At 54.3% G+C, this 68473-nt stretch overlaps 8 protein-coding genes and 3 non-coding genes across 11 annotated transcripts; 7 read left to right on the top strand and 4 right to left on the bottom strand.

The window, feature by feature from the left end:
• Positions 1–17606: 17606 nt before the first annotated feature.
• Positions 17607–17936, bottom strand: LOC141932833 (beta-keratin-related protein-like). Its single transcript, XM_074846975.1, has one exon. It carries the CDS (start codon positions 17934–17936, stop codon positions 17607–17609), a length of 330 nt encoding a protein of 109 aa, XP_074703076.1.
• A 4752-nt stretch (positions 17937–22688) lies between these two features.
• LOC141933175 (beta-keratin-related protein) lies at positions 22689–23018 on the top strand. Its single transcript, XM_074847585.1, has one exon. The coding sequence runs from the start codon at positions 22689–22691 to the stop codon at positions 23016–23018; it is 330 nt and encodes a 109-aa protein (XP_074703686.1).
• Positions 23019–24897: 1879 nt separating this feature from the next.
• On the top strand, positions 24898–24979 carry TRNAS-GCU (transfer RNA serine (anticodon GCU)). Its single transcript has one exon. It is a non-coding gene; the product is annotated as a tRNA-Ser (tRNA).
• Positions 24980–32329: 7350 nt separating this feature from the next.
• On the bottom strand, positions 32330–32659 carry LOC141933177 (beta-keratin-related protein). The gene has a single exon (XM_074847586.1). It carries the CDS (start codon positions 32657–32659, stop codon positions 32330–32332), a length of 330 nt encoding a protein of 109 aa, XP_074703687.1.
• Positions 32660–37411: 4752 nt separating this feature from the next.
• Positions 37412–37741, top strand: LOC141933159 (beta-keratin-related protein). The gene has a single exon (XM_074847562.1). The coding sequence runs from the start codon at positions 37412–37414 to the stop codon at positions 37739–37741; it is 330 nt and encodes a 109-aa protein (XP_074703663.1).
• Positions 37742–39620: 1879 nt separating this feature from the next.
• Positions 39621–39702, top strand: TRNAS-GCU (transfer RNA serine (anticodon GCU)). The gene has a single exon. It is a non-coding gene; the product is annotated as a tRNA-Ser (tRNA).
• A 7350-nt stretch (positions 39703–47052) lies between these two features.
• Positions 47053–47382, bottom strand: LOC141933116 (beta-keratin-related protein). The gene has a single exon (XM_074847490.1). It carries the CDS (start codon positions 47380–47382, stop codon positions 47053–47055), a length of 330 nt encoding a protein of 109 aa, XP_074703591.1.
• A 4752-nt stretch (positions 47383–52134) lies between these two features.
• LOC141933037 (beta-keratin-related protein) lies at positions 52135–52464 on the top strand. The gene has a single exon (XM_074847312.1). It carries the CDS (start codon positions 52135–52137, stop codon positions 52462–52464), a length of 330 nt encoding a protein of 109 aa, XP_074703413.1.
• Positions 52465–54343: 1879 nt separating this feature from the next.
• Positions 54344–54425, top strand: TRNAS-GCU (transfer RNA serine (anticodon GCU)). Its single transcript has one exon. It is a non-coding gene; the product is annotated as a tRNA-Ser (tRNA).
• A 7350-nt stretch (positions 54426–61775) lies between these two features.
• LOC141932924 (beta-keratin-related protein) lies at positions 61776–62105 on the bottom strand. Its single transcript, XM_074847164.1, has one exon. It carries the CDS (start codon positions 62103–62105, stop codon positions 61776–61778), a length of 330 nt encoding a protein of 109 aa, XP_074703265.1.
• A 4752-nt stretch (positions 62106–66857) lies between these two features.
• Positions 66858–67187, top strand: LOC141932888 (beta-keratin-related protein). Its single transcript, XM_074847103.1, has one exon. It carries the CDS (start codon positions 66858–66860, stop codon positions 67185–67187), a length of 330 nt encoding a protein of 109 aa, XP_074703204.1.
• Positions 67188–68473: the final 1286 nt, after the last annotated feature.

Raw genomic sequence — 68473 nt, 5'->3', positions numbered from 1 at the left:
AGCTTCTCTTGTGTTACCTGACTGACAAGAGATGCACTAGTGGTGGACAGAGTAGAAGGCCTCATCTTGTTGAGGGGGTACAGGACTTATGGAGGTCTCTGCTCCAAGCCCATGTCAAAACAGGTGTCATCTGGACCAGATTGTCCAGGTCCTTGTGCAATCAATGGTTGGATATCTGTCTCCAAAGATGGGTATGGCACCATTTTGCTCCAGCATGTCAATGTGTCTTGTGTACTCGAGAGCCTCAAACTGGTCCCAGTATCCAGATGTGGCCTGTTCACACAGTGCTGTTCAGACACCAGTCCCCCAGATCAGATACTGGGTGGGCCTGCAGTGCTAGGAGTGGGGGCTGTGGAACCCCTTTATTGGCCAGATCATTTCTGCCTGGTGACTGGCAGCCAGACAGGGCCTTGCTTTGGTGGCAGGGATGGCAGGTCCAAGGGAGCCCTGAATCCTGATTGTTCCTTGAGCACCTGCTGGGTGAGAAGACCTAAGAGGCCTCTGCAAGGTGGAAGAGGTGGGTACAGGGGGAATGTTGGTGCTCCCAGGAGCCTGGGCTCCTGGTCATCTGTGAGGCTGAGGCTTGGGGTCCTGGTCCCATCAGCCCATGTGACCCCTGATGCCAGCACCAGGTCCCACAAGGAGCACAACTTCCCTGCAGTACATGCTGTCATGTATGCCACCCCCACATGGCACCCATGTCCCTCACACCATGTCCCACTCCAGTGAATGTGCATCCCCTGCAGCACAACCCCCCTGCATACTTCCCTTCCACTGCACATGTGTACACTGTTCCTCCTGCAGTCCAAGAGGTGGGGTGAAGAGGCAGAAGCCAGGCAGTGGCTGCAGGATCCCAGTACAGGGGCACCAGCAGACCCAAAGCTTGGGACAGGGACACCCCTGTTCTGCTCAGGGATTTGCCAGGGCAACCTGCAAGAGTAGCTCCCCAAACTTCAGGTGCAGACCTGGCCATGGGGTGGTGGGTGCTGTGCTGTCTGTGAACAGTGTCCTCTGTCAGGGGCACAATTGCCTGCACAGTGCCAAGGGGAGCTACTTCCAGGCCCCTCATTGTCCATGGAAACTGGCTCTGAAGGACTCTGTGGAATACAAGAGTTTGGTGGATTGGGGTATGGATAAAGACAAAATCCCAAAATGTACAAGCTGGTGCCAGTGAAGGATGCAAAGCAGCCCTTTGAACATTTATGGTGTGTCTTCCATAGGCAGCCTGAACAGAATGAACAGGCAGATGAGGCCCTTTACACACAGGTAATAGTAGCACCCCATTTTCAGCCCCTTGGTCATCATGGGGGACTTCAACAACCCAGGTATCTGCTGGAGGCAGAACACAGCAGAGCATTAGCAGTCCAGGAGATTCCTGGAGTGCATCAGTGAGAATTTCCCTACCCAAATGATAGAAGAGATGATGAGAAGAGATAATCCACTGGACCTTATACTCACCAACAGGGAGATGCTAGTTGGGAATATGAAAGACAAAGGCAGCCTTGGCTGTATTGACCAAGAGATGGTGGAGTTCAGGATCCTGAAGGAAGGAGGAAGGAGGGTAAAAAGCAAGATCATAACACTGGACTTCAGGAGAGCAGTGCTTGACCTCTGCTTGGAAGAGTCCCATGTGATAAGGCCCTGGAGGGAAGAGGAGCCCAAGAAAGCTGGTTGATATTCAAGGATCACCACCTCCAAGCTCAAGAGCAGTCCATGCCAACAAGCAGATAGTCAGGCAAAAATGCCAGGATGTCTGCATAGATGAACAAGGAGCTCCTGGCAAAACTCAAACAAAAAAAGGCAGCATACAGAAGGTGGAAGCAGAGACAGGTAACCTGGGGGGAATATAAAGATGCTGGCCAAGCATGCAGGGATAAAATTAGGAAAACCAAAGTCCAATTGGGATTGAATCTTGCAAGAGATATCAAAGACAACAGAAAGAGCTTCTGTAAGAACACAGGTGACAAAAGGAAGACTAGGGAAAATGTGGGCCCATTGCTGAAGGTGGCCAGGGCCCTGGTGACACATGACATGGAAAAGGCCAAGGTTTTGAGTGCCACTTTCACCTCAATCTTTAGTAGGAAGACCAGTCTTCAGGAATCCCAGGCCCTGGAAACCAGGAGAAAGTCTGGAACAAGGCAGATATAGCATTCATGGAAGAGGATTGGGTCAGGGAGTATTTGAACAAACTGAACATCCACAGCTCCATGAGCCCTGATAGGATGAAGTCACAAATGCTGAGGGATCTGGCTGATGTCATTACAAGGCCACTTTCAATAATCTTTGAATGATCAGGGCTACTGGGAGACCTGCCTGAACACTGGAGTAAAGCAAGTGTCATTCCTGTCTTCAAAAAGATTATGAAGGAGGACTCAGTGAATTATGGGCTGGGCAGCTTCACCTTGATCCCTGGGAAGGCAATGGATCAACTAATCCTAGAAACCATTTCCAGGCACATGAGGAACAAGAAAGTCATCAGGGGTAGTCAGCATAGCTTCACCAAGGTGTTTGATGAACTTGATGAATTTCTACAATACATGACTGGCCTGGTAGACAAAAGGAGAGCAGAGGATATTGTCTACCTTTACTTCAGGAAGGTTTTCAGTGGTGTCTTCCATAGGATCCTTATAGATGAGCTAATGAAGTCTGGACTGGATAAGCAGTGAGGTGGGTTGAAAACTGGCTGAATGGCTGAGCCCAGGGGGTGGTGATCAGTGAGACAAAGTCACTGCTGGAGGACTGGAGGACTGTCCTCCAACTGGAGGACAACAATTAGCAGAGTACCCCAGGGGTCAGTACTGTGTCTGATCTTTTTTAACATCTTTATTAAAGATCTGAATGATAGGGCAGAGTGTGCCCTCAACAAGTTTGCAGATGACACAAAAACAGGATTAGTGGCTGATATGCCAGAGAGTCATGCTGCCATCCAGACTGACCTTGGAGTCACTTTTTTTTCTGGACAAACGAGCTGACAGGAACCTCATGCAGTTCAACACGGGGAACTGCAAAGTCCTGCACCTGGGGAGGAGGAACAACCCTCTGCACCAGTATATGCTGGGGGTCACCTAGTGGGAAAGCAGCTTTGCAGAAAAGGACTTGGTGTTCCTGCTGGATACCAAGTTAACCATGAGCCAGCAATGCGCCCTTGCTGCAAAGAAGGTTAACAGTCTCCTGGGCTGTATTAGGAGGAGTATTGCCAACAGGTCGAGAGAGATTATCATTCCCTTCTGCTCAGCGGTGGTGAGGTCATACCCAGAGTACTTGTTCAGTTCTGGGCTCCCCAGTACAAGAGAGACATGGACATACTGGAGAGAGTTCAGCAAAGGACCACCAAGGTGACTAAGGGACTGGAGCATCTCTGCTATGAGGAAAGGTTGAGGGAGCTGTGACTGTTCAGCCTGCAGAAGAGGAGGCTCATATCAGTGTATATAAATACCTGAAGGGAGGGTACAAAGAGGATGGAGCCTGCCTCTTTTCAGTAGTACCCAGTGACAGAACCAAAAGCAACAGGCACAAACTGAAACACAGAACGCTCCCTCTGAACATCAGGAAACACTTTTTCACTGTGAGGGTGACTGAGAACTGGCACAGGTTGCCCAGAGAGGCTGTGGAGTCTCCTTCCCTGGAGATATTCAAAAGCTGATAGATGTGACCCTGGGTAGCCTCTAGGTGGCTCTGCTTGAGCTGGGGTGTTGGACCAGATGGCCTCCAGACAGCCCTTCCAACTTCATCAGTTTTATAATTTTGTAAATCTGGTTTAGGAGAAATACAAAATCCAGGGCCCATATGCAGACTTGAAGTAAAGAGGTGGAAGTATTGTAAGGTCACCTCTGTTACTCCATCCTTCAATGGTCTAGTCTCTCTAGGAGGTCTAAACAGAGAAGAAGTCATCTTAGGTACAGGGAGCGATCACAGACGCACCTGACAATCTTGAAACAGCTGAACACCATCCCATCCATTTTTTGCTGTAATGCAGTGCCATTCCTAAAATAATTTTCTGTCCCTCAGCCCCAGCTCACTCTGTTATCTTTACACTTCTCCTGAGCTGACTCATCCCTTACAATAGCTCTATTTTTTAATTTCCCACACATATCCACCTGGGAAAGCATCCAGGAATCCACCCTCAAGGAGTGAGGTGACTCTTCCTCTATCCTACCCATAGTGCTCTGCTGTAGGGATTCATCAGGAGAATGGCTCAGTGAGTTGGGAAACAGTCATATTTCCTGAAGCTGAGCAAGAAATCTTGGGCTTAGATGTCAGCCTGAATACTTCACTTTGACTTTAGGGGACTGTCCTGGGAAGGCCAAGGAAGCAGGAGGTGAGATTGCTGTGGAGGGCTGCAGTAAGACTGAGTTCTTGATCACTCCAGCCTTGTCTGTGGTCTCTGTAACCTCTTGGGACAGGGCAGGTGACTGGGAAAGTTATTAGCTGGCTCACCTTAGAGACTGTTTCTTGCCTGTGTCTGATTCAATCAATGTGATTTAGAGTGCCAGTCATCTGACTCAGTGGAGATGTTTCCTTTATAGAGAGAAAAATGTCTCTGTGACTGCATTGACTAGACTTGCTATGAGTATACAGGGAACATCGATGCCCAGTATCCCCATTGACAATCCCCTTGCTCAAAGCAGGCTCAGATAAAGTTGCTTGGAGTCATGTCCAAGTGTATATTGAACATCTCCAAGGATGGCAACTCCACAACATGTCTGTGCAGCCTTTTTCAGGGTTTTGCAACTCTCCCAATAAAAACATTTTTTCCTTTTTATGTTTAAGGGAATCTCCTGTATCTCAGTTTTTGCTGATTATCTCTTGCCCTTTGATTAGTCACCACTGCAAAGAGTCTGCCTCATCCTCTTTGCTCTCCTAAATGAGGTATTTAAATACATTGATAACATGCTCCCTGACTCTTCTCTTTTCAAGGCTAAACAATCTCAGCTCTCTCAGCCTTTCCTTGTATGAAAATTGTTCCAACTGCTTAGTCATGTCTGTGACCCTGCTCTGGACTTGCTCCAGGATGACCATGTCTGTCTCGTACTGGGGAGCAAAGAACTGTACGCAGCACTCCAGATGTGGTCTCACCAGTGCTGCACAGAGAGGAAGGTTCACCTTCCATGAACTCCTGGCAATGTTTTTCTTAATGCAGCCCAGGATATTTTTGGTCTTTGTTGCTGCAAGGACAGATTGTTAGCTAATGTCCACCAGGACCTCCAGCTCCTTTTCTACAAAGCTGCTTTCCAGGCAGCCTGCCCTTTGCATGTACTGATGCATGGGATTATTCCTGCCTAGGTGCAGGACTTCATCCTTACAGCTAATGAAGTTTCTGTTAGTCTGTTTCTCCAGCCTGTCATCTGGCCCTGTCCCAGACTTTCCTACTGATCTCATGAGCCTGGGATTCCTGAGGAAAAATCTTACCAATAAAGACCAAGACAAAGGAAGCATTCAGCATCTTAGGCTTCTCCATGTTCTTTTTCACCAGGTCATCTGCCCCGTTCAGCAGGAGGCCCACATTTTATTTAGTCTTCTTTTTGCTGCTGACAAACCTTTAGAAGCTCTTCTTGCTGGCCTTCAGTTCTCTCATCAAATTCATGTCCAGGTAGGCTTTAGCTTTCCTACCCCATAGCTGCACACTCAGACGATTGTCTATATATTCCTCATGGATGACCTGACACTGCTTTCTATTGTATGTTTCTGTTTCATATTTGAATTTTGGCAGGTCCGCCTTGTTCATCCATGCAGGCCTCCTACCACTTGTGCTTGTTTTCCTGCTTGTTGGGATGAACCTTTATTGAGTTTAGAGGAGGTGAACATTGAAAATCAACTGTCTCTTCTGGCTAAACTCTCTTTTCTCCAGGATGGTTTCTCATAGGATTCTTTTAAACAGAGCCCCTGAAGCCACCAAATTCTGCTCTCTTGAATCACAGGATTAAGATCCCGATATTTGCCTTCTTTCCCAGTCTTGGGATCCTGAATTCCACTAGTTCATTGTCACTGCAGTTACGCTTACTTAAGGAAGAATATCTATCACTAATAGAAGCTGTCTGGTATAGCCATGTTTAAATTTCAACGTAACTTATTCTCATTTTTCACATGAAGTTGAAAAAAGGTGGGCTTAAAGTGAGTGTAAGTAAATCTCTTCCCTCTCTCTCATTGTCTCTTCTCTTGGGTTGGTATTGATTTCAATGAAGGTAGGTCTAAATAATCCCTTCAACCTGCTCTGACTGCCTAAAAGAGGAACAGGGTGTGCTGCAGGTGTGCAAACTTACACATTACTGAACTTGTTCAAAGCAAAGCAGCTCTGAACTACTAACATCCTGTGTGGATTTCAGCATCAGTGTTGTCCAGTTCACATCCTCTCATCATTCATGAAGAACAGTACATTGCAGCCTGGATCATGAATGCAGTGCCATCTTTCCAGGTGCTTTAATACGTCGTGCAGAAGGCTGCAGTTCGAAAACTGTCAAAACTATTAGAAATAGGTTTTAGTGTATTTTTTCCTCCTTATCAGCAATGGCAATATTGTATTCCTGGGCTGCACTGCATGGCTCAACTCTGTGCTGAGGGCTCATACCCTGCCAAGATACCTGTGGAGAAGGCAGGGTGGAGGGCTGGTGGTGTAGCAGCACAGGGGGCTGTGGAGAACATGAGGATCACAACCATCTTGACCTTACCAGAGGTGTGGGTTAGGGTGTCAAAGGGGTTAAAACACGTGAAGAAATTTCAGCACAGGCCAGAAGCTTGCTGTGGAGTCACCAGCCAAGAATTGTGCCACTCAGGTGTGCCCACCAAGCCCTCAGACTAAACTAAATACCCACATGTTCTCTATGGATAAAAAGAAAAGCATGAGAGCAAACCATGGCCATGATTGCCTAAAGGTGTTGACAGCTTAGGAGCTCCAGAAGAAGTTTTAGCTGAAATCCAAATTAAATGAAGCAACGTCATGTTAAAGCAGTCAAAGTCCCTCCTCCTCCAGGGTGAAGTGTGGTGAAGGTTTCGAAGAGCCAGTCCTTTCTTAAGTGAAGGGCAGGGAGTGAAGATATCTCCCAGACAAGCTATCTTCACTCACAGAAAGTGGTGTCCCAGCAGCTTTCCCAGTTTGCTTTTTGTCCTTTCTAGTGTGAAATATTGGAATGTTGTCCATGAGCTGGGGCCAGAGAAGGGGCCCTGTGTATAAAATCATGGGAGGAGGGGAGGGAAGGGGAGGGAAGGGGAGGGAAGGAGAGAAGAGGCCAATGGTTATGGAAACAATCATAAAAAAACCCAAGGCCTTTTTAGGCCACAGAGCATTGTTAGGGCTGTGGCCACTGCTTCCTGCCCTAAAGTTTTCCCAGGCACTAACCCCAAACTGTCAGGAAAAACCTGTTCAGTCAGGGGTACATGCCAGCCCTCTCCATTCCCTTCACCCTTGCTTACGTGCTGCAAAATTCAAGCTCCCCCTGTGGCACCTTCTCCTGGGGAGCCAAGTCCTTGGCTGGGAGCCTGGAGGTGACTGGGGGACACACTGCTGGGCCTTACAGGGTGACCAGCTGAGCTGGGAGACAGCATGCCTGCTGTTCTTCAGCTGGAAAGACCTGTGTTGTGCTCTTGCCTGATGGAGAAGAAGACGAAAAGAGAAAAGCTGTGTCTGCCATCTCTGACAGGATGCTAGATCAGTTGCTGGAAGGGACAGCAGAGGGAGAGGAGAAGAAAGGCTGCAGCCTGTGTGCTGCTCCACATCTTCAGTCTGCACAGACCGCTTGTTAGAGCACTTGTCCTTTAACCACCGGCCAAGAATTCAAGTTCCATTAAAACCTTCATCCTATTACATCCTATTACATGCTCTAACCAACGATGTTTGCCAAGCACCCAGTGCCAAAAATGCTGTGGGTAAGGGTGGAAGTTACATAAAGCCCTTCTGCTCTTCTCTCCCTCTGCCCTCCCTGCAAAGTGCAATTCAGGAACCTCACAGAGAGGTAAAAGCCAGGACAGAGAGATAAACGCCAGGACAGAGAAACCTTTTCTTGGCCCCTTGCCTTTCCCATTGGATGAGAGCATAACACAGCTCTTTCTACCTCAAGGCCAGCAGGCAGGCAGTGCTGTATCCATGCTGACCCAAGCTTAGATTGGCTGTCCAAGGTCAAACTGCACAAGAAATGCCTCAGAGAGCTTTGGTTTTGCTGAGGCTAAGCAAAGCTGAGGGGAAAGGAGAGAGCATGCCTCTCTACCTAGCTCAGCAGGCTTGGAGCACCCTGGGCACATGCCCAGAAACCCTTGAGGGCAGCATGCAGCCAACAAGGGCCTGACTAAGTTCCCAGACATCTTCCCCTTGGCATTGAGACTTAGCAGGAGGAGGCTCTGAGAGAGACAGGTCTGAAGAACAAAAGAGGATCACAAGTCTATGCATGTTTCTCCTCAGCCACTTCCTTGTCAAATCAATTGAGGCAATTTCATACCTTTAAAACTAGAACAAAAAGGCCCAAATCAGGAAGACTGCACTCTGCAGCACTTTGGATTTGTTGTCTGGTTTTCTACTTCAGCTGCTTTAGGGCACTTGGCATAACCAGCAGCACAGAGCACTGGCAGATGTTCCCCTGGCTTCTTCACAGGTATTGTCAACGTGATAACTTCTGCTGAATCTACACAGACCCGTTCCCACAACATGCAGAAAATTATTCCTGCTTCAAGAGTGTGTGTGTGTGGCAAGCAGACTCAAGGTCCATGTATCCTTAGCTGAACAACCATCATTCCAATACTAAAAATCATGCCTGTAGTTCAAGAAGACCCTTGGCCAGGTGAAGACCCTTCCCCGAGCATGCATAGTAACAGAAGTATTGTGTCAGCAGTATTATAATTGTATGCAAATTACTAACAATCATCGTAGAGAGGATGATCTTGGAAAATTACTAACTCTGCAAGTTTTGTGTATAAATATAGCAGGAAAAGTCCTGTTGGTGTTCTTGATCTGTGGGAAACCACCGAGCACTTAGGTTTGTGCAACCCTAATAAGCAACAAGCAGTAAAGCAATAATAAGCAATAACAAGCAATGTCTCTCCTGAGTGTGTGATTATAGACCTATTGCACACTGGGCGATGAATCTGCTTTTTAGACAACAGTCTGGATATCGGTCCTGCTCAAAGGAGGGCCAAAGGCTAAGCTCAATCAGGTTACTGAAGGCTTTGTGCAGTGGAGCTGTGAACGATTCGCAGGATGGAAACACTGCAGTCCCTCTGGGAACCTTCGGCTCCTATTGATCGACCTCTCTGGTAAGAGCACTTATTTTCTCATGCCCTTCCTGCAACTTGCAATCATTGCCTCTTGTCCCTTTGCTGTGCACATCTGAGAAGAGTCCGGTTCCACGCTCTCTCTGCTCTCTGTGGACACCTGAGGGAAACCACATTGTCCTGTCCTCAGCTTTCTCTTTTCAAGGCTCAACAAATACCCTGGTGGGTTTTTGTTTGTAACTTAAGGGTGATCCCAGAGGGTCTGTCCAAACAGCCTCTTGTCGCATGCCATGTGCTCCAGGCTCCTTAGTCATCTTGATGACCTCCTCTAGTGGCTGACCACTTTGTCAGTGTCCTTCTTACACTGGTGGTAACAGAGCAGACACAAGACATGGAACATCAGGCTGAGAAAACCCAGAGTGGCAGAGGGGGCCAATGATCACTTCCTTTGACCTGCTGGTTGTGCTCTCCCTTTTGCAGCCACTCTGTGAGTGGCCTTCATTGCTGTGAGGGTGCACTGCTGACTCCAGCTCATCTCTGTGTTCACCAGGATGACTCAGATCCATTCCTGCAGGGCTGCAGCCTGGCCAGTCTGACTGTCCTGTACCATTCCATGGGTTTCCTCTAAGTAGACTGCAGGATGTCACACCTGTGTTGCTGAACTTCGCAGGTGCCCTGTCAGCCCTCTCTTTTGGATTCGCAAAGCCTCCCTGAAGGGCAGCCCTCCCCTTGAGCATATCTTCTACCCCTTTGGATCTGCCCCAGATGACTGTTTGTTGTCCATGAACTTGCTGAGAGTGTTTTCTGCCCCATTGTCCAGGCTGCTGCTGAAGACACAAAAGGGATCAGCATCAGGCTCAGCACCTGAGGAATGACACCTGTAACTTGGCCTGGAAAGCTGGAATGGTGTGCAGAAGTGCGGCAGCTGTAGCCAGCCCCAATTTCTCAGGACAGTTGGTGAGATCATCAGGCAGAGGCACGCCATGCACAAGGCACCTGTGGAACTGCTCCCTGCAGGTTGCTGTGGGGGCCAGAGGCCTCTGTGGGGAGAACAAGGGGAGAGGGCACATCTGGGTGTTTTGGAAGAGTGATCTGACTCTCAAGAAGGAGAGTCCAACCCTCCCCTGGGCCACTTGCATGATCCTTGGAAGCAGGAAGGGTGATGGGAGTGTGGTTACAGGAGGGGCTGACACAGCCCTGACTGTGGCAGAGCCACGGCTTAATTGCAGGGGCAGGACAGCCAGGCCTTCCCTGTATGTCCTGGTTTAGCTAGGATAAGGTTAAGTTTCCCCAGCAGTGGGGGGGAAGCTCTAGCCGGGTTATTCAATACCATGCTGACGTCATCTCCTGGCGCCCAAGCGCGGGAGCGCGGGAGAATCGGGGAGCGCGTGCATTTATGCTATCTCTCTGCTCTCACTGCTGTATCAGTACATATCTTGCTCTGTTCCTTGTTATTACTGTTACTGTTATTGTTATTGTTGTTGTTTGTTTTGTTGCTGTTGCACTGTTGTATTAAACCTCTCCTTATCTCAGCCCCGGGGCTTTGTATTTCACTCCCTTTGTGGGGGAGGGGCAGCGGCTGCATGGTCTCAGACCCAGGCAGGGACTAAACCACCACACTGTACTATCCTCAGTCCTCATTCCCTACATCCTTTGGGCACTCAGGGAGTGAGTGTCCAAGCCCAGGGAAGGGCTCAGCACCATTTTCTGTGAATGTCTACACACCTCTGGTGCCCATCTCCTTCCCCCTCAAGCAGAATCCTGAGCTCCCAGGCAGGAGCCCTCTCTCCCTCTGGTGCTCTCAGGCCGTGTCCTGAGTCCCTGTTGAGTGCTCTAGAAAAGCACTGGCACTCGTCCCTTTTCAGCTTCTCCTGGCATGTGGTTGTGCTGGGGTCTGCCCCCCTGTGGCTGGGGGCTCTCCATCCCTGGGGGTGTGAAGGTCTGGTCTCCCCCCAACTTGGTGCGCCAGTACTCAGGATTTGCACTTCCTCTGCACCAGCCTGAGCTTCATTCCTAGACAGTGACAAGGGTCCTTTTGTCATGCAGGATTTCACCCTTCTCTGTGAGAGGTGTTGCCCAAATTTGGCTCAGGTGTCACAGCCTTGCTCCTGGTGTCAGCAGGCTTTTAACACTGTTAGCTGCAGATCACTCTCCTGCTCTGATGCACAAGAAAAACAGCTTCCCAGCTTTTTGGTCTCTGGGCTGGGAGAGACTGGGGGAGGCCTCTGGACCTTCCCCACAAGGGGCTTAGTGCAGTGGGGGAACATGTGTGTCAGGATTCAGCCTGGGAAAGGTTCTGCCCTGCTCACATGGCCCTCACAAGCAGGACCCTGTTACAGGCACCTTGAAGAGCAGCACCTAACTTGGGCGTCCCTCTCTGGCCCCTACCATGATCCTTCTGCCTTCACTTCATTCCTCCCTTGGAGGCCTGGCTGGCTGCTGCCTCCTCTTGGCTGCATCTTGGCCCTCACTGCACGTTTCCTGCTCTGCACTGCAGATCCCTTGCCTGCCTCACTAAATGGGTCCTGGTTCCACCCCTCTGTGCTACAGGCCCTCAGTCACTGGGAAGGACCCCGCCTTCTGTGCTCCTCCTCCAGCCTGCTTGTCTGTCATGGTTTGAGCCCAGAGGAAAACTGAGCACCACACAACCATTCACTCACCCCTTCCCCCCCAGCGCTGGGAAGGAGAAAATGAATCAAAAAGGCTCAGGAATCAAGATAAGGACAGAGAGGGATGGCTCACCCATTAAGGTCACAGGCAAAAGACAGACTCGTTAGGGAAAGAAAAAGAACACCACTTTAATTCAAGACACTAACAACAGTAACACTTAACAGACAGAAAGGGACAGTGAGAAGTGTTACCATATCTTAAAAAAGCACCACCCCTGCCCCTCCGTCTTCCTGGGTTCACTTTTTTCCCCCGATATCTCTACCTCCTCCCCTCAGTGGCACAGGGCAGGGGATGGGGGGTGCAGTCAGTCTGCCACTTCTCCCTGCAAAGGAGGGAAGGAAGCACTCTTCTGCATTCTTCCCCCTGCTCCACATGGCATCCCTCTCACAGGAGACAGTCATCCATAAACTTCCTCCATCATGAGTCCTCCCCACAAGATGCATTCTTCTCAAGATGCTCCGGCGTGGGTCACGGACTCGTGCTGCAGTCCTCCCAGTGTCAAACCACAACAGCGGGGGCGTCTTCTTCCCATAGGTACCTGGGGGTCCTCCACAGGCTGCAGGTAAATCTCTGCCTCCCCTGTGACTTCCAGGGGGGGGAGGGGCGGGGTGTGGCCCTGCTGTCTCACCATGGGATATGGGGGGCGGAATCTCTGCTCCGGCACACCTCCTCTCCTTCCTCCTCCTTCCTTCCACTGACCTTGGAGTTTGCATAGCTGTCCTTGTCGTTACTCCTTCTCACCAGTCCCCCAACCCCCTCTCAGGTTCCTCTTCTTAAATACGTTATCGCAGAGGTGCAGCCACTGTCACTAATTGGCTCGGCCTTGGCCAGAGACAAGTCTGACTTGGAGTCGGGGGAGCTTTTGAGAAGCTTCTCACAGGGGACCACCACTGTAACCCCCTCCCCCACTAGCAAAAAACCCCTCCACACAAACCCAGCACACCACCTCTCCATCATGTGCTTCTCTAAAGGAGCACAGAAGGGCACTGGGCTTTTGTGTCCTGCCCTCTAACCTCTCATGTGTTTTCCTCTGTGTCCCCAGGGACCAGAAATGCCTTGTGAGCAGAAATGTTCACAGCAAAAAAGAAGGTCCCAAGGGTCATCTACATTCAGTCCTTGTCAGGGGTAGGATTCAAACCAACCCCACCAAGAGACTTTGACCTTAGGCCAACACCTCTGACCTGCCCTTGGCTGGACTGCATGAGTGAACAACAGACCCTCTGAGGCCTCTCCTCGGGAGCACAGCAGTGTGTGTCCCGCTGGTGAGGTGTGAGATATGTGCTAGGTTTCCCAATGGCAAAGAGGTGTGGAAGGGCTGTTCCTTTCCCTTTCACAAAAGCAAAAACCGTTGAGACCAACCATCCATCCTAGCCCAAAGTGCCCTGGGCTGCCACTCCCTCCAGTAAGGACTTGACTCTTTCAGTGCAGGAGCAAAGGGGAACAAAGAGGCAGGCCTTTTACTATCTGCTTTGAAGGGGCACCTCGGCCTTCTGGGCTGGAATTTTGCCCCTCAGTTTTCCACACCAGCATGGGTTTCTGTAGGCATTGCAGCTTGGTTGTGCCAGCAGTTTTCTTGTCCCAACAGTTTTGTTGTGCCTACAGATGTAGATTGTGATGGATGCACTTGACTCCTTAACCCAACTAGCCGTAGTTTGCTACAGGCTCCAAAGGAGATAAAGACCTAAGCCATAATTGTGCCAAGAACTTTTCTAGTTCCAATCTGTTCTCTGGAAACCCACGAAGGAACAGAGTGGCACGGTGAGCATCGATGCACGTGAGCTTGGAACACTGATCACGCAATTAGCGCAGGAAGAGCGGGTGGCTTTTCCAAGCCTCATTTATCAAAGAACAAAGAAAGTTGTGCGTACGAGGAATCTCATGCATACCTTTTCCATGACATCTAATTTGGCTACAAGCCAACTACTTTATTCCATAAATAGGACAGCCTAAGTGAGCCTTCTTTGATCTCTCCCTGCTAAGCAAATTGCTGCCTGGCGGTGATCTCCCCTTGAGCTGGGACACCTCTGAAGCTTGCTCCCAAGGCAGAGAGACCTCTTACCAGCTGCTGAGCTTTGGTATTATACCATAACCTTGTATTATAGAACACTAAGATTCCGCATTGATAAATTTGATTCTGTATTGGTAACTTTGAATCATTGTTATGTCCTTTGTGCAGTAAGTAATAGAGTGAACGTTGCCATTGAACTTTGTTAAGTTGCACATTTGCAACATCATATTTCAATAAAACCACTTTTGCTGGTATCTTTGGTGGTGGTTCTTTAAGTGGTCTAAATCGACCATTTGCAACACAGAGTCACACATCATGGAGACAAAGAGGAGAAGTGTGAAGTTCCTGCACAGTTGCTCTTCTACAGTCTTAGAGGGTTGTCCTGGTTTTGTCTGGGACAGAGTTAATTTTCTTCCTAGTGGCTGGTACAGGGCTGTGTTTTGGATTTAGTGTGAGAATTATGTTGATAAGACACTGATGTTTTTGTTGTTGCTAAGTAGCACTTAGGATAAGTCAAAGATTTTTCAGTGCCCCATGCTCTGCCAGCAAGCAGGTGTACAAGAAGCTGGGAGGGAGCAGAGCCAGGACAGCTGACCCCAACTAGCCAAAGGGCTATTCCATACCACAGAACATCATGCGCAGTATAGAAATTGTGCGGGGAGTGGGCCGGGAGGGGAGGATTGCAGATTGCGTGTTAGTCAGCGGGTGGTGAGCAATTGCATTGTGCATCACTTACCTTTTCTTGGGTTTTCTTTCTCTCCCTTTCTGTTACATTCCTTTTCATCATTATCATTATAATTATCAATATTATTATTAAATTTTATTATTACTACTGTTGTTACTATTTTTTTTTTTAAATGTATTAAAGTGTTCTTATGTCAACCCACGAGTTGTAGTTTTTTTCAATTGTCTTCCCCGTCCCACTGAGAAGGGGGATGAGTGAGCAAGCAGCTGTGTTGTGCTTAGTTGCTGGCTAGGGTTAAACTATAACAAGGGTTCACAGAGCTGGGGTGGGATACTGGGCAAGAGTGGAGTGATGTCGTGGATGTAAAGAAGCTCTTTAGAAACAAGGAGAAGGGAAGACAGAGGAGGGTGACTATGCTTCCTGCAAGGAACTTGCGACAGTGCACAGAGCTTTCCGATGGAGTGCCTGAGGAATCCTTCAAGAGCCCGTTTTCAGGATTGGAGGGGAGGCCACCTGGTAAAGAGGAGGCTAAGGAGCAGAATAATGAAGCTGGGAGCTCATGAGGGCCTTGAAGTTTAAAGATTCAAACTTCAAGAGGAGTTTGACTGGTTCAGGGTACTGTTAGGCAGGATCCTTTGTCAACTAGACTCACACGCAGACGCAAAATGGCCCTATGTTGTCTCTGGTGGTTGGCCAGGTGTCATGTCCCGCTCAGACGAGGGAGACAAGTGACCCAGATTCGCAAATCCCCAATGGAGCGGACAACAAGTCTCCAAGTCCAAACATTTATTAACTACCCACAATGTACTAATTGAACACACGATAATTGGCTAAGTATATAGCAAGTTGTGGCAAGCAATAGAATATGCCTTGCATTTCTTAATGGAAAAGGGAAAAGAGGGAGAGACAGAGAATGGGGAAATACAGATCAGCGCTCTGGGTTTCTGTGCTGATCCCACCAGTGAGGGTTCCAGGAGGCAGCAGTTTTTTCGATGCCACCCGTCTTCTCCACTTCACTGCACTCTCAGGGTCCCCCTCTTTCTTTCCCCCCCTTGATTTATACAGACTTTCCTTGGGTCCGTCCCCTAGGTTGACCCACGTACCTACATATCCCATGTACAGGGAGGGGTAAGGTGTTTCATGGGATGCTGTAATTAGCATGATCATGTTAGCCTTCATTAGCATATTGAGGGGTGTTAACTTTAATATGCACTTCGTGGACAATGAATCAAAGGTCATTCAACGGACAGATGGCCCTTGAAATTTGTCCAGATGCACCAGAGCAGAGCCCTCCTGTCTCCACAGGGCTCCCTCCTCCAGCTACATATTGTGTTATGCGGGCAGCCTTATCAGCTTGGACCTCCACAGAATGCACCCTGTGACTCATAGTTTTGTCTTGCGACTATTTGAGGCATTTCTTTGATCAGCTTCAACTTTTGCTTTCTCAGGCTGTTTTTCTTAGTTTATCACAGGCCTGGTTTCTTGTCTCTCACACCAGGACCCTCTGGTGCCTCCTGTAGCCAACGCCCACTGTGACCTCATCCTGAGGGGCACACACCCACACGTGGCTCCCAAGCCGCTTTACCCACTCACTGCCTCAGCTGGCTTGATACTTGAGAGCAGTCACACACTGACTTGCATACCCTCACACGCTTCACTTGCTGGCACATTATTTCCACTCACCCTTGTCTGTCCAGGTGCCGGCACCCCAGACAAGCAGTGCCGACGACCTCCGGTCCCACTCCAGTGACTGGCACCACTGAGACCGGAACCACGGCCACCTGTGGTTTGGCTCCAGTTGCTGGCCCCTAGACTTCCATACGCACACATGCACACAGATCAGAGAGCCCCTCACCAGGGAAAGTCGCTAGGAATAGAGCTTAAGAAGAAGACAGGACAGGCTGCACCGATCAGAAGCAGGGCACGTCCAGGCAAACATCCTGAACAGCAAGTAGTTCTTGAGGGACAGCCATGTTATCCCATCTTCCCTCTAGTTTCCTCACGTTTCTTCCTCCCAAGACCACCCTGAACCCTCCCTTCTCCCACCTCTGCTTCCTCCCACAAACACGCCATACCGAGTCTCGTGCTGTGCTGTGCTGCTCTTCCCCTGCGCTCATCACAGTTTTCCAGTATCTAAAGGCAGCTACAAAGACGACGCACACTCCCTCTTAACAAAGAGCCACACGGAGAGAAGAGGGAGCAAGTGGGAGAGGTTTCGCCTTCATACAAGGAAGACATATTTTACAGTGAGAACAATCATTCACTACAACAACCTCCCCAGGGACGTGGTAGAATTCTGGTGACAGGAGGTTTTCAAGATGCAATTGGACAGGGCGCTAGATAATCTCATCTGGGCTCCCTTTCCTGCAAAAGGTTGGGCTATATGATCTTTGGGGTTCCCTATCAGTTGGGGCAATTCTATGATTCTGTGGCAATTCCGGCTCCCTTCATGCTTTATGTCGTGGCTTTCGAGGTGTGCCGATGAGTAATGGGGCTCCTTCCAGAAGAGCTGAAGAGCTCTCCCCCCTGCCAAGCTGGCCTTGTCTCCATTGTTATAGGCTGTCAGGGGCGAAACCCGGCAGCTATGGAAAAATCCGTAGCTGTAGCAAGGGAGGAACTCTCTTGGACAGTCCGCTGGTTGGGATTGGAGAAGAAGGGAGAATGAAACACGGCTCTCTAGCAAAGCTGTGATGCCCAATGTCTTTAATGAGAAAATCAAAGGAAAATGGAAAAGGCGAGAGCTGAAGCAATGCATGTTGGAGGCCGAGAAAAGCTCAGAGAAGTGCTGCCATCGGAAGGAAAACCTCCATGCCAGGCATGCTTCCTGTGCAACTCCCCCTCAAGGCTCTGGCAGTCACGTATGCCCTAGACCCATTGCTATGGAAGGAAGGTGGAGGTGTTTGATGGGGAGCGTAAGGTAAAGCAGAGCAAGAGGGGGAAAGAGAGAGGCTTCCTTGGGAAGAGACGGAAGGCCGCTCCCTCGGGGCTGGCTCCTGGGCTTTTCTCGAGGCCCCGGGTACTTCATCACGGGCAAGCGATCCACGGGCTTCAGCATAAGAGATTGCCCCGTCCCAGAGGCCCGCAGAGCCCGCGGCCCAGACCGGACCACCCAAAGCCGCCCAGCCCCAGGGAGCCCCCAGAAGCGATGGGCACACTGGCAGCGCTGAGGGAGCTCCCCACGGCAGCCGACGCGGTGGATCCCACGGCTGTGCTCTGAGGGAAGGAGCTGAGGATTGGGCCCGGCAGCGTCACCATCACTGGCGAGGGCTGGATCGCAACGCTGGAGTCGGCGCACCGGGTGACGCAGGGCTCGTTGCAGCTGTTGGCAAGCGGGGTTGGGCCGCAGGTGGCTGGCAGGCACGGGCTGTAGCACGACATGTCTTGCAGAGGGAGGCGACCCTGCAAGACCGGGAGGGAGCAGAGGGCATTAGCTGTCGGGCCCTTTCAGACCCCCAGCTTGGCTCCTCCGAGAACAAACCAGTGGCTGGCCGCTCAGCGGATAGAGATTTGGGATGGGGTCTGCATTGGGTATTTGCTAGTAATTGAAGGGTGATCCGAGAGGGTCCGTCAAAACATAATGAAGCTTCCCCTGTCCAAGTCAAGCTCCCTCGCAGCCTATACCTCAGCTGGCCTTGCCACGCCCAGGCATGCCTGCCCCATGGAGGCCCTCTGCTACCTCCGGTGACTCCATTACCAAGGGGATGTCTGCAGGCTGTGAGGATATTTCACAACACTCCTTCTGCTCAGCCCTGGAAATTTGGTAGGGAAGGTGCCCCAGAGAGAGTCCTCAGTAAGCCCCCTCCCGCCGTGAGGAAATGGATGCCAGGTTTTCCAGATGGGTGGAGCGTAGCCTTGGTGCTGTGGCCTTGGTCAGGGAACGATTTTCTACTGCACACCAAGAGGCTCCCTCTTCCTGGCATCGGGCTCTGTACTTCCTGATCATCCATCAGCCCTTGTACAAGCATCAATTTGTTCACTCAGACAAACGGGTCTCCTTCTCCCTGCCCCCACCCTCAAGACCCCTCGTCTTGTCAGGTCAGGCTCCTCTCACCCACATCTTTCAGGAGGGGACATGTCTGAGTAAAACGCAACAGGGCTCCTGAAGACAGCAGCCACTACGGAAGAAGACGTCTATGGTGGGACTAGCTCTCCTGTGGAAGCTTCTCGTCATGCCAACAGTGCAAAAGGAGCATTGCTGAACTGCGGATACAGCCCTCTCCACAAAATCTGTCCTGCCAACCGAGGAGACAAGAGGCAAAATGAACTGACACTTACCAACTTCAGAGAGCAGGGGAAGGCACGAGGAGACGACAGAGGAGCTGGCAGTTGGGCATGCTTTTATACTGCGGCCCAGAGCCCCGGGGGAGCTGAAAAATGCCACAAACATGAAGCATGTTGAGAAACAGCAATTTGGACTTCTCACACCTATGCTGGTAGATGAAAGACATGCCTCCGTTGCCTGAAATGCGTGCCTCCCTTTTCATCCTGGGTAGCACTGACGTGATTTTGTTGATAGCAATTATGTTTCTTCCCCAGACCAACGCTCCTTTGAGGTCTCGTTCCAGTAGCTGGTGAAGCCTTGCAGCAGATTCAGGCCATGAGTAGGTGATGTACACGTCCTGCCCTTCCTGGGGAACGTGGCCCCACTTAGATAGGAATTTTCCTGTGGGGCACGCCTGAAGGCCACTCAGAAGGGTCTCTCTTTGACGGGTTGACACTGACCCTGAACAACACCAGTGCCTGCCGCCTATGGAGTTGCTCGGAGCCCAGCCAAGCCTCTGCAGGATGGCTGTTCTACTGGGGGACAGAGAATGGAGGAGACTCAGATCCCCAGAGTGTTTGGAAGGTCATGGTCAAACAAGGCCGTCCTGCACTCTGGACCAAAACCCCATTGTGTGCAGGGATGGGGACACGGAGGCCATTGCTGGAGTGGCTCAGGGTACTCGGTGGCAGATGTCTGCTCCCCTCGGGCCTCGGTGATGCACACCATGCAAAGGGGGCCCAGCAGTTCAGCTGTTGTCCTCAGTCAGGAAAGGCCAGTTCTCTGGGAACTGCAGAGCCCTTGCCTTGCCTGCCAGGACTTTACTCATTACTCTCCTGAGGAGAAACAACGGCCCTGGAGAGCGATGAAGGAGCCTGCTGACTCAGGCCTGAAAGCGAGCCATCACCAAGTGGACCTGTTTGCTTCGGCACAGTCTTCCCAAACAACACTCACCTTTGCATCATTGCCTGCTGGCTTGTTCAGGTCACTGACCCAGAGGGTCTGGCTTGTTTTCCCTGGCTCAGGGATGGATTGGCACATTCGGGGCCCTTTAATTGCAAGGTGGCACCAGCAGACCACCTTGGAGTCACCTGTGAGTCACCAAATAGTGCTGAGGCACTGCGAGAGACCTCAGCTCCACCTCGGTGCACATCATCCATGCACTGGCATCAGGAAATCCGGGGGAAATGGATTCAGACCTGCCCAGGACCTTAGGTGCAACCTCGTGTCCACGTTCCTGCAGAAATGCAGCTTTGTGTACAGTGTTGTCATGGCTGTTAGCATCTTGCCCAACCACTTGGTGACTCCTTGAAATCCTGGGTGAAATCCTCCTTGGTGAAATGGCAGCCAAGGGAAGGACAGCACGGACGTGCCCTGACGTTCCCACTCCCAGACGTTTCTGGAGCACGGTCCAAACCGAGGAAAGTTTCCGCCCGTAAGTGTCCAGGGCCTGGGGAGCCTGCTTCTTTGATGGACCGGTGTGACAGACCACCAGACTGAGGCTGCAGCCTCTGAGTGGCAGCAGATGGTGCTCCCTGCTACCCTACGAGACACAGAGGAGACCTTGCCTGTCCGGAGAGGTGTGGCGGGAGCTCAAAGGCCAGGCGTGTGTTGCCAGCCCTGAGAGCTGCCTGGAAAAAGCCTCTGCCTGCCCGTGCTGCTTGGGCAGATGGGCCACGCTCTCACCCGGGCGGCCGTACCGTTTGGGGAAAGGGTCTTAGAAGGGGGATGTTGTCTTCTCCTGCAAAACGTTGATGGCTCTGACTCACTTCTGCCGTCGCTTGCAGCAGGGCCATGCTCTGGGGCTGTTGTGCCATCCTGATGGGACGGGAGACCCAGTGCCACAGCTCACAGTGGAAACGTGCTCACTCCGGACAGGCAGAAACAGGTCCCAGCAGTCAGCATGGCACCAGGGTGGGCGGCAGCCACCCGTGCCTCTTCCAGGTGGAACTGGAAGTGCACTGACAAAGCAGCCAGTGATGCTCCCTCCTGAAAGGCTCTGAGGCTCTCTGAGGAAGTTGCGAGGCACTCGGTCCCCAGCGTGTCCTCAGCTGAAGAGCAGGGAAGTGGTTGCCTATATCTTCCAGCCCCCCAAAGCCCTGAGATTGGCCCTCAGAGACGTGGCCCATCCCCACAGAAGGGGCACGGGTTGCCCACAGCAAACTCTGCAGGGGAAGATGCCAGCAGGGACCAGCCCTGAGGGAAACTCCCTGCATGGGACGCCCTGCCCTGTGGCTGCTCTGTTCCCGGCCGGTGCACTAATGGATGAGCGCTCAAACTACTGATGAGCACCAGCAAATGCCAAAGGCCGCGGTGGGTAAGCAGAGAAGTTGGCTACAGCCCTGCTGCTCCCGCCTCTCTGCTCTGCCTTGTGGCAACTGAGAGGTTATGCAAACAGGAGCAGGCACCAGGACAGACACTCTGCTCCTCACGTAGCCTCCTTTGTCACCAGACAGGAGCATGACACAGCCCGTCACAGCTCTGCTACAGCAGGCAGCGAGGGCCATCGCTGGGCTGCTCTCCTCCTTGGCCTGCCATCCTGCCTCCACTGCCAGATGCGGGAAGGCTGGGGAGGCATTCCTCTACCACATGAGGAGCCTGGCATTTGCTGTGCCCAAGCAAAGCTGAGGCAGCAGCAGAGGGCACGTGCATCCACCTGCCACAGCAGGCGCGTGGTAACACCTGAGGGCAGGAAGCGGACAGCACAGGCCCATCCTTGCTCCGCAACATGCCTTCTGCTTTGAACTGCAGCCACAAGAGCACTTGTCCTTTCCAGGGCTGGCAAGGTGACCGAAAGCAAAATGCACCCTCAGTCAAATGCCTATGAGTTTCCTCCTCAGCCCCTGTGACCTTGCGTCCTTGGGGCTGACTACCCACTTTGAGAATGAGAATTCTGAGAAGGAGAAACAGTCACACCGGGCCTTAGCTCATTGCTGAGCCCTCCCATGGCCGTGCAAGGCCTTGTGTTTCTCAGGGTCAGCCTCAGCCCTTCAACAGGAGACCCACGTGAGTGGCCTTCATCACGAGTGCTCCACGCCTGAAGCCCAGACTGAGAGTGGTACTCACGTTCCCCAGCAAGGATGTGCACAACCCACACACAGGGCCTGGAGCTACTGAAACCCTTCCCTGGGAAGTGGCATGGGACCTCAAATGACCGTTGCTTTGAGGAGCCAGCAACTAATGCATCACTGCGCTCTCACCCAATAGGGAAACACAGGCCGGGCCTTTCAGATGAAAGGGACAAGTTCTTCATCTGTGGGCTGTGCTTTGCAAGCCTCAAATTGCTGTTTGTTAACGTGCTTCACAAAGAAGGTGTGTTCCAGGTCTCCCGAGGCGCTGGCTCACCATATAAAAAGCCCGGGCCACTCCAAGCCCTTCCATCCACGTCTCTTCCCTTGCTCTCCACATTGAACCTGGTAAGTCTGAACTCACTGCTTCTCTTCGTGCTGGCAGGATTTCTGTCAACGGGACTGCTTCCCTTCTGTGCGGGGTCCTTCTGATACGTGGTCCAGGCTTGAAAATACACTGTGCTTCCCTCTTCTGGGAGGTGAGCTGGCGAGGGAAGAGGGAAAGCTTTCTTCCCTCCTGAGAGGGAGTCATTTGGGCTCTTTTGTAGCAGTGGCTCTGCTGAAATCTGAGGCTGCACGACCAGTACCGTCCAAGGGGTCACCAGGTGCTTCCTCCCCCATGCATGGCACAGCGACCGGCCTTGGTCACTCTTGGCATGCAAAGGAACTTCCCAGGGAGATGTGGCCCTGGCCAGTCACTGGTTTGTTCTCAGAGGAGCCAAGCTGGGGGTCTGAAAGGGCCCGACAGCTAATGCCCTCTGCTCCCTCCCGGTCTTGCAGGGTCGCCTCCCTCTGCAAGACATGTCGTGCTACAGCCCGTGCCTGCCAGCCACCTGCGGCCCAACCCCGCTTGCCAACAGCTGCAACGAGCCCTGCGTCATCCGGTGCGCCGACTCCAGCGTTGCGATCCAGCCCTCGCCAGTGATGGTGACGCTGCCGGGCCCAATCCTCAGCTCCTTCCCTCAGAGCACAGCCGTGGGATCCACCGCGTCGGCTGCCGTGGGGAGCTCCCTCAGCGCTGCCAGTGTGCCCATCGCTTCTGGGGGCTCCCTGGGGCTGGGCGGCTTTGGGTGGTCCGGTCTGGGCCGCGGGCTCTGCGGGCCTCTGGGACGGGGCAATCTCTTATGCTGAAGCCCGTGGATCGCTTGCCCGTGATGGAGCACCAGGGGCCTCGAGGAAAGTCCAGGAGCCAGCCCCGAGGGAGCGGCCTTCCGTCTCTTCCCAAGGAAGCCTCTCTCTTTCCCCCTCTTGCTCTGCTTTACCTTACGCTCCCCATCAAACACCTCCACCTTCCTTCCGTAGCAATGCGTCTAGAGCGTACGTGACTGCCAGAGCCTTGAGGGGGAGTTGCACAGGAAGCATGCCTGGCGTGGAGGTTTTCCTTCCGACGGCAGCACTTCTCTGAGCTTTTCTCGGCCTCCAACATGCATTGCTTCAGCTCTCGCCTTTTCCATTTTCCTTTGATTTTCTCATTAAAGACATTGGGCATCACAGCTTTGCTAGAGAGCCGTGTTTCATTCTCCCTTCTTCTCCAATCCCAACCAGCGGACTGTCCAAGAGAGTTCCTCCCTTGCTACAGCTACGGATTTTTCCATAGCTGCCGGGTTTCGCCCCTGACAGCCTATAACAATGGAGACAAGGCCAGCTTGGCAGGGGGGAGAGCTCTTCAGCTCTTCTGGAAGGAGCCCCATTACTCATCGGCACACCTCGAAAGCCACAGCACAAAGCATGGAGGGAGCCCGAATTTTCTGTTGGATGTCCCTGTGCTGCATTGATTACAGCAGAGACTCAACAGGCTGCTGCATTAATGAGAGGCAGTGGTGGCCCTGGCTGCTTTGTTAGAAAAGCCTTTGTTAAGAACCCAGAAAGCGAATCCCAGGAATTTTTCACATCTGCCTCATGCAGTGCCAGCGCTCTGAGGAAGGAGCTTGGCAGAGCATTGCGTTTCCCAGGCCATTGCTCCCTGCTGCCATGGGCTCCTGACGCGGAGGCAACACTGAATCTGCCAGTCTCTCCTTGTTCAACTATCTCCACAATTACAGGCCCATGGGGTGGGCTGGGGCTGGAGAAACTATTCAGAGTGACCAGGGTGCAAGCGGCTCTGGTGCCAGCCCCCAAGGCTGTGCACTGCTCCCCTTCCTCAAGGACGGGAATTAAGCAGGTGGAGGAGAAAGAGGCTCCCAGGGCCCTGCCTTTGGTGTCCATCCCACGGTGCACAATCCCATGCCCACCTTTCTGTTATCCACCAGGGGCAGCGAGGCTGGCTTCTGCACCATTTCCCCCAGCCCAGGGTCTGACCTTCAATGTACAGAGAGGTGTGGGCTCAGGGGACCAGCGCAGCGGTTTACGCTCTCTGCAGCACCGCAGCTCTGGCAGGTGAAAAGGGGAGTTGTGTGCAGTGGGGACGGTGCCGCTCAGCTCCCTCATCGTTCCTGACTGTTAGCTGTGCTGGGAGAGAAGCAGCCTGTGATGAGAGCCTGGGTGAGCACCAGGGGGAACAGCACAGAGAAGCCACGGCCAAGCCTGAGGCACATGCTCTGTCCTGGTGAAAAGTCCAGCAGTCAAGTGTGAGGGACTCCTGTCCGTAGGAGCTGGTGGTATGCTTCCAGAACGTGAGGGCAAGGTGGCTGGTGACAATTTAGCCTCAAAGTCAGGCTCAACTCCTTTGCGGGCACTGAGCCACGCCTGGGTCACTGTCCCGTGTTCCTTCCCAGGAAGGAGTGTGGAGCTCTGCTCTCCAGACATTTGCTGATGTGAATGCTGGGACCTGTTTCCCAGAGGTCCCCAGAGCTCAGCCCAGCTCTCGGGACAGTGGACCAGTCCCAAGAGGCACAAGCTGGAGGCTGCCTTTTTCTCTCCCATGGCAAACAGTGTAAGAAGGTGTAAGCGTTAGGAGCAGGGGCAGGAGCTGGGGCTGGAGCAGGAACAAGAGCAGCAGGAGCAGGAGCAGCAAGATCAGGAGCAGTGGCAGTGCCAGCGGCAGCAGCGGCAGGAGCAGCAGCAGCATGCGGACGAGGTGGCCGAGTGGTGAAGGCGATGGACTGCTAATCCATTGTGCTCTGCACGCGTGGGTTCGAATCCCATCCTCGTCGGTCAGCCCAACAGTGGCCAAAGTTGCTGAGTGTGAGGAGCTTGATGTGTGCCCCCCAAGCTTCTGTTTTGAGATGAGAGCTGACTGAACAGAAATAGCAAGGTTTTGAAGTGGCTCAGCACGGACACACTTCAACCTCTTCTGTCTCCACATAGGCGAGAGGAACCGGAAGGGATAGAAGGAAGAGCCGGGGAACTCACAGGACCGTCAGCCTCCCCTCAGTCCCTGGGAAGATGATGGAGCAAAACATCCTGGAAGTAGTTTCCAAACCTAGTGTCGTGGTTTAAACCCGGCCGGCAGCCAGGCACCACGCAGCCATTCAGTCACCCTCCCCTGCCCAGGGCACGGGGGAGAGAATTGGAGGGGTAGAAGTAGGGAGACTTGTAGGTTTAATAATTGAAAAAAAAGAGACTACTACTACCGATATTATGAAATACAAACAGGTAATGTGCAATCCGATTGCTCACCACCCGCCAACTGACACCCGGCCCGTCTTGGCTGGGTTCGGCTTGACTGCAGACTTCACTCTCTGCGCTTTTCCCCGCTTCCCACGTGGCGCCCATCACTGCTCACCCTGTCGGCTCCCATGGTCGCAATCCCAAAAGCGAGAGAGAACCCTCCTCCTTCCCAGCGGCCCCTCCTTTACATACTGAGCAAGGCATCACATGATATGGAACACTCCATTTACCGATCCAGGTCCAGCATTCTGGCTGTGCTCCCCCCCAAGCTCAAGAAAAATTAACTCTGTACCAGCCAAAACCAGGACAGTCTCCACCTCTTATTCCATACCATTTGCATTATGCTCAGGTTCCCAATACGTTCTAAAGTAATCACCATCCCTTTCCCTGGTCCCAGGTGTCTACACACAGATATCACTCTCTTAGTCTATGGGCCATCCTTCCAAAATGTGTACTGAGTTCATTTAGTTCATAACTTTGGGTTCCATTTGTCATGACAGTCTTTTAAGGCTGGAGGGATGAGGCGGATTTGGCTCAGTCAGTGGAGCGCGTGACTTTGGATGTGGCAGGAGGATGGCATGTAGTCTCTGCTACAGTTGGAGCTCACTGTTGATGTGTCTGGCGCGGGCCATGCTCACAGTCTACGTGCGGGTCGATCTCAAGGATGTTGCTGGGCACCAGCTGCTGAAATCTGTCCTGACTCTACCAAAGTTCATCTCTTTTTTTTATTAATGTGATGCCATCAGTTCAGTATGTATCAACCATAGCGATGACGCTATGCAATAACTGGGTTATTCGACAGTTAACATCGTACAGTTCAATTCATTGTCTGTTTTCACATAAAATCCAATCCCCTTGAGGCGCACATCGGACTTCCCCGTCCTTCCACATTAGCCACCGTGTGCACCCAGGTCCTTGGGCAAAACTAATCCCACGCATGGGTTTACCTTTACCCGAAGCAGGAATAACCCAGACTGTCTGCCCCAGCATGTTTTTAATGCGCACTGCAGAGACCTTATCCCCATCTACAGTACGAAGAAGGTTTGACTGAGCAGGGCCAGACTGGTTGGCAGATCCTCTAGTATTGACTAACCAGGTGCATTTCGCTAAGTGCATGTACCAGTGTTTGAAAGTTCCACCACCCATTGTTCTCTGTAGTTTTTAGCAACCCATTGCACCGCTCAGTTTTCCCGGAGGCTGGTGCAGGAGAGGGGCTGTGACACACCCACTCAATGGCATGTTCTTTGGCCTAAGTGTCTATGAGATTATTTTGGAAATGAGTCCCATTATCTGATTCAATTCTCTCTGGGGTGCCATGCCACCACAAGACTTGCTTCTCAAGGCCTAAAATAGCGTTCCGGGCAGTGGCGTGGGGCACAGCACACGTTTACAACCATCCGGTGGCTGCTTCCACCACTGTGAGCACATAGCCTTTGCCATGCTGAGTTTGTGTGAGTGGGATATAATCAATCTGCCAGGCCAACCCGTATTTAGATTTTAACCATCGTCCTCCATGCCAAAGGGGTTTTAACCGTTTGGCTTGCTTGATTGCACACGTCTCACATCCATGGACGGATAACCTGTGCAGTGGTGTCCATGGTTAAGTCCACCTCTCGGTCACGAGTCCATCTATACGTTGCATCCCTTCCCTGAGGGCCTGAGGAGTCATGGGCCTGGCGAGCCATAAATTTTTCATCCTTACGTTGCCCGTCCAGATCCACTTGAGCCACCTTAATCTTAGCAGCTTGATCCACCTGTTGCTCTTTCTGATGTTCTTCAGTGGCCTGGCTCTTGGGTACATGAGCACCTACACGACGTACTTTCACAACCAAATTCTCTACCCGAGCAGCAATATCTCGTAGTGGGTCTCCAGAAACCCTCAAAGCCTAAGAAAGCTAGCGTTTCCTTTGGTTTGTCTGCGGGGACATAACTGCTATTTTATCAGTCAACTCCATTGGAATCTGACAATGTCCATCTTGCCATTTTATTCCTAAAAACTGAATCTCCTGTGCAGGTCCCTTGATCTTACCCCGCTTTATGACAAAACCAGCTCTCAGAAGGATTTGGACTCTTTTCTCTCCTTTCTCAAAAACTTCTCCTGCTGTATTACCCCATTACAACGATGTCATCAAGGCATCGCAGGTGTTCCAGGGCTTCAACCTCTTCCAGTGCAGGCTGGATCAGTCCACAGCAAATGGTGGGGCTGTGATTCCGCCCCTGGGGCAGCTGACTGGCAGGTGCATTGGACACCCCTCCAGGTGAAAGCAAACTGTGGCCTGCACTATGCTGACAGAGGGATGGAGAAGAATGCTTTAGCAATATCAGTCGTGGCCTATGCTTGGCTGCCTTCAACTCTAGTTCGTATTGAAGCTCTAGCATGTCCGGTATGGCAGCGCTCAGCGGTGGCGTGACTTCGTTCAGGCCACGATAGTCTACTGTCAGTCTCCACTCTCCATTAGACTTTCACACTGGCCCTATGGGGCTGTTAGAGGGGGAGAGAGTCTTGTTGATCACTCCTTGACTCTCTAGGTTATGGACAGGAATTACGGAGTCTCGGCTGGTGCGATATTGTTGTCGGTGCACTGTTGTAGTAGCGATTGGCACCCGTTGTTCTTCAACCCTCAGCAATCCCACAACAGAGGGGTCCTCTGAGAGACCCGGCAACGCAGACAGCTGTTTGACTTCCTCTGTCTCCAAGGCAGCTATACCAAAAGCCCACCGATTGGGTCCTTAAAATACCCTGTCCTGAGATAATCTATACCAAGAATGCATGGAGCTTCTGGGACGGTCACGATGGGGTGCTTTTGCCACTCGTTCGCAGTTAGGCTCACCTCGGCCTCCAACACAGTCAGCTGTTGAGACCCCTCTTGAAATACCAATGGTTTCTGCCCCTTTAAAATGGGATGGCATCAGGGTGCGTTGGGCACCAGTGTCCACTAGAGCCTTATACTGCTGTGGGTGGAATGTGCCAAGCCATCGAATCCACACAGGCCAATAAACTCGATTGTTCCTGTCCTCCACGTGGCTGGAGGTAGGGTCCCTCTAACGTTGGTCATAGTATCCACTATCGACGAATGGGTTAGAGCTGCAGCAGGAGCAGGAACAGGAGCAGCGAGAGCAGGAGCAGCGGCAGAACCAGTGGCAGCAGCAGTGGCAGGAGCAGCAGCAAGAGCAGGACAAGCAGCAGCAGGAGCGGTGGCAGCGGCAGCCAAGTGCTCCAGCAGGGTCAGCTTGAGCTGGTTGCTTAGGACATCGTCCAGCTGGGTTTTGAGTATCTCCAAGGATGGAGACTCCACAACCTCTCTGGGCAACCTGGTCTGCTGTTTGACCCCCCTCTTGGTAAGGAAGTGTTTTCTTGCCTTGAGCTGGGACTTCATGTGTTTCAATTTGTGCCCACTCCCACTCGTGCTGCCAGTTGGTACTTCTGAGAAGTGATTATGGCTCCCTCTTCATTCCCTTCCATCAGGTATGGGAAGAATCCCAGCTCTCACAGCCTCCCCTCAAATTTCAGACACACCAAGCCCCTAACCAGTTTTGTGACAAAGCAGGGAAGACCTGTGTGGAGGCAGGAGTAGCCAGCAGCCAGCCATGCCACCAAGAGATGTGCTGTATCGCGTGGTCAGGAGCGACTTGGCAGGGGTCAGAGGACAGGAATGATCCTGCGTGGTTATGAAAGACACAGAGGTGGCCGGAGCCTCTTCCTGCCCACACGACCACCCCTCTCTTACACACACTTGCACTTCTGCCTCTCTGGCCACCTGCCTCCCTTTCCCAATCCCTGGACATCTCCTTGGGATATCTCTTCCCCACGACCATGGACACCTTGATCTCCCCACCCTGCTCTCCTCTGGGTGCACTTCCCAGTACTTTTGCACTTCCAAGGATGCCTTGTGGTTGCTGGAGTTCAGCACCTGTGAGCAGCGTACCTGGACGTGGCTGCATGGAAGCAAGATGCGAGGAGAAGAGCCTGGGGTTTGGCCAAGGGGCTCAGAGCTCAGAATGCTGCTGACCCCACCCCTCTACCCAACCCCCCGCCAGCCTCACGTATCCCTAAGGCCTGGGAGGCAGGTAAAGGGGACCACTGCCGCCATTGACAGCCCAGTTGGGTCTGAATCCAGGGGGAGAGTCTGTGGGAGATGAGAAAGGGGCTGCCTGCTGTGGAGAGGTCAGCTTCTTCATAGGCACCGTAATCTCACCTGCATTCATCTCACCCCAGCCTCAGAGAAGAGAAGCAGAGCAGAACTCTTCCTCATCGACAGGCGAGCTTGGCGGTTTGGAGAGCCCAGAAGGATCCCTTTCTGTTCAGTGGCTGCTGAACCCAGGAGCCCAGCAGAGCTCAGGCTCAGGCTGCCACAGCTCCATGGCCCCTGGCCCAGACATCAGCGAGGCTGAGCATGCCTCCCAGGAGGCACACACACACACAAATCCATGTGTACGACACATATAACACATGGCCGACCACACCGATCAACCCAGGCAGGAACACACAGCACTCAACAGAGGGCACCGAGAGCCTCGTCCAGGTCCCCTTCTGGCTGATCACGATGAAGGACTGTGAGTGGGACAATATTACACACATGTACAACGTGGATCACTCCAGCAGCTGGACTGAGACACCCCGTCCACCCTGTAGCTGGTCCCTGGCTCCGGTGGGCCTGGTGGTGTGGTTTCACTCCAGGCGGCAAGTAAACACCACGCAGCCGCTCACTCACTGCCCGCACCGGTGCGATGGGGGAGGGGATCGGAAGGGTAAAAGTCCTGGGTTGAGATAAAGACAGATTAATAGATAAAGCAAAAGCCGCGCACGCAAGAAGAACAAAGCAAGGAATTCATTCACTCCTTGCATCGACAGGCAGGTATCTGTCTCCAGGAGAGCAGGCCTCCATCATGGTTACTTGGGAAGACAAACGCCATAACTCCAAACATCTCCTCCATTCCTTCTTCTTCCCACAGATTTATGTGCTGAGCGTGACGTCATATGGTATGGAATATCCCTTTGGTCAGTTGGGGTCAGCTGTCCCGGTTGTGACCCCGGCCATCTTTTTGTGCACCCCCAAGCCTACTGGCTGGTGGGCTGGTGTGAGAGGCAGAAAAGGCCTGGACTCTGTGTAAGCACTGCTCAGCAACGACAACAACACCTCTCTATTATCAACACCGTTTTCAGCACAAACCCCAAACGCAGCCCCATACCAGCTACTATGAAGAAAATTACCTCTATCCCCAAACCAGCACACCTTGACACCCTGGTCGTTCTGGCAGCCAGCTCCTCCGGTTCTCTTGGCCCCAGAGACATGCACGCAGACACGAAATGGCCTTATGATGTCTCTGGTGGTTGGCCAGGACCCTCTGGTGCCTCCTGTAGCCAACGCCCTCTGTGACCTCATCCTGAGGGGCACACACCCACACGTGGCTCCCAAGCCGCTTTACCCACTCGCTGCCTCAGCTGGCTTGATACTTGAGAGCAGTCACACACTGACTTGCATACCCTCACATGCTTCACTTGCTGGCAGCACATTATTTCCACTCACCCTGGTCTGTCCAGGTGCCGACACCCCAGACAAGCAGTGCCGACGACCTCCGGTCCCACTCCAGTGACTGGCACCACTGAGACCGGAACCACGGCCACCTGTGGTTTGGCTCCAGTTGCTGGCCCCTAGACTTCCATACGCACACATGCACACAGATCAGAGAGCCCCTCACCAGGGAAAGTCGCTAGGAATAGAGCTTAAGAAGAAGACAGGACAGGCTGCACCGATCAGAAGCAGGGCACGTCCAGGCAAACATCCTGAACAGCAAGTAGTTCTTGAGGGACAGCCATGTTATCCCATCTTCCCTCTAGTTTCCTCACGTTTCTTCCTCCCAAGACCACCCTGAACCCTCCCTTCTCCCACCTCTGCTTCCTCCCACAAACACGCCATACCGAGTCTCGTGCTGTGCTGTGCTGCTCTTCCCCTGCACTCATCACAGTTTTCCAGTATCTAAAGGCAGCTACAAAGACGACGCACACTCCCTCTTAACAAAGAGCCACACGGAGAGAAGAGGGAGCAAGCGGGAGAGGTTTCGCCTTCATACAAGGAAGACATATTTTACAGTGAGAACAATCATTCACTACAACAACCTCCCCAGGGACGTGGTAGAATTCTGGTGACAGGAGGTTTTCAAGATGCAATTGGACAGGGCGCTCGATAATCTCATCTGGGCTCCCTTTCCTGCAAAAGGTTGGGCTAGATGATCTTTGGGGGTCCCTATCAGTCGGGGCAATTCTATGATTCTGTGGCAATTCCGGCTCCCTTCATGCTTTATGTCGTGGCTTTTGAGGTGTGCCGATGAGTAATGGGGCTCCTTCCAGAAGAGCTGAAGAGCTCTCCCCCCCGCCAAGCTGGCCTTGTCTCCATTGTTATAGGCTGTCAGGGGCGAAACCCGGCAGCTATGGAAAAATCCGTAGCTGTAGCAAGGGAGGAACTCTCTTGGACAGTCCGCTGGTTGGGACTGGAGAAGAAGGGAGAATGAAACACGGCTCTCTAGCAAAGCTGTGATGCCCAATGTCTTTAATGAGAAAATCAAAGGAAAATGGAAAAGGCGAGAGCTGAAGCAATGCATGTTGGAGGCCGAGAAAAGCTCAGAGAAGTGCTGCCGTCGGAAGGAAAACCTCCACGCCAGGCATGCTTCCTGTGCAACTCCCCCTCAAGGCTCTGGCAGTCACGTATGCTCTAGACGCATTGCTACGGAAGGAAGGTGGAGGTGTTTGATGGGGAGCGTAAGGTAAAGCAGAGCAAGAGGGGGAAAGAGAGAGGCTTCCTTGGGAAGAGACGGAAGGCCGCTCCCTCGGGGCTGGCTCCTGGACTTTCCTCGAGGCCCCTGGTGCTCCATCACGGGCAAGCGATCCACGGGCTTCAGCATAAGAGATTGCCCCGTCCCAGAGGCCCGCAGAGCCCGCGGCCCAGACCGGACCACCCAAAGCCGCCCAGCCCCAGGGAGCCCCCAGAAGCGATGGGCACACTGGCAGCGCTGAGGGAGCTCCCCACGGCAGCCGACGCGGTGGATCCCACGGCTGTGCTCTGAGGGAAGGAGCTGAGGATTGGGCCCGGCAGCGTCACCATCACTGGCGAGGGCTGGATCGCAACGCTGGAGTCGGCGCACCGGATGACGCAGGGCTCGTTGCAGCTGTTGGCAAGCGGGGTTGGGCCGCAGGTGGCTGGCAGGCACGGGCTGTAGCACGACATGTCTTGCAGAGGGAGGCGACCCTGCAAGACCGGGAGGGAGCAGAGGGCATTAGCTGTCGGGCCCTTTCAGACCCCCAGCTTGGCTCCTCCGAGAACAAACCAGTGGCTGGCCGCTCAGCGGATAGAGATTTGGGATGGGGTCTGCATTGGGTATTTGCTAGTAATTGAAGGGTGATCCGAGAGGGTCCGTCAAAACATAATGAAGCTTCCCCTGTCCAAGTCAAGCTCCCTTGCAGCCTATACCTCAGCTGGCCTTGCCACGCCCAGGCATGCCTGCCCCATGGAGGCCCTCTGCTACCTCCGGTGACTCCATTACCAAGGGGATGTCTGCAGGCTGTGAGGATATTTCACAACACTCCTTCTGCTCAGCCCTGGAAATTTGGTAGGGAAGGTGCCCCAGAGAGAGTCCTCAGTAAGCCCCCTCCCGCCATGAGGAAATGGATGCCAGGTTTTCCAGACGGGTGGAGCGTAGCCTTGGTGCTGTGGCCTTGGTCAGGGAACGATTTTCTACTGCACACCAAGAGGCTCCCTCTTCCTGGCATCGGGCTCTGTACTTCCTGATCATCCATCAGCCCTTGTACAAGCATCAATTTGTTCACTCAGACAAACGGGTCTCCTTCTCCCTGCCCCCACCCTCAAGACCCCTCGTCTTGTCAGGTCAGGCTCCTCTCACCCACATCTTTCAGGAGGGGACATGTCTGAGTAAAACGCAACAGGGCTCCTGAAGACAGCAGCCACTACGGAAGAAGACGTCTATGGTGGGACTAGCTCTCCTGTGGAAGCTTCTCGTCATGCCAACAGTGCAAAAGGAGCATTGCTGAACTGCGGATACAGCCCTCTCCACAAAATCTGTCCTGCCAACCGAGGAGACAAGAGGCAAAATGAACTGACACTTACCAACTTCAGAGAGCAGGGGAAGGCACGAGGAGACGACAGAGGAGCTGGCAGTTGGGCATGCTTTTATACTGCGGCCCAGAGCCCCGGGGGAGCTGAAAAATGCCACAAACATGAAGCATGTTGAGAAACAGCAATTTGGACTTCTCACACCTATGCTGGTAGATGAAAGACATGCCTCCGTTGCCTGAAATGCGTGCCTCCCTTTTCATCCTGGGTAGCACTGACGTGATTTTGTTGATAGCAATTATGTTTCTTCCCCAGACCAACGCTCCTTTGAGGTCTCGTTCCAGTAGCTGGTGAAGCCTTGCAGCAGATTCAGGCCATGAGTAGGTGATGTACACGTCCTGCCCTTCCTGGGGAACGTGGCCCCACTTAGATAGGAATTTTCCTGTGGGGCACGCCTGAAGGCCACTCAGAAGGGTCTCTCTTTGACGGGTTGACACTGACCCTGAACAACACCAGTGCCTGCCGCCTATGGAGTTGCTCGGAGCCCAGCCAAGCCTCTGCAGGATGGCTGTTCTACTGGGGGACAGAGAATGGAGGAGACTCAGATCCCCAGAGTGTTTGGAAGGTCATGGTCAAACAAGGCCGTCCTGCACTCTGGACCAAAACCCCATTGTGTGCAGGGATGGGGACACGGAGGCCATTGCTGGAGTGGCTCAGGGTACTCGGTGGCAGATGTCTGCTCCCCTCGGGCCTCGGTGATGCACACCATGCAAAGGGGGCCCAGCAGTTCAGCTGTTGTCCTCAGTCAGGAAAGGCCAGTTCTCTGGGAACTGCAGAGCCCTTGCCTTGCCTGCCAGGACTTTACTCATTACTCTCCTGAGGAGAAACAACGGCCCTGGAGAGCGATGAAGGAGCCTGCTGACTCAGGCCTGAAAGCGAGCCATCACCAAGTGGACCTGTTTGCTTCGGCACAGTCTTCCCAAACAACACTCACCTTTGCATCATTGCCTGCTGGCTTGTTCAGGTCACTGACCCAGAGGGTCTGGCTTGTTTTCCCTGGCTCAGGGATGGATTGGCACATTCGGGGCCCTTTAATTGCAAGGTGGCACCAGCAGACCACCTTGGAGTCACCTGTGAGTCACCAAATAGTGCTGAGGCACTGCGAGAGACCTCAGCTCCACCTCGGTGCACATCATCCATGCACTGGCATCAGGGAATCCGGGGGAAATGGATTCAGACCTGCCCAGGACCTTAGGTGCAACCTCGTGTCCACGTTCCTGCAGAAATGCAGCTTTGTGTACAGTGTTGTCATGGCTGTTAGCATCTTGCCCAACCACTTGGTGACTCCTTGAAATCCTGGGTGAAATCCTCCTTGGTGAAATGGCAGCCAAGGGAAGGACAGCACGGACGTGCCCTGACGTTCCCACTCCCAGACGTTTCTGGAGCACGGTCCAAACCGAGGAAAGTTTCCGCCCGTAAGTGTCCAGGGCCTGGGGAGCCTGCTTCTTTGATGGACCGGTGTGACAGACCACCAGACTGAGGCTGCAGCCTCTGAGTGGCAGCAGATGGTGCTCCCTGCTACCCTACGAGACACAGAGGAGACCTTGCCTGTCCGGAGAGGTGTGGCGGGAGCTCAAAGGCCAGGCGTGTGTTGCCAGCCCTGAGAGCTGCCTGGAAAAAGCCTCTGCCTGCCCGTGCTGCTTGGGCAGATGGGCCACGCTCTCACCCGGGCGGCCGTACCGTTTGGGGAAAGGGTCTTAGAAGGGGGATGTTGTCTTCTCCTGCAAAACGTTGATGGCTCTGACTCACTTCTGCCGTCGCTTGCAGCAGGGCCATGCTCTGGGGCTGTTGTGCCATCCTGATGGGACGGGAGACCCAGTGCCACAGCTCACAGTGGAAACGTGCTCACTCCGGACAGGCAGAAACAGGTCCCAGCAGTCAGCATGGCACCAGGGTGGGCGGCAGCCACCCGTGCCTCTTCCAGGTGGAACTGGAAGTGCACTGACAAAGCAGCCAGTGATGCTCCCTCCTGAAAGGCTCTGAGGCTCTCTGAGGAAGTTGCGAGGCACTCGGTCCCCAGCGTGTCCTCAGCTGAAGAGCAGGGAAGTGGTTGCCTATATCTTCCAGCCCCCCAAAGCCCTGAGATTGGCCCTCAGAGACGTGGCCCATCCCCACAGAAGGGGCACGGGTTGCCCACAGCAAACTCTGCAGGGGAAGATGCCAGCAGGGACCAGCCCTGAGGGAAACTCCCTGCATGGGACGCCCTGCCCTGTGGCTGCTCTGTTCCCGGCCGGTGCACTAATGGATGAGCGCTCAAACTACTGATGAGCACCAGCAAATGCCAAAGGCCGCGGTGGGTAAGCAGAGAAGTTGGCTACAGCCCTGCTGCTCCCGCCTCTCTGCTCTGCCTTGTGGCAACTGAGAGGTTATGCAAACAGGAGCAGGCACCAGGACAGACACTCTGCTCCTCACGTAGCCTCCTTTGTCACCAGACAGGAGCATGACACAGCCCGTCACAGCTCTGCTACAGCAGGCAGCGAGGGCCATCGCTGGGCTGCTCTCCTCCTTGGCCTGCCATCCTGCCTCCACTGCCAGATGCGGGAAGGCTGGGGAGGCATTCCTCTACCACATGAGGAGCCTGGCATTTGCTGTGCCCAAGCAAAGCTGAGGCAGCAGCAGAGGGCACGTGCATCCACCTGCCACAGCAGGCGCGTGGTAACACCTGAGGGCAGGAAGCGGACAGCACAGGCCCATCCTTGCTCCGCAACATGCCTTCTGCTTTGAACTGCAGCCACAAGAGCACTTGTCCTTTCCAGGGCTGGCAAGGTGACCGAAAGCAAAATGCACCCTCAGTCAAATGCCTATGAGTTTCCTCCTCAGCCCCTGTGACCTTGCGTCCTTGGGGCTGACTACCCACTTTGAGAATGAGAATTCTGAGAAGGAGAAACAGTCACACCGGGCCTTAGCTCATTGCTGAGCCCTCCCATGGCCGTGCAAGGCCTTGTGTTTCTCAGGGTCAGCCTCAGCCCTTCAACAGGAGACCCACGTGAGTGGCCTTCATCACGAGTGCTCCACGCCTGAAGCCCAGACTGAGAGTGGTACTCACGTTCCCCAGCAAGGATGTGCACAACCCACACACAGGGCCTGGAGCTACTGAAACCCTTCCCTGGGAAGTGGCATGGGACCTCAAATGACCGTTGCTTTGAGGAGCCAGCAACTAATGCATCACTGCGCTCTCACCCAATAGGGAAACACAGGCCGGGCCTTTCAGATGAAAGGGACAAGTTCTTCATCTGTGGGCTGTGCTTTGCAAGCCTCAAATTGCTGTTTGTTAACGTGCTTCACAAAGAAGGTGTGTTCCAGGTCTCCCGAGGCGCTGGCTCACCATATAAAAAGCCCGGGCCACTCCAAGCCCTTCCATCCACGTCTCTTCCCTTGCTCTCCACATTGAACCTGGTAAGTCTGAACTCACTGCTTCTCTTCGTGCTGGCAGGATTTCTGTCAACGGGACTGCTTCCCTTCTGTGCGGGGTCCTTCTGATACGTGGTCCAGGCTTGAAAATACACTGTGCTTCCCTCTTCTGGGAGGTGAGCTGGCGAGGGAAGAGGGAAAGCTTTCTTCCCTCCTGAGAGGGAGTCATTTGGGCTCTTTTGTAGCAGTGGCTCTGCTGAAATCTGAGGCTGCACGACCAGTACCGTCCAAGGGGTCACCAGGTGCTTCCTCCCCCATGCATGGCACAGCGACCGGCCTTGGTCACTCTTGGCATGCAAAGGAACTTCCCAGGGAGATGTGGCCCTGGCCAGTCACTGGTTTGTTCTCGGAGGAGCCAAGCTGGGGGTCTGAAAGGGCCCGACAGCTAATGCCCTCTGCTCCCTCCCGGTCTTGCAGGGTCGCCTCCCTCTGCAAGACATGTCGTGCTACAGCCCGTGCCTGCCAGCCACCTGCGGCCCAACCCCGCTTGCCAACAGCTGCAACGAGCCCTGCGTCATCCGGTGCGCCGACTCCAGCGTTGCGATCCAGCCCTCGCCAGTGATGGTGACGCTGCCGGGCCCAATCCTCAGCTCCTTCCCTCAGAGCACAGCCGTGGGATCCACCGCGTCGGCTGCCGTGGGGAGCTCCCTCAGCGCTGCCAGTGTGCCCATCGCTTCTGGGGGCTCCCTGGGGCTGGGCGGCTTTGGGTGGTCCGGTCTGGGCCGCGGGCTCTGCGGGCCTCTGGGACGGGGCAATCTCTTATGCTGAAGCCCGTGGATCGCTTGCCCGTGATGGAGCACCAGGGGCCTCGAGGAAAGTCCAGGAGCCAGCCCCGAGGGAGCGGCCTTCCGTCTCTTCCCAAGGAAGCCTCTCTCTTTCCCCCTCTTGCTCTGCTTTACCTTACGCTCCCCATCAAACACCTCCACCTTCCTTCCGTAGCAATGCGTCTAGAGCGTACGTGACTGCCAGAGCCTTGAGGGGGAGTTGCACAGGAAGCATGCCTGGCGTGGAGGTTTTCCTTCCGACGGCAGCACTTCTCTGAGCTTTTCTCGGCCTCCAACATGCATTGCTTCAGCTCTCGCCTTTTCCATTTTCCTTTGATTTTCTCATTAAAGACATTGGGCATCACAGCTTTGCTAGAGAGCCGTGTTTCATTCTCCCTTCTTCTCCAGTCCCAACCAGCGGACTGTCCAAGAGAGTTCCTCCCTTGCTACAGCTACGGATTTTTCCATAGCTGCCGGGTTTCGCCCCTGACAGCCTATAACAATGGAGACAAGGCCAGCTTGGTGGGGGGGAGAGCTCTTCAGCTCTTCTGGAAGGAGCCCCATTACTCATCGGCACACCTCGAAAGCCACAGCACAAAGCATGGAGGGAGCCCGAATTTTCTGTTGGATGTCCCTGTGCTGCATTGATTACAGCAGAGACTCAACAGGCTGCTGCATTAATGAGAGGCAGTGGTGGCCCTGGCTGCTTTGTTAGAAAAGCCTTTGTTAAGAACCCAGAAAGCGAATCCCAGGAATTTTTCACATCTGCCTCATGCAGTGCCAGCGCTCTGAGGAAGGAGCTTGGCAGAGCATTGCGTTTCCCAGGCCATTGCTCCCTGCTGCCATGGGCTCCTGACGCGGAGGCAACACTGAATCTGCCAGTCTCTCCTTGTTCAACTATCTCCACAATTACAGGCCCATGGGGTGGGCTGGGGCTGGAGAAACTATTCAGAGTGACCAGGGTGCAAGCGGCTCTGGTGCCAGCCCCCAAGGCTGTGCACTGCTCCCCTTCCTCAAGGACGGGAATTAAGCAGGTGGAGGAGAAAGAGGCTCCCAGGGCCCTGCCTTTGGTGTCCATCCCACGGTGCACAATCCCATGCCCACCTTTCTGTTATCCACCAGGGGCAGCGAGGCTGGCTTCTGCACCATTTCCCCCAGCCCAGGGTCTGACCTTCAATGTACAGAGAGGTGTGGGCTCAGGGGACCAGCGCAGCGGTTTACGCTCTCTGCAGCACCGCAGCTCTGGCAGGTGAAAAGGGGAGTTGTGTGCAGTGGGGACGGTGCCGCTCAGCTCCCTCATCGTTCCTGACTGTTAGCTGTGCTGGGAGAGAAGCAGCCTGTGATGAGAGCCTGGGTGAGCACCAGGGGGAACAGCACAGAGAAGCCACGGCCAAGCCTGAGGCACATGCTCTGTCCTGGTGAAAAGTCCAGCAGTCAAGTGTGAGGGACTCCTGTCCGTAGGAGCTGGTGGTATGCTCCCAGAACGTGAGGGCAAGGTGGCTGGTGACAATTTAGCCTCAAAGTCAGGCTCAACTCCTTTGCGGGCACTGAGCCACGCCTGGGTCACTGTCCCGTGTTCCTTCCCAGGAAGGAGTGTGGAGCTCTGCTCTCCAGACATTTGCTGATGTGAATGCTGGGACCTGTTTCCCAGAGGTCCCCAGAGCTCAGCCCAGCTCTCGGGACAGTGGACCAGTCCCAAGAGGCACAAGCTGGAGGCTGCCTTTTTCTCTCCCATGGCAAACAGTGTAAGAAGGTGTAAGCGTTAGGAGCAGGGGCAGGAGCTGGGGCTGGAGCAGGAACAAGAGCAGCAGGAGCAGGAGCAGCAAGATCAGGAGCAGTGGCAGTGCCAGCGGCAGCAGCGGCAGGAGCAGCAGCAGCATGCGGACGAGGTGGCCGAGTGGTGAAGGCGATGGACTGCTAATCCATTGTGCTCTGCACGCGTGGGTTCGAATCCCATCCTCGTCGGTCAGCCCAACAGTGGCCAAAGTTGCTGAGTGTGAGGAGCTTGATGTGTGCCCCCCAAGCTTCTGTTTTGAGATGAGAGCTGACTGAACAGAAATAGCAAGGTTTTGAAGTGGCTCAGCACGGACACACTTCAACCTCTTCTGTCTCCACATAGGCGAGAGGAACCGGAAGGGATAGAAGGAAGAGCCGGGGAACTCACAGGACCGTCAGCCTCCCCTCAGTCCCTGGGAAGATGATGGAGCAAAACATCCTGGAAGTAGTTTCCAAACCTAGTGTCGTGGTTTAAACCCGGCCGGCAGCCAGGCACCACGCAGCCATTCAGTCACCCTCCCCTGCCCAGGGCACGGGGGAGAGAATTGGAGGGGTAGAAGTAGGGAGACTTGTAGGTTTAATAATTGAAAAAAAAGAGACTACTACTACCGATATTATGAAATACAAACAGGTAATGTGCAATCCGATTGCTCACCACCCGCCAACTGACACCCGGCCCGTCTTGGCTGGGTTCGGCTTGACTGCAGACTTCACTCTCTGCGCTTTTCCCCGCTTCCCACGTGGCGTCCATCACTGCTCACCCTGTCGGCTCCCATGGTCGCAATCCCAAAAGCGAGAGAGAACCCTCCTCCTTCCCAGCGGCCCCTCCTTTACATACTGAGCAAGGCATCACATGATATGGAACACTCCATTTACCGATCCGGGTCCAGCATTCTGGCTGTGCTCCCCCCCAAGCTCAAGAAAAATTAACTCTGTCCCAGCCAAAACCAGGACAGTCTCCACCTCTTATTCCATACCATTTGCATTATGCTCAGGTTCCCAATACGTTCTAAAGTAATCACCATCCCTTTCCCTGGTCCCAGGTGTCTACACACAGATATCACTCTCTTAGTCTATGGGCCATCCTTCCAAAATGTGTACTGAGTTCATTTAGTTCATAACTTTGGGTTCCATTTGTCATGACAGTCTTTTAAGGCTGGAGGGATGAGGCGGATTTGGCTCAGTCAGTGGAGCGCGTGACTTTGGATGTGGCAGGAGGATGGCATGTAGTCTCTGCTACAGTTGGAGCTCACTGTTGATGTGTCTGGCGCGGGCCATGCTCACAGTCTACGTGCGGGTCGATCTCAAGGATGTTGCTGGGCACCAGCTGCTGAAATCTGTCCTGACTCTACCAAAGTTCATCTCTTTTTTTTATTAATGTGATGCCATCAGTTCAGTATGTATCAACCATAGCGATGACGCTATGCAATAACTGGGTTATTCGACAGTTAACATCGTACAGTTCAATTCATTGTCTGTTTTCACATAAAATCCAATCCCCTTGAGGCGCACATCGGACTTCCCCGTCCTTCCACATTAGCCACCGTGTGCACCCAGGTCCTTGGGCAAAACTAATCCCACGCATGGGTTTACCTTTACCCGAAGCAGGAATAACCCAGACTGTCTGCCCCAGCATGTTTTTAATGCGCACTGCAGAGACCTTATCCCCATCTACAGTACGAAGAAGGTTTGACTGAGCAGGGCCAGACTGGTTGGCAGATCCTCTAGTATTGACTAACCAGGTGCATTTCGCTAAGTGCATGTACCAGTGTTTGAAAGTTCCACCACCCATTGTTCTCTGTAGTTTTTAGCAACCCATTGCACCGCTCAGTTTTCCCGGAGGCTGGTGCAGGAGAGGGGCTGTGACACACCCACTCAATGGCATGTTCTTTGGCCTAAGTGTCTATGAGATTATTTTGGAAATGAGTCCCATTATCTGATTCAATTCTCTCTGGGGTGCCATGCCACCACAAGACTTGCTTCTCAAGGCCTAAAATAGCGTTCCGGGCAGTGGCGTGGGGCACAGCACACGTTTACAACCATCCGGTGGCTGCTTCCACCACTGTGAGCACATAGCCTTTGCCATGCTGAGTTTGTGTGAGTGGGATATAATCAATCTGCCAGGCCAACCCGTATTTAGATTTTAACCATCGTCCTCCATGCCAAAGGGGTTTTAACCGTTTGGCTTGCTTGATTGCACACGTCTCACATCCATGGACGGATAACCTGTGCAGTGGTGTCCATGGTTAAGTCCACCTCTCGGTCACGAGTCCATCTATACGTTGCATCCCTTCCCTGAGGGCCTGAGGAGTCATGGGCCTGGCGAGCCATAAATTTTTCATCCTTACGTTGCCCGTCCAGATCCACTTGAGCCACCTTAATCTTAGCAGCTTGATCCACCTGTTGCTCTTTCTGATGTTCTTCAGTGGCCTGGCTCTTGGGTACATGAGCACCTACACGACGTACTTTCACAACCAAATTCTCTACCCGAGCAGCAATATCTCGTAGTGGGTCTCCAGAAACCCTCAAAGCCTAAGAAAGCTAGCGTTTCCTTTGGTTTGTCTGCGGGGACATAACTGCTATTTTATCAGTCAACTCCATTGGAATCTGACAATGTCCATCTTGCCATTTTATTCCTAAAAACTGAATCTCCTGTGCAGGTCCCTTGATCTTACCCCGCTTTATGACAAAACCAGCTCTCAGAAGGATTTGGACTCTTTTCTCTCCTTTCTCAAAAACTTCTCCTGCTGTATTACCCCATTACAACGATGTCATCAAGGCATCGCAGGTGTTCCAGGGCTTCAACCTCTTCCAGTGCAGGCTGGATCAGTCCACAGCAAATGGTGGGGCTGTGATTCCGCCCCTGGGGCAGCTGACTGGCAGGTGCATTGGACACCCCTCCAGGTGAAAGCAAACTGTGGCCTGCACTATGCTGACAGAGGGATGGAGAAGAATGCTTTAGCAATATCAGTCGTGGCCTATGCTTGGCTGCCTTCAACTCTAGTTCGTATTGAAGCTCTAGCATGTCCGGTATGGCAGCGCTCAGCGGTGGCGTGACTTCGTTCAGGCCACGATAGTCTACTGTCAGTCTCCACTCTCCATTAGACTTTCACACTGGCCCTATGGGGCTGTTAGAGGGGGAGAGAGTCTTGTTGATCACTCCTTGACTCTCTAGGTTATGGACAGGAATTACAGAGTCTCGGCTGATGCGATATTGTTGTCGGTGCACTGTTGTAGTAGCGATTGGCACCCGTTGTTCTTCAACCCTCAGCAATCCCACAACAGAGGGGTCCTCTGAGAGACCCGGCAACGCAGACAGCTGTTTGACTTCCTCTGTCTCCAAGGCAGCTATACCAAAAGCCCACCGATTGGGTCCTTAAAATACCCTGTCCTGAGATAATCTATACCAAGAATGCATGGAGCTTCTGGGACGGTCACGATGGGGTGCTTTTGCCACTCGTTCGCAGTTAGGCTCACCTCGGCCTCCAACACAGTCAGCTGTTGAGACCCCTCTTGAAATACCAATGGTTTCTGCCCCTTTAAAATGGGATGGCATCAGGGTGCGTTGGGCACCAGTGTCCACTAGAGCCTTATACTGCTGTGGGTGGAATGTGCCAAGCCATCGAATCCACACAGGCCAATAAACTCGATTGTTCCTGTCCTCCACGTGGCTGGAGGTAGGGTCCCTCTAACGTTGGTCATAGTATCCACTATCGACGAATGGGTTAGAGCTGCAGCAGGAGCAGGAACAGGAGCAGCGAGAGCAGGAGCAGCGGCAGAACCAGTGGCAGCAGCAGTGGCAGGAGCAGCAGCAAGAGCAGGACAAGCAGCAGCAGGAGCGGTGGCAGCGGCAGCCAAGTGCTCCAGCAGGGTCAGCTTGAGCTGGTTGCTTAGGACATCGTCCAGCTGGGTTTTGAGTATCTCCAAGGATGGAGACTCCACAACCTCTCTGGGCAACCTGGTCTGCTGTTTGACCCCCCTCTTGGTAAGGAAGTGTTTTCTTGCCTTGAGCTGGGACTTCATGTGTTTCAATTTGTGCCCACTCCCACTCGTGCTGCCAGTTGGTACTTCTGAGAAGTGATTATGGCTCCCTCTTCATTCCCTTCCATCAGGTATGGGAAGAATCCCAGCTCTCACAGCCTCCCCTCAAATTTCAGACACACCAAGCCCCTAACCAGTTTTGTGACAAAGCAGGGAAGACCTGTGTGGAGGCAGGAGTAGCCAGCAGCCAGCCATGCCACCAAGAGATGTGCTGTATCGCGTGGTCAGGAGCGACTTGGCAGGGGTCAGAGGACAGGAATGATCCTGCGTGGTTATGAAAGACACAGAGGTGGCCGGAGCCTCTTCCTGCCCACACGACCACCCCTCTCTTACACACACTTGCACTTCTGCCTCTCTGGCCACCTGCCTCCCTTTCCCAATCCCTGGACATCTCCTTGGGATATCTCTTCCCCACGACCATGGACACCTTGATCTCCCCACCCTGCTCTCCTCTGGGTGCACTTCCCAGTACTTTTGCACTTCCAAGGATGCCTTGTGGTTGCTGGAGTTCAGCACCTGTGAGCAGCGTACCTGGACGTGGCTGCATGGAAGCAAGATGCGAGGAGAAGAGCCTGGGGTTTGGCCAAGGGGCTCAGAGCTCAGAATGCTGCTGACCCCACCCCTCTACCCAACCCCCCGCCAGCCTCACGTATCCCTAAGGCCTGGGAGGCAGGTAAAGGGGACCACTGCCGCCATTGACAGCCCAGTTGGGTCTGAATCCAGGGGGAGAGTCTGTGGGAGATGAGAAAGGGGCTGCCTGCTGTGGAGAGGTCAGCTTCTTCATAGGCACCGTAATCTCACCTGCATTCATCTCACCCCAGCCTCAGAGAAGAGAAGCAGAGCAGAACTCTTCCTCATCGACAGGCGAGCTTGGCGGTTTGGAGAGCCCAGAAGGATCCCTTTCTGTTCAGTGGCTGCTGAACCCAGGAGCCCAGCAGAGCTCAGGCTCAGGCTGCCACAGCTCCATGGCCCCTGGCCCAGACATCAGCGAGGCTGAGCATGCCTCCCAGGAGGCACACACACACAGAAATCCATGTGTACGACACATATAACACATGGCCGACCACACCGATCAACCCAGGCAGGAACACACAGCACTCAACAGAGGGCACCGAGAGCCTCGTCCAGGTCCCCTTCTGGCTGATCACGATGAAGGACTGTGAGTGGGACAATATTACACACATGTACAACGTGGATCACTCCAGCAGCTGGACTGAGACACCCCGTCCACCCTGTAGCTGGTCCCTGGCTCCGGTGGGCCTGGTGGTGTGGTTTCACTCCAGGCGGCAAGTAAACACCACGCAGCCGCTCACTCACTGCCCGCACCGGTGCGATGGGGGAGGAGATCGGAAGGGTAAAAGTCCTGGGTTGAGATAAAGACAGATTAATAGATAAAGCAAAAGCCGCGCACGCAAGAAGAACAAAGCAAGGAATTCATTCACTCCTTGCATCGACAGGCAGGTATCTGTCTCCAGGAGAGCAGGCCTCCATCATGGTTACTTGGGAAGACAAACGCCATAACTCCAAACATCTCCTCCATTCCTTCTTCTTCCCACAGATTTATGTGCTGAGCGTGACGTCATATGGTATGGAATATCCCTTTGGTCAGTTGGGGTCAGCTGTCCCGGTTGTGACCCCGGCCATCTTTTTGTGCACCCCCAAGCCTACTGGCTGGTGGGCTGGTGTGAGAGGCAGAAAAGGCCTGGACTCTGTGTAAGCACTGCTCAGCAACGACAACAACACCTCTCTATTATCAACACCATTTTCAGCACAAACCCCAAACGCAGCCCCATACCAGCTACTATGAAGAAAATTACCTCTATCCCCAAACCAGCACACCTTGACACCCTGGTCGTTCTGGCAGCCAGCTCCTCCGGTTCTCTTGGCCCCAGAGACATGCACGCAGACACGAAATGGCCTTATGATGTCTCTGGTGGTTGGCCAGGACCCTCTGGTGCCTCCTGTAGCCAACACCCTCTGTGACCTCATCCTGAGGGGCACACACCCACACGTGGCTCCCAAGCCGCTTTACCCACTCGCTGCCTCAGCTGGCTTGATACTTGAGAGCAGTCACACACTGACTTGCATACCCTCACACGCTTCACTTGCTGGCAGCACATTATTTCCACTCACCCTGGTCTGTCCAGGTGCCGACACCCCAGACAAGCAGTGCCGACGACCTCCGGTCCCACTCCAGTGACTGGCACCACTGAGACCGGAACCACGGCCACCTGTGGTTTGGCTCCAGTTGCTGGCCCCTAGACTTCCATACGCACACATGCACACAGATCAGAGAGCCCCTCACCAGGGAAAGTCGCTAGGAATAGAGCTTAAGAAGAAGACAGGACAGGCTGCACCGATCAGAAGCAGGGCACGTCCAGGCAAACATCCTGAACAGCAAGTAGTTCTTGAGGGACAGCCATGTTATCCCATCTTCCCTCTAGTTTCCTCACGTTTCTTCCTCCCAAGACCACCCTGAACCCTCCCTTCTCCCACCTCTGCTTCCTCCCACAAACACGCCATACCGAGTCTCGTGCTGTGCTGTGCTGCTCTTCCCCTGCACTCATCACAGTTTTCCAGTATCTAAAGGCAGCTACAAAGACGACGCACACTCCCTCTTAACAAAGAGCCACACGGAGAGAAGAGGGAGCAAGCGGGAGAGGTTTCGCCTTCATACAAGGAAGACATATTTTACAGTGAGAACAATCATTCACTACAACAACCTCCCCAGGGACGTGGTAGAATTCTGGTGACAGGAGGTTTTCAAGATGCAATTGGACAGGGCGCTAGATAATCTCATCTGGGCTCCCTTTCCTGCAAAAGGTTGGGCTAGATGATCTTTGGGGGTCCCTATCAGTTGGGGCAATTCTATGATTCTGTGGCAATTCCGGCTCCCTTCATGCTTTATGTCGTGGCTTTTGAGGTGTGCCGATGAGTAATGGGGCTCCTTCCAGAAGAGCTGAAGAGCTCTCCCCCCTGCCAAGCTGGCCTTGTCTCCATTGTTATAGGCTGTCAGGGGCGAAACCCGGCAGCTATGGAAAAATCCGTAGCTGTAGCAAGGGAGGAACTCTCTTGGACAGTCCGCTGGTTGGGACTGGAGAAGAAGGGAGAATGAAACACGGCTCTCTAGCAAAGCTGTGATGCCCAATGTCTTTAATGAGAAAATCAAAGGAAAATGGAAAAGGCGAGAGCTGAAGCAATGCATGTTGGAGGCCGAGAAAAGCTCAGAGAAGTGCTGCCGTCGGAAGGAAAACCTCCACGCCAGGCATGCTTCCTGTGCAACTCCCCCTCAAGGCTCTGGCAGTCACGTATGCTCTAGACGCATTGCTACGGAAGGAAGGTGGAGGTGTTTGATGGGGAGCGTAAGGTAAAGCAGAGCAAGAGGGGGAAAGAGAGAGGCTTCCTTGGGAAGAGACGGAAGGCCGCTCCCTCGGGGCTGGCTCCTGGACTTTCCTCGAGGCCCCTGGTGCTCCATCACGGGCAAGCGATCCACGGGCTTCAGCATAAGAGATTGCCCCGTCCCAGAGGCCCGCAGAGCCCGCGGCCCAGACCGGACCACCCAAAGCCGCCCAGCCCCAGGGAGCCCCCAGAAGCGATGGGCACACTGGCAGCGCTGAGGGAGCTCCCCACGGCAGCCGACGCGGTGGATCCCACGGCTGTGCTCTGAGGGAAGGAGCTGAGGATTGGGCCCGGCAGCGTCACCATCACTGGCGAGGGCTGGATCGCAACGCTGGAGTCGGCGCACCGGATGACGCAGGGCTCGTTGCAGCTGTTGGCAAGCGGGGTTGGGCCGCAGGTGGCTGGCAGGCACGGGCTGTAGCACGACATGTCTTGCAGAGGGAGGCGACCCTGCAAGACCGGGAGGGAGCAGAGGGCATTAGCTGTCGGGCCCTTTCAGACCCCCAGCTTGGCTCCTCCGAGAACAAACCAGTGGCTGGCCGCTCAGCGGATAGAGATTTGGGATGGGGTCTGCATTGGGTATTTGCTAGTAATTGAAGGGTGATCCGAGAGGGTCCGTCAAAACATAATGAAGCTTCCCCTGTCCAAGTCAAGCTCCCTCGCAGCCTATACCTCAGCTGGCCTTGCCACGCCCAGGCATGCCTGCCCCATGGAGGCCCTCTGCTACCTCCGGTGACTCCATTACCAAGGGGATGTCTGCAGGCTGTGAGGATATTTCACAACACTCCTTCTGCTCAGCCCTGGAAATTTGGTAGGGAAGGTGCCCCAGAGAGAGTCCTCAGTAAGCCCCCTCCCGCCGTGAGGAAATGGATGCCAGGTTTTCCAGATGGGTGGAGCGTAGCCTTGGTGCTGTGGCCTTGGTCAGGGAACGATTTTCTACTGCACACCAAGAGGCTCCCTCTTCCTGGCATCGGGCTCTGTACTTCCTGATCATCCATCAGCCCTTGTACAAGCATCAATTTGTTCACTCAGACAAACGGGTCTCCTTCTCCCTGCCCCCACCCTCAAGACCCCTCGTCTTGTCAGGTCAGGCTCCTCTCACCCACATCTTTCAGGAGGGGACATGTCTGAGTAAAACGCAACAGGGCTCCTGAAGACAGCAGCCACTACGGAAGAAGACGTCTATGGTGGGACTAGCTCTCCTGTGGAAGCTTCTCGTCATGCCAACAGTGCAAAAGGAGCATTGCTGAACTGCGGATACAGCCCTCTCCACAAAATCTGTCCTGCCAACCGAGGAGACAAGAGGCAAAATGAACTGACACTTACCAACTTCAGAGAGCAGGGGAAGGCACGAGGAGACGACAGAGGAGCTGGCAGTTGGGCATGCTTTTATACTGCGGCCCAGAGCCCCGGGGGAGCTGAAAAATGCCACAAACATGAAGCATGTTGAGAAACAGCAATTTGGACTTCTCACACCTATGCTGGTAGATGAAAGACATGCCTCCGTTGCCTGAAATGCGTGCCTCCCTTTTCATCCTGGGTAGCACTGACGTGATTTTGTTGATAGCAATTATGTTTCTTCCCCAGACCAACGCTCCTTTGAGGTCTCGTTCCAGTAGCTGGTGAAGCCTTGCAGCAGATTCAGGCCATGAGTAGGTGATGTACACGTCCTGCCCTTCCTGGGGAACGTGGCCCCACTTAGATAGGAATTTTCCTGTGGGGCACGCCTGAAGGCCACTCAGAAGGGTCTCTCTTTGACGGGTTGACACTGACCCTGAACAACACCAGTGCCTGCCGCCTATGGAGTTGCTCGGAGCCCAGCCAAGCCTCTGCAGGATGGCTGTTCTACTGGGGGACAGAGAATGGAGGAGACTCAGATCCCCAGAGTGTTTGGAAGGTCATGGTCAAACAAGGCCGTCCTGCACTCTGGACCAAAACCCCATTGTGTGCAGGGATGGGGACACGGAGGCCATTGCTGGAGTGGCTCAGGGTACTCGGTGGCAGATGTCTGCTCCCCTCGGGCCTCGGTGATGCACACCATGCAAAGGGGGCCCAGCAGTTCAGCTGTTGTCCTCAGTCAGGAAAGGCCAGTTCTCTGGGAACTGCAGAGCCCTTGCCTTGCCTGCCAGGACTTTACTCATTACTCTCCTGAGGAGAAACAACGGCCCTGGAGAGCGATGAAGGAGCCTGCTGACTCAGGCCTGAAAGCGAGCCATCACCAAGTGGACCTGTTTGCTTCGGCACAGTCTTCCCAAACAACACTCACCTTTGCATCATTGCCTGCTGGCTTGTTCAGGTCACTGACCCAGAGGGTCTGGCTTGTTTTCCCTGGCTCAGGGATGGATTGGCACATTCGGGGCCCTTTAATTGCAAGGTGGCACCAGCAGACCACCTTGGAGTCACCTGTGAGTCACCAAATAGTGCTGAGGCACTGCGAGAGACCTCAGCTCCACCTCGGTGCACATCATCCATGCACTGGCATCAGGAAATCCGGGGGAAATGGATTCAGACCTGCCCAGGACCTTAGGTGCAACCTCGTGTCCACGTTCCTGCAGAAATGCAGCTTTGTGTACAGTGTTGTCATGGCTGTTAGCATCTTGCCCAACCACTTGGTGACTCCTTGAAATCCTGGGTGAAATCCTCCTTGGTGAAATGGCAGCCAAGGGAAGGACAGCACGGACGTGCCCTGACGTTCCCACTCCCAGACGTTTCTGGAGCACGGTCCAAACCGAGGAAAGTTTCCGCCCGTAAGTGTCCAGGGCCTGGGGAGCCTGCTTCTTTGATGGACCGGTGTGACAGACCACCAGACTGAGGCTGCAGCCTCTGAGTGGCAGCAGATGGTGCTCCCTGCTACCCTACGAGACACAGAGGAGACCTTGCCTGTCCGGAGAGGTGTGGCGGGAGCTCAAAGGCCAGGCGTGTGTTGCCAGCCCTGAGAGCTGCCTGGAAAAAGCCTCTGCCTGCCCGTGCTGCTTGGGCAGATGGGCCACGCTCTCACCCGGGCGGCCGTACCGTTTGGGGAAAGGGTCTTAGAAGGGGGATGTTGTCTTCTCCTGCAAAACGTTGATGGCTCTGACTCACTTCTGCCGTCGCTTGCAGCAGGGCCATGCTCTGGGGCTGTTGTGCCATCCTGATGGGACGGGAGACCCAGTGCCACAGCTCACAGTGGAAACGTGCTCACTCCGGACAGGCAGAAACAGGTCCCAGCAGTCAGCATGGCACCAGGGTGGGCGGCAGCCACCCGTGCCTCTTCCAGGTGGAACTGGAAGTGCACTGACAAAGCAGCCAGTGATGCTCCCTCCTGAAAGGCTCTGAGGCTCTCTGAGGAAGTTGCGAGGCACTCGGTCCCCAGCGTGTCCTCAGCTGAAGAGCAGGGAAGTGGTTGCCTATATCTTCCAGCCCCCCAAAGCCCTGAGATTAGCCCTCAGAGACGTGGCCCATCCCCACAGAAGGGGCACGGGTTGCCCACAGCAAACTCTGCAGGGGAAGATGCCAGCAGGGACCAGCCCTGAGGGAAACTCCCTGCATGGGACGCCCTGCCCTGTGGCTGCTCTGTTCCCGGCCGGTGCACTAATGGATGAGCGCTCAAACTACTGATGAGCACCAGCAAATGCCAAAGGCCGCGGTGGGTAAGCAGAGAAGTTGGCTACAGCCCTGCTGCTCCTGCCTCTCTGCTCTGCCTTGTGGCAACTGAGAGGTTATGCAAACAGGAGCAGGCACCAGGACAGACACTCTGCTCCTCACGTAGCCTCCTTTGTCACCAGACAGGAGCATGACACAGCCCGTCACAGCTCTGCTACAGCAGGCAGCGAGGGCCATCGCTGGGCTGCTCTCCTCCTTGGCCTGCCATCCTGCCTCCACTGCCAGATGCGGGAAGGCTGGGGAGGCATTCCTCTACCACATGAGGAGCCTGGCATTTGCTGTGCCCAAGCAAAGCTGAGGCAGCAGCAGAGGGCACGTGCATCCACCTGCCACAGCAGGCGCGTGGTAACACCTGAGGGCAGGAAGCGGACAGCACAGGCCCATCCTTGCTCCGCAACATGCCTTCTGCTTTGAACTGCAGCCACAAGAGCACTTGTCCTTTCCAGGGCTGGCAAGGTGACCGAAAGCAAAATGCACCCTCAGTCAAATGCCTATGAGTTTCCTCCTCAGCCCCTGTGACCTTGCGTCCTTGGGGCTGACTACCCACTTTGAGAATGAGAATTCTGAGAAGGAGAAACAGTCACACCGGGCCTTAGCTCATTGCTGAGCCCTCCCATGGCCGTGCAAGGCCTTGTGTTTCTCAGGGTCAGCCTCAGCCCTTCAACAGGAGACCCACGTGAGTGGCCTTCATCACGAGTGCTCCACGCCTGAAGCCCAGACTGAGAGTGGTACTCACGTTCCCCAGCAAGGATGTGCACAACCCACACACAGGGCCTGGAGCTACTGAAACCCTTCCCTGGGAAGTGGCATGGGACCTCAAATGACCGTTGCTTTGAGGAGCCAGCAACTAATGCATCACTGCGCTCTCACCCAATAGGGAAACACAGGCCGGGCCTTTCAGATGAAAGGGACAAGTTCTTCATCTGTGGGCTGTGCTTTGCAAGCCTCAAATTGCTGTTTGTTAACGTGCTTCACAAAGAAGGTGTGTTCCAGGTCTCCCGAGGCGCTGGCTCACCATATAAAAAGCCCGGGCCACTCCAAGCCCTTCCATCCACGTCTCTTCCCTTGCTCTCCACATTGAACCTGGTAAGTCTGAACTCACTGCTTCTCTTCGTGCTGGCAGGATTTCTGTCAACGGGACTGCTTCCCTTCTGTGCGGGGTCCTTCTGATACGTGGTCCAGGCTTGAAAATACACTGTGCTTCCCTCTTCTGGGAGGTGAGCTGGCGAGGGAAGAGGGAAAGCTTTCTTCCCTCCTGAGAGGGAGTCATTTGGGCTCTTTTGTAGCAGTGGCTCTGCTGAAATCTGAGGCTGCACGACCAGTACCGTCCAAGGGGTCACCAGGTGCTTCCTCCCCCATGCATGGCACAGCGACCGGCCTTGGTCACTCTTGGCATGCAAAGGAACTTCCCAGGGAGATGTGGCCCTGGCCAGCCACTGGTTTGTTCTCGGAGGAGCCAAGCTGGGGGTCTGAAAGGGCCCGACAGCTAATGCCCTCTGCTCCCTCCCGGTCTTGCAGGGTCGCCTCCCTCTGCAAGACATGTCGTGCTACAGCCCGTGCCTGCCAGCCACCTGCGGCCCAACCCCGCTTGCCAACAGCTGCAACGAGCCCTGCGTCATCCGGTGCGCCGACTCCAGCGTTGCGATCCAGCCCTCGCCAGTGATGGTGACGCTGCCGGGCCCAATCCTCAGCTCCTTCCCTCAGAGCACAGCCGTGGGATCCACCGCGTCGGCTGCCGTGGGGAGCTCCCTCAGCGCTGCCAGTGTGCCCATCGCTTCTGGGGGCTCCCTGGGGCTGGGCGGCTTTGGGTGGTCCGGTCTGGGCCGCGGGCTCTGCGGGCCTCTGGGACGGGGCAATCTCTTATGCTGAAGCCCGTGGATCGCTTGCCCGTGATGGAGCACCAGGGGCCTCGAGGAAAGTCCAGGAGCCAGCCCCGAGGGAGCGGCCTTCCGTCTCTTCCCAAGGAAGCCTCTCTCTTTCCCCCTCTTGCTCTGCTTTACCTTACGCTCCCCATCAAACACCTCCACCTTCCTTCCGTAGCAATGCGTCTAGAGCGTACGTGACTGCCAGAGCCTTGAGGGGGAGTTGCACAGGAAGCATGCCTGGCGTGGAGGTTTTCCTTCCGACGGCAGCACTTCTCTGAGCTTTTCTCGGCCTCCAACATGCATTGCTTCAGCTCTCGCCTTTTCCATTTTCCTTTGATTTTCTCATTAAAGACATTGGGCATCACAGCTTTGCTAGAGAGCCGTGTTTCATTCTCCCTTCTTCTCCAGTCCCAACCAGCGGACTGTCCAAGAGAGTTCCTCCCTTGCTACAGCTACGGATTTTTCCATAGCTGCCGGGTTTCGCCCCTGACAGCCTATAACAATGGAGACAAGGCCAGCTTGGCGGGGGGGAGAGCTCTTCAGCTCTTCTGGAAGGAGCCCCATTACTCATCGGCACACCTCGAAAGCCACAGCACAAAGCATGGAGGGAGCCCGAATTTTCTGTTGGATGTCCCTGTGCTGCATTGATTACAGCAGAGACTCAACAGGCTGCTGCATTAATGAGAGGCAGTGGTGGCCCTGGCTGCTTTGTTAGAAAAGCCTTTGTTAAGAACCCAGAAAGCGAATCCCAGGAATTTTTCACATCTGCCTCATGCAGTGCCAGCGCTCTGAGGAAGGAGCTTGGCAGAGCATTGCGTTTCCCAGGCCATTGCTCCCTGCTGCCATGGGCTCCTGACGCGGAGGCAACACTGAATCTGCCAGTCTCTCCTTGTTCAACTATCTCCACAATTACAGGCCCATGGGGTGGGCTGGGGCTGGAGAAACTATTCAGAGTGACCAGGGTGCAAGCGGCTCTGGTGCCAGCCCCCAAGGCTGTGCACTGCTCCCCTTCCTCAAGGACGGGAATTAAGCAGGTGGAGGAGAAAGAGGCTCCCAGGGCCCTGCCTTTGGTGTCCATCCCACGGTGCACAATCCCATGCCCACCTTTCTGTTATCCACCAGGGGCAGCGAGGCTGGCTTCTGCACCATTTCCCCCAGCCCAGGGTCTGACCTTCAATGTACAGAGAGGTGTGGGCTCAGGGGACCAGCGCAGCGGTTTACGCTCTCTGCAGCACCGCAGCTCTGGCAGGTGAAAAGGGGAGTTGTGTGCAGTGGGGACGGTGCCGCTCAGCTCCCTCATCGTTCCTGACTGTTAGCTGTGCTGGGAGAGAAGCAGCCTGTGATGAGAGCCTGGGTGAGCACCAGGGGGAACAGCACAGAGAAGCCACGGCCAAGCCTGAGGCACATGCTCTGTCCTGGTGAAAAGTCCAGCAGTCAAGTGTGAGGGACTCCTGTCCGTAGGAGCTGGTGGTATGCTTCCAGAACGTGAGGGCAAGGTGGCTGGTGACAATTTAGCCTCAAAGTCAGGCTCAACTCCTTTGCGGGCACTGAGCCACGCCTGGGTCACTGTCCCGTGTTCCTTCCCAGGAAGGAGTGTGGAGCTCTGCTCTCCAGACATTTGCTGATGTGAATGCTGGGACCTGTTTCCCAGAGGTCCCCAGAGCTCAGCCCAGCTCTCGGGACAGTGGACCAGTCCCAAGAGGCACAAGCTGGAGGCTGCCTTTTTCTCTCCCATGGCAAACAGTGTAAGAAGGTGTAAGCGTTAGGAGCAGGGGCAGGAGCTGGGGCTGGAGCAGGAACAAGAGCAGCAGGAGCAGGAGCAGCAAGATCAGGAGCAGTGGCAGTGCCAGCGGCAGCAGCGGCAGGAGCAGCAGCAGCATGCGGACGAGGTGGCCGAGTGGTGAAGGCGATGGACTGCTAATCCATTGTGCTCTGCACGCGTGGGTTCGAATCCCATCCTCGTCGGTCAGCCCAACAGTGGCCAAAGTTGCTGAGTGTGAGGAGCTTGATGTGTGCCCCCCAAGCTTCTGTTTTGAGATGAGAGCTGACTGAACAGAAATAGCAAGGTTTTGAAGTGGCTCAGCACGGACACACTTCAACCTCTTCTGTCTCCACATAGGCGAGAGGAACCGGAAGGGATAGAAGGAAGAGCCGGGGAACTCACAGGACCGTCAGCCTCCCCTCAGTCCCTGGGAAGATGATGGAGCAAAACATCCTGGAAGTAGTTTCCAAACCTAGTGTCGTGGTTTAAACCCGGCCGGCAGCCAGGCACCACGCAGCCATTCAGTCACCCTCCCCTGCCCAGGGCACGGGGGAGAGAATTGGAGGGGTAGAAGTAGGGAGACTTGTAGGTTTAATAATTGAAAAAAAAGAGACTACTACTACCGATATTATGAAATACAAACAGGTAATGTGCAATCCGATTGCTCACCACCCGCCAACTGACACCCGGCCCGTCTTGGCTGGGTTCGGCTTGACTGCAGACTTCACTCTCTGCGCTTTTCCCCGCTTCCCACGTGGCGCCCATCACTGCTCACCCTGTCGGCTCCCATGGTCGCAATCCCAAAAGCGAGAGAGAACCCTCCTCCTTCCCAGCGGCCCCTCCTTTACATACTGAGCAAGGCATCACATGATATGGAACACTCCATTTACCGATCCAGGTCCAGCATTCTGGCTGTGCTCCCCCCCAAGCTCAAGAAAAATTAACTCTGTACCAGCCAAAACCAGGACAGTCTCCACCTCTTATTCCATACCATTTGCATTATGCTCAGGTTCCCAATACGTTCTAAAGTAATCACCATCCCTTTCCCTGGTCCCAGGTGTCTACACACAGATATCACTCTCTTAGTCTATGGGCCATCCTTCCAAAATGTGTACTGAGTTCATTTAGTTCATAACTTTGGGTTCCATTTGTCATGACAGTCTTTTAAGGCTGGAGGGATGAGGCGGATTTGGCTCAGTCAGTGGAGCGCGTGACTTTGGATGTGGCAGGAGGATGGCATGTAGTCTCTGCTACAGTTGGAGCTCACTGTTGATGTGTCTGGCGCGGGCCATGCTCACAGTCTACGTGCGGGTCGATCTCAAGGATGTTGCTGGGCACCAGCTGCTGAAATCTGTCCTGACTCTACCAAAGTTCATCTCTTTTTTTTATTAATGTGATGCCATCAGTTCAGTATGTATCAACCATAGCGATGACGCTATGCAATAACTGGGTTATTCGACAGTTAACATCGTACAGTTCAATTCATTGTCTGTTTTCACATAAAATCCAATCCCCTTGAGGCGCACATCGGACTTCCCCGTCCTTCCACATTAGCCACCGTGTGCACCCAGGTCCTTGGGCAAAACTAATCCCACGCATGGGTTTACCTTTACCCGAAGCAGGAATAACCCAGACTGTCTGCCCCAGCATGTTTTTAATGCGCACTGCAGAGACCTTATCCCCATCTACAGTACGAAGAAGGTTTGACTGAGCAGGGCCAGACTGGTTGGCAGATCCTCTAGTATTGACTAACCAGGTGCATTTCGCTAAGTGCATGTACCAGTGTTTGAAAGTTCCACCACCCATTGTTCTCTGTAGTTTTTAGCAACCCATTGCACCGCTCAGTTTTCCCGGAGGCTGGTGCAGGAGAGGGGCTGTGACACACCCACTCAATGGCATGTTCTTTGGCCTAAGTGTCTATGAGATTATTTTGGAAATGAGTCCCATTATCTGATTCAATTCTCTCTGGGGTGCCATGCCACCACAAGACTTGCTTCTCAAGGCCTAAAATAGCGTTCCGGGCAGTGGCGTGGGGCACAGCACACGTTTACAACCATCCGGTGGCTGCTTCCACCACTGTGAGCACATAGCCTTTGCCATGCTGAGTTTGTGTGAGTGGGATATAATCAATCTGCCAGGCCAACCCGTATTTAGATTTTAACCATCGTCCTCCATGCCAAAGGGGTTTTAACCGTTTGGCTTGCTTGATTGCACACGTCTCACATCCATGGACGGATAACCTGTGCAGTGGTGTCCATGGTTAAGTCCACCTCTCGGTCACGAGTCCATCTATACGTTGCATCCCTTCCCTGAGGGCCTGAGGAGTCATGGGCCTGGCGAGCCATAAATTTTTCATCCTTACGTTGCCCGTCCAGATCCACTTGAGCCACCTTAATCTTAGCAGCTTGATCCACCTGTTGCTCTTTCTGATGTTCTTCAGTGGCCTGGCTCTTGGGTACATGAGCACCTACACGACGTACTTTCACAACCAAATTCTCTACCCGAGCAGCAATATCTCGTAGTGGGTCTCCAGAAACCCTCAAAGCCTAAGAAAGCTAGCGTTTCCTTTGGTTTGTCTGCGGGGACATAACTGCTATTTTATCAGTCAACTCCATTGGAATCTGACAATGTCCATCTTGCCATTTTATTCCTAAAAACTGAATCTCCTGTGCAGGTCCCTTGATCTTACCCCGCTTTATGACAAAACCAGCTCTCAGAAGGATTTGGACTCTTTTCTCTCCTTTCTCAAAAACTTCTCCTGCTGTATTACCCCATTACAACGATGTCATCAAGGCATCGCAGGTGTTCCAGGGCTTCAACCTCTTCCAGTGCAGGCTGGATCAGTCCACAGCAAATGGTGGGGCTGTGATTCCGCCCCTGGGGCAGCTGACTGGCAGGTGCATTGGACACCCCTCCAGGTGAAAGCAAACTGTGGCCTGCACTATGCTGACAGAGGGATGGAGAAGAATGCTTTAGCAATATCAGTCGTGGCCTATGCTTGGCTGCCTTCAACTCTAGTTCGTATTGAAGCTCTAGCATGTCCGGTATGGCAGCGCTCAGCGGTGGCGTGACTTCGTTCAGGCCACGATAGTCTACTGTCAGTCTCCACTCTCCATTAGACTTTCACACTGGCCCTATGGGGCTGTTAGAGGGGGAGAGAGTCTTGTTGATCACTCCTTGACTCTCTAGGTTATGGACAGGAATTACGGAGTCTCGGCTGGTGCGATATTGTTGTCGGTGCACTGTTGTAGTAGCGATTGGCACCCGTTGTTCTTCAACCCTCAGCAATCCCACAACAGAGGGGTCCTCTGAGAGACCCGGCAACGCAGACAGCTGTTTGACTTCCTCTGTCTCCAAGGCAGCTATACCAAAAGCCCACCGATTGGGTCCTTAAAATACCCTGTCCTGAGATAATCTATACCAAGAATGCATGGAGCTTCTGGGACGGTCACGATGGGGTGCTTTTGCCACTCGTTCGCAGTTAGGCTCACCTCGGCCTCCAACACAGTCAGCTGTTGAGACCCCTCTTGAAATACCAATGGTTTCTGCCCCTTTAAAATGGGATGGCATCAGGGTGCGTTGGGCACCAGTGTCCACTAGAGCCTTATACTGCTGTGGGTGGAATGTGCCAAGCCATCGAATCCACACAGGCCAATAAACTCGATTGTTCCTGTCCTCCACGTGGCTGGAGGTAGGGTCCCTCTAACGTTGGTCATAGTATCCACTATCGACGAATGGGTTAGAGCTGCAGCAGGAGCAGGAACAGGAGCAGCGAGAGCAGGAGCAGCGGCAGAACCAGTGGCAGCAGCAGTGGCAGGAGCAGCAGCAAGAGCAGGACAAGCAGCAGCAGGAGCGGTGGCAGCGGCAGCCAAGTGCTCCAGCAGGGTCAGCTTGAGCTGGTTGCTTAGGACATCGTCCAGCTGGGTTTTGAGTATCTCCAAGGATGGAGACTCCACAACCTCTCTGGGCAACCTGGTCTGCTGTTTGACCCCCCTCTTGGTAAGGAAGTGTTTTCTTGCCTTGAGCTGGGACTTCATGTGTTTCAATTTGTGCCCACTCCCACTCGTGCTGCCAGTTGGTACTTCTGAGAAGTGATTATGGCTCCCTCTTCATTCCCTTCCATCAGGTATGGGAAGAATCCCAGCTCTCACAGCCTCCCCTCAAATTTCAGACACACCAAGCCCCTAACCAGTTTTGTGACAAAGCAGGGAAGACCTGTGTGGAGGCAGGAGTAGCCAGCAGCCAGCCATGCCACCAAGAGATGTGCTGTATCGCGTGGTCAGGAGCGACTTGGCAGGGGTCAGAGGACAGGAATGATCCTGCGTGGTTATGAAAGACACAGAGGTGGCCGGAGCCTCTTCCTGCCCACACGACCACCCCTCTCTTACACACACTTGCACTTCTGCCTCTCTGGCCACCTGCCTCCCTTTCCCAATCCCTGGACATCTCCTTGGGATATCTCTTCCCCACGACCATGGACACCTTGATCTCCCCACCCTGCTCTCCTCTGGGTGCACTTCCCAGTACTTTTGCACTTCCAAGGATGCCTTGTGGTTGCTGGAGTTCAGCACCTGTGAGCAGCGTACCTGGACGTGGCTGCATGGAAGCAAGATGCGAGGAGAAGAGCCTGGGGTTTGGCCAAGGGGCTCAGAGCTCAGAATGCTGCTGACCCCACCCCTCTACCCAACCCCCCGCCAGCCTCACGTATCCCTAAGGCCTGGGAGGCAGGTAAAGGGGACCACTGCCGCCATTGACAGCCCAGTTGGGTCTGAATCCAGGGGGAGAGTCTGTGGGAGATGAGAAAGGGGCTGCCTGCTGTGGAGAGGTCAGCTTCTTCATAGGCACCGTAATCTCACCTGCATTCATCTCACCCCAGCCTCAGAGAAGAGAAGCAGAGCAGAACTCTTCCTCATCGACAGGCGAGCTTGGCGGTTTGGAGAGCCCAGAAGGATCCCTTTCTGTTCAGTGGCTGCTGAACCCAGGAGCCCAGCAGAGCTCAGGCTCAGGCTGCCACAGCTCCATGGCCCCTGGCCCAGACATCAGCGAGGCTGAGCATGCCTCCCAGGAGGCACACACACACACAAATCCATGTGTACGACACATATAACACATGGCCGACCACACCGATCAACCCAGGCAGGAACACACAGCACTCAACAGAGGGCACCGAGAGCCTCGTCCAGGTCCCCTTCTGGCTGATCACGATGAAGGACTGTGAGTGGGACAATATTACACACATGTACAACGTGGATCACTCCAGCAGCTGGACTGAGACACCCCGTCCACCCTGTAGCTGGTCCCTGGCTCCGGTGGGCCTGGTGGTGTGGTTTCACTCCAGGCGGCAAGTAAACACCACGCAGCCGCTCACTCACTGCCCGCACCGGTGCGATGGGGGAGGGGATCGGAAGGGTAAAAGTCCTGGGTTGAGATAAAGACAGATTAATAGATAAAGCAAAAGCCGCGCACGCAAGAAGAACAAAGCAAGGAATTCATTCACTCCTTGCATCGACAGGCAGGTATCTGTCTCCAGGAGAGCAGGCCTCCATCATGGTTACTTGGGAAGACAAACGCCATAACTCCAAACATCTCCTCCATTCCTTCTTCTTCCCACAGATTTATGTGCTGAGCGTGACGTCATATGGTATGGAATATCCCTTTGGTCAGTTGGGGTCAGCTGTCCTGGTTGTGACCCCGGCCATCTTTTTGTGCACCCCCAAGCCTACTGGCTGGTGGGCTGGTGTGAGAGGCAGAAAAGGCCTGGACTCTGTGTAAGCACTGCTCAGCAACGACAACAACACCTCTCTATTATCAACACCATTTTCAGCACAAACCCCAAACGCAGCCCCATACCAGCTACTATGAAGAAAATTACCTCTATCCCCAAACCAGCACACCTTGACACCCTGGTCGTTCTGGCAGCCAGCTCCTCCGGTTCTCTTGGCCCCAGAGACATGCACGCAGACACGAAATGGCCTTATGATGTCTCTGGTGGTTGGCCAGGACCCTCTGGTGCCTCCTGTAGCCAACGCCCTCTGTGACCTCATCCTGAGGGGCACACACCCACACGTGGCTCCCAAGCCGCTTTACCCACTCGCTGCCTCAGCTGGCTTGATACTTGAGAGCAGTCACACACTGACTTGCATACCCTCACACGCTTCACTTGCTGGCAGCACATTATTTCCACTCACCCTGGTCTGTCCAGGTGCCGGCACCCCAGACAAGCAGTGCCGACGACCTCCGGTCCCACTCCAGTGACTGGCACCACTGAGACCGGAACCACGGCCACCTGTGGTTTGGCTCCAGTTGCTGGCCCCTAGACTTCCATACGCACACATGCACACAGATCAGAGAGCCCCTCACCAGGGAAAGTCGCTAGGAATAGAGCTTAAGAAGAAGACAGGACAGGCTGCACCGATCAGAAGCAGGGCACGTCCAGGCAAACATCCTGAACAGCAAGTAGTTCTTGAGGGACAGCCATGTTATCCCATCTTCCCTCTAGTTTCCTCACGTTTCTTCCTCCCAAGACCACCCTGAACCCTCCCTTCTCCCACCTCTGCTTCCTCCCACAAACACGCCATACCGAGTCTCGTGCTGTGCTGTGCTGCTCTTCCCCTGCACTCATCACAGTTTTCCAGTATCTAAAGGCAGCTACAAAGACGACGCACACTCCCTCTTAACAAAGAGCCACACGGAGAGAAGAGGGAGCAAGCGGGAGAGGTTTCGCCTTCATACAAGGAAGACATATTTTACAGTGAGAACAATCATTCACTACAACAACCTCCCCAGGGACGTGGTAGAATTCTGGTGACAGGAGGTTTTCAAGATGCAATTGGACAGGGCGCTAGATAATCTCATCTGGGCTCCCTTTCCTGCAAAAGGTTGGGCTAGATGATCTTTGGGGGTCCCTATCAGTTGGGGCAATTCTATGATTCTGTGGCAATTCCGGCTCCCTTCATGCTTTATGTCGTGGCTTTTGAGGTGTGCCGATGAGTAATGGGGCTCCTTCCAGAAGAGCTGAAGAGCTCTCCCCCCCACCAAGCTGGCCTTGTCTCCATTGTTATAGGCTGTCAGGGGCGAAACCCGGCAGCTATGGAAAAATCCGTAGCTGTAGCAAGGGAGGAACTCTCTTGGACAGTCCGCTGGTTGGGACTGGAGAAGAAGGGAGAATGAAACACGGCTCTCTAGCAAAGCTGTGATGCCCAATGTCTTTAATGAGAAAATCAAAGGAAAATGGAAAAGGCGAGAGCTGAAGCAATGCATGTTGGAGGCCGAGAAAAGCTCAGAGAAGTGCTGCCGTCGGAAGGAAAACCTCCACGCCAGGCATGCTTCCTGTGCAACTCCCCCTCAAGGCTCTGGCAGTCACGTATGCTCTAGACGCATTGCTACGGAAGGAAGGTGGAGGTGTTTGATGGGGAGCGTAAGGTAAAGCAGAGCAAGAGGGGGAAAGAGAGAGGCTTCCTTGGGAAGAGACGGAAGGCCGCTCCCTCGGGGCTGGCTCCTGGACTTTCCTCGAGGCCCCTGGTGCTCCATCACGGGCAAGCGATCCACGGGCTTCAGCATAAGAGATTGCCCCGTCCCAGAGGCCCGCAGAGCCCGCGGCCCAGACCGGACCACCCAAAGCCGCCCAGCCCCAGGGAGCCCCCAGAAGCGATGGGCACACTGGCAGCGCTGAGGGAGCTCCCCACGGCAGCCGACGCGGTGGATCCCACGGCTGTGCTCTGAGGGAAGGAGCTGAGGATTGGGCCCGGCAGCGTCACCATCACTGGCGAGGGCTGGATCGCAACGCTGGAGTCGGCGCACCGGATGACGCAGGGCTCGTTGCAGCTGTTGGCAAGCGGGGTTGGGCCGCAGGTGGCTGGCAGGCACGGGCTGTAGCACGACATGTCTTGCAGAGGGAGGCGACCCTGCAAGACCGGGAGGGAGCAGAGGGCATTAGCTGTCGGGCCCTTTCAGACCCCCAGCTTGGCTCCTCCGAGAACAAACCAGTGGCTGGCCGCTCAGCGGATAGAGATTTGGGATGGGGTCTGCATTGGGTATTTGCTAGTAATTGAAGGGTGATCCGAGAGGGTCCGTCAAAACATAATGAAGCTTCCCCTGTCCAAGTCAAGCTCCCTCGCAGCCTATACCTCAGCTGGCCTTGCCACGCCCAGGCATGCCTGCCCCATGGAGGCCCTCTGCTACCTCCGGTGACTCCATTACCAAGGGGATGTCTGCAGGCTGTGAGGATATTTCACAACACTCCTTCTGCTCAGCCCTGGAAATTTGGTAGGGAAGGTGCCCCAGAGAGAGTCCTCAGTAAGCCCCCTCCCGCCGTGAGGAAATGGATGCCAGGTTTTCCAGATGGGTGGAGCGTAGCCTTGGTGCTGTGGCCTTGGTCAGGGAACGATTTTCTACTGCACACCAAGAGGCTCCCTCTTCCTGGCATCGGGCTCTGTACTTCCTGATCATCCATCAGCCCTTGTACAAGCATCAATTTGTTCACTCAGACAAACGGGTCTCCTTCTCCCTGCCCCCACCCTCAAGACCCCTCGTCTTGTCAGGTCAGGCTCCTCTCACCCACATCTTTCAGGAGGGGACATGTCTGAGTAAAACGCAACAGGGCTCCTGAAGACAGCAGCCACTACGGAAGAAGACGTCTATGGTGGGACTAGCTCTCCTGTGGAAGCTTCTCGTCATGCCAACAGTGCAAAAGGAGCATTGCTGAACTGCGGATACAGCCCTCTCCACAAAATCTGTCCTGCCAACCGAGGAGACAAGAGGCAAAATGAACTGACACTTACCAACTTCAGAGAGCAGGGGAAGGCACGAGGAGACGACAGAGGAGCTGGCAGTTGGGCATGCTTTTATACTGCGGCCCAGAGCCCCGGGGGAGCTGAAAAATGCCACAAACATGAAGCATGTTGAGAAACAGCAATTTGGACTTCTCACACCTATGCTGGTAGATGAAAGACATGCCTCCGTTGCCTGAAATGCGTGCCTCCCTTTTCATCCTGGGTAGCACTGACGTGATTTTGTTGATAGCAATTATGTTTCTTCCCCAGACCAACGCTCCTTTGAGGTCTCGTTCCAGTAGCTGGTGAAGCCTTGCAGCAGATTCAGGCCATGAGTAGGTGATGTACACGTCCTGCCCTTCCTGGGGAACGTGGCCCCACTTAGATAGGAATTTTCCTGTGGGGCACGCCTGAAGGCCACTCAGAAGGGTCTCTCTTTGACGGGTTGACACTGACCCTGAACAACACCAGTGCCTGCCGCCTATGGAGTTGCTCGGAGCCCAGCCAAGCCTCTGCAGGATGGCTGTTCTACTGGGGGACAGAGAATGGAGGAGACTCAGATCCCCAGAGTGTTTGGAAGGTCATGGTCAAACAAGGCCGTCCTGCACTCTGGACCAAAACCCCATTGTGTGCAGGGATGGGGACACGGAGGCCATTGCTGGAGTGGCTCAGGGTACTCGGTGGCAGATGTCTGCTCCCCTCGGGCCTCGGTGATGCACACCATGCAAAGGGGGCCCAGCAGTTCAGCTGTTGTCCTCAGTCAGGAAAGGCCAGTTCTCTGGGAACTGCAGAGCCCTTGCCTTGCCTGCCAGGACTTTACTCATTACTCTCCTGAGGAGAAACAACGGCCCTGGAGAGCGATGAAGGAGCCTGCTGACTCAGGCCTGAAAGCGAGCCATCACCAAGTGGACCTGTTTGCTTCGGCACAGTCTTCCCAAACAACACTCACCTTTGCATCATTGCCTGCTGGCTTGTTCAGGTCACTGACCCAGAGGGTCTGGCTTGTTTTCCCTGGCTCAGGGATGGATTGGCACATTCGGGGCCCTTTAATTGCAAGGTGGCACCAGCAGACCACCTTGGAGTCACCTGTGAGTCACCAAATAGTGCTGAGGCACTGCGAGAGACCTCAGCTCCACCTCGGTGCACATCATCCATGCACTGGCATCAGGAAATCCGGGGGAAATGGATTCAGACCTGCCCAGGACCTTAGGTGCAACCTCGTGTCCACGTTCCTGCAGAAATGCAGCTTTGTGTACAGTGTTGTCATGGCTGTTAGCATCTTGCCCAACCACTTGGTGACTCCTTGAAATCCTGGGTGAAATCCTCCTTGGTGAAATGGCAGCCAAGGGAAGGACAGCACGGACGTGCCCTGACGTTCCCACTCCCAGACGTTTCTGGAGCACGGTCCAAACCGAGGAAAGTTTCCGCCCGTAAGTGTCCAGGGCCTGGGGAGCCTGCTTCTTTGATGGACCGGTGTGACAGACCACCAGACTGAGGCTGCAGCCTCTGAGTGGCAGCAGATGGTGCTCCCTGCTACCCTACGAGACACAGAGGAGACCTTGCCTGTCCGGAGAGGTGTGGCGGGAGCTCAAAGGCCAGGCGTGTGTTGCCAGCCCTGAGAGCTGCCTGGAAAAAGCCTCTGCCTGCCCGTGCTGCTTGGGCAGATGGGCCACGCTCTCACCCGGGCGGCCGTACCGTTTGGGGAAAGGGTCTTAGAAGGGGGATGTTGTCTTCTCCTGCAAAACGTTGATGGCTCTGACTCACTTCTGCCGTCGCTTGCAGCAGGGCCATGCTCTGGGGCTGTTGTGCCATCCTGATGGGACGGGAGACCCAGTGCCACAGCTCACAGTGGAAACGTGCTCACTCCGGACAGGCAGAAACAGGTCCCAGCAGTCAGCATGGCACCAGGGTGGGCGGCAGCCACCCGTGCCTCTTCCAGGTGGAACTGGAAGTGCACTGACAAAGCAGCCAGTGATGCTCCCTCCTGAAAGGCTCTGAGGCTCTCTGAGGAAGTTGCGAGGCACTCGGTCCCCAGCGTGTCCTCAGCTGAAGAGCAGGGAAGTGGTTGCCTATATCTTCCAGCCCCCCAAAGCCCTGAGATTAGCCCTCAGAGACGTGGCCCATCCCCACAGAAGGGGCACGGGTTGCCCACAGCAAACTCTGCAGGGGAAGATGCCAGCAGGGACCAGCCCTGAGGGAAACTCCCTGCATGGGACGCCCTGCCCTGTGGCTGCTCTGTTCCCGGCCGGTGCACTAATGGATGAGCGCTCAAACTACTGATGAGCACCAGCAAATGCCAAAGGCCGCGGTGGGTAAGCAGAGAAGTTGGCTACAGCCCTGCTGCTCCCGCCTCTCTGCTCTGCCTTGTGGCAACTGAGAGGTTATGCAAACAGGAGCAGGCACCAGGACAGACACTCTGCTCCTCACGTAGCCTCCTTTGTCACCAGACAGGAGCATGACACAGCCCGTCACAGCTCTGCTACAGCAGGCAGCGAGGGCCATCGCTGGGCTGCTCTCCTCCTTGGCCTGCCATCCTGCCTCCACTGCCAGATGTGGGAAGGCTGGGGAGGCATTCCTCTACCACATGAGGAGCCTGGCATTTGCTGTGCCCAAGCAAAGCTGAGGCAGCAGCAGAGGGCACGTGCATCCACCTGCCACAGCAGGCGCGTGGTAACACCTGAGGGCAGGAAGCGGACAGCACAGGCCCATCCTTGCTCCGCAACATGCCTTCTGCTTTGAACTGCAGCCACAAGAGCACTTGTCCTTTCCAGGGCTGGCAAGGTGACCGAAAGCAAAATGCACCCTCAGTCAAATGCCTATGAGTTTCCTCCTCAGCCCCTGTGACCTTGCGTCCTTGGGGCTGACTACCCACTTTGAGAATGAGAATTCTGAGAAGGAGAAACAGTCACACCGGGCCTTAGCTCATTGCTGAGCCCTCCCATGGCCGTGCAAGGCCTTGTGTTTCTCAGGGTCAGCCTCAGCCCTTCAACAGGAGACCCACGTGAGTGGCCTTCATCACGAGTGCTCCACGCCTGAAGCCCAGACTGAGAGTGGTACTCACGTTCCCCAGCAAGGATGTGCACAACCCACACACAGGGCCTGGAGCTACTGAAACCCTTCCCTGGGAAGTGGCATGGGACCTCAAATGACCGTTGCTTTGAGGAGCCAGCAACTAATGCATCACTGCGCTCTCACCCAATAGGGAAACACAGGCCGGGCCTTTCAGATGAAAGGGACAAGTTCTTCATCTGTGGGCTGTGCTTTGCAAGCCTCAAATTGCTGTTTGTTAACGTGCTTCACAAAGAAGGTGTGTTCCAGGTCTCCCGAGGCGCTGGCTCACCATATAAAAAGCCCGGGCCACTCCAAGCCCTTCCATCCACGTCTCTTCCCTTGCTCTCCACATTGAACCTGGTAAGTCTGAACTCACTGCTTCTCTTCGTGCTGGCAGGATTTCTGTCAACGGGACTGCTTCCCTTCTGTGCGGGGTCCTTCTGATACGTGGTCCAGGCTTGAAAATACACTGTGCTTCCCTCTTCTGGGAGGTGAGCTGGCGAGGGAAGAGGGAAAGCTTTCTTCCCTCCTGAGAGGGAGTCATTTGGGCTCTTTTGTAGCAGTGGCTCTGCTGAAATCTGAGGCTGCACGACCAGTACCGTCCAAGGGGTCACCAGGTGCTTCCTCCCCCATGCATGGCACAGCGACCGGCCTTGGTCACTCTTGGCATGCAAAGGAACTTCCCAGGGAGATGTGGCCCTGGCCAGCCACTGGTTTGTTCTCGGAGGAGCCAAGCTGGGGGTCTGAAAGGGCCCGACAGCTAATGCCCTCTGCTCCCTCCCGGTCTTGCAGGGTCGCCTCCCTCTGCAAGACATGTCGTGCTACAGCCCGTGCCTGCCAGCCACCTGCGGCCCAACCCCGCTTGCCAACAGCTGCAACGAGCCCTGCGTCATCCGGTGCGCCGACTCCAGCGTTGCGATCCAGCCCTCGCCAGTGATGGTGACGCTGCCGGGCCCAATCCTCAGCTCCTTCCCTCAGAGCACAGCCGTGGGATCCACCGCGTCGGCTGCCGTGGGGAGCTCCCTCAGCGCTGCCAGTGTGCCCATCGCTTCTGGGGGCTCCCTGGGGCTGGGCGGCTTTGGGTGGTCCGGTCTGGGCCGCGGGCTCTGCGGGCCTCTGGGACGGGGCAATCTCTTATGCTGAAGCCCGTGGATCGCTTGCCCGTGATGGAGCACCAGGGGCCTCGAGGAAAGTCCAGGAGCCAGCCCCGAGGGAGCGGCCTTCCGTCTCTTCCCAAGGAAGCCTCTCTCTTTCCCCCTCTTGCTCTGCTTTACCTTACGCTCCCCATCAAACACCTCCACCTTCCTTCCGTAGCAATGCGTCTAGAGCGTACGTGACTGCCAGAGCCTTGAGGGGGAGTTGCACAGGAAGCATGCCTGGCGTGGAGGTTTTCCTTCCGACGGCAGCACTTCTCTGAGCTTTTCTCGGCCTCCAACATGCATTGCTTCAGCTCTCGCCTTTTCCATTTTCCTTTGATTTTCTCATTAAAGACATTGGGCATCACAGCTTTGCTAGAGAGCCGTGTTTCATTCTCCCTTCTTCTCCAGTCCCAACCAGCGGACTGTCCAAGAGAGTTCCTCCCTTGCTACAGCTACGGATTTTTCCATAGCTGCCGGGTTTCGCCCCTGACAGCCTATAACAATGGAGACAAGGCCAGCTTGGCGGGGGGGAGAGCTCTTCAGCTCTTCTGGAAGGAGCCCCATTACTCATCGGCACACCTCGAAAGCCACAGCACAAAGCATGGAGGGAGCCCGAATTTTCTGTTGGATGTCCCTGTGCTGCATTGATTACAGCAGAGACTCAACAGGCTGCTGCATTAATGAGAGGCAGTGGTGGCCCTGGCTGCTTTGTTAGAAAAGCCTTTGTTAAGAACCCAGAAAGCGAATCCCAGGAATTTTTCACATCTGCCTCATGCAGTGCCAGCGCTCTGAGGAAGGAGCTTGGCAGAGCATTGCGTTTCCCAGGCCATTGCTCCCTGCTGCCATGGGCTCCTGACGCGGAGGCAACACTGAATCTGCCAGTCTCTCCTTGTTCAACTATCTCCACAATTACAGGCCCATGGGGTGGGCTGGGGCTGGAGAAACTATTCAGAGTGACCAGGGTGCAAGCGGCTCTGGTGCCAGCCCCCAAGGCTGTGCACTGCTCCCCTTCCTCAAGGACGGGAATTAAGCAGGTGGAGGAGAAAGAGGCTCCCAGGGCCCTGCCTTTGGTGTCCATCCCACGGTGCACAATCCCATGCCCACCTTTCTGTTATCCACCAGGGGCAGCGAGGCTGGCTTCTGCACCATTTCCCCCAGCCCAGGGTCTGACCTTCAATGTACAGAGAGGTGTGGGCTCAGGGGACCAGCGCAGCGGTTTACGCTCTCTGCAGCACCGCAGCTCTGGCAGGTGAAAAGGGGAGTTGTGTGCAGTGGGGACGGTGCCGCTCA

The sequence above is a fragment of the Strix aluco genome, chromosome 21 (genome assembly GCF_031877795.1).
Source record: "Strix aluco isolate bStrAlu1 chromosome 21, bStrAlu1.hap1, whole genome shotgun sequence".
Classification (NCBI taxonomy): Eukaryota; Metazoa; Chordata; class Aves; order Strigiformes; family Strigidae; genus Strix; species Strix aluco.
The sequence above is the reverse complement of the archived record's forward strand: the minus strand, read 5'-3'. Positions and strand labels throughout refer to the sequence as shown.

Coding starts and splice junctions, on each gene's coding strand:
- LOC141933116 (XM_074847490.1), bottom strand. CDS start 47,382: ATGTCGTGCTACAGCCCGTGCCTGCCAGCCACCTGCGGCCCAACCCCG.
- LOC141933175 (XM_074847585.1), top strand. CDS start 22,689: ATGTCGTGCTACAGCCCGTGCCTGCCAGCCACCTGCGGCCCAACCCCG.
- LOC141932888 (XM_074847103.1), top strand. CDS start 66,858: ATGTCGTGCTACAGCCCGTGCCTGCCAGCCACCTGCGGCCCAACCCCG.
- LOC141933177 (XM_074847586.1), bottom strand. CDS start 32,659: ATGTCGTGCTACAGCCCGTGCCTGCCAGCCACCTGCGGCCCAACCCCG.
- LOC141933159 (XM_074847562.1), top strand. CDS start 37,412: ATGTCGTGCTACAGCCCGTGCCTGCCAGCCACCTGCGGCCCAACCCCG.
- LOC141933037 (XM_074847312.1), top strand. CDS start 52,135: ATGTCGTGCTACAGCCCGTGCCTGCCAGCCACCTGCGGCCCAACCCCG.
- LOC141932833 (XM_074846975.1), bottom strand. CDS start 17,936: ATGTCGTGCTACAGCCCGTGCCTGCCAGCCACCTGCGGCCCAACCCCG.
- LOC141932924 (XM_074847164.1), bottom strand. CDS start 62,105: ATGTCGTGCTACAGCCCGTGCCTGCCAGCCACCTGCGGCCCAACCCCG.